At 40.8% G+C, this 60,948-nt stretch overlaps 5 protein-coding genes, 1 non-coding gene and 1 pseudogene across 6 annotated transcripts; 4 read left to right on the top strand and 3 right to left on the bottom strand.

Moving 5' to 3' along the window:
• Positions 1–1,571: 1,571 nt before the first annotated feature.
• LOC122113753 (olfactory receptor 52M1-like) lies at positions 1,572–2,525 on the top strand. The gene has a single exon (XM_042686838.1). It carries the CDS (start codon positions 1,572–1,574, stop codon positions 2,523–2,525), a length of 954 nt encoding a protein of 317 aa, XP_042542772.1.
• A 4,902-nt stretch (positions 2,526–7,427) lies between these two features.
• LOC122116665 (olfactory receptor 52K1-like) lies at positions 7,428–8,371 on the bottom strand. The gene is given in 2 exon segments (XM_042690391.1): positions 7,428–7,699; positions 7,702–8,371. Coding segments are annotated over 2 exon segments (942 nt in total).
• A 4,967-nt stretch (positions 8,372–13,338) lies between these two features.
• Positions 13,339–13,444, top strand: LOC122116998. The gene has a single exon (XR_006149052.1). It is a non-coding gene; the product is annotated as a U6 spliceosomal RNA (small nuclear RNA).
• A 73-nt stretch (positions 13,445–13,517) lies between these two features.
• On the bottom strand, positions 13,518–14,471 carry LOC122116512 (olfactory receptor 52K1-like). The gene has a single exon (XM_042690197.1). The coding sequence runs from the start codon at positions 14,469–14,471 to the stop codon at positions 13,518–13,520; it is 954 nt and encodes a 317-aa protein (XP_042546131.1).
• A 3,149-nt stretch (positions 14,472–17,620) lies between these two features.
• LOC122113745 lies at positions 17,621–24,535 on the top strand (annotated as a pseudogene).
• Positions 24,536–37,302: 12,767 nt separating this feature from the next.
• Positions 37,303–38,284, bottom strand: LOC122116877 (olfactory receptor 51L1-like). Its single transcript, XM_042690458.1, has one exon. The coding sequence runs from the start codon at positions 38,254–38,256 to the stop codon at positions 37,303–37,305; it is 954 nt and encodes a 317-aa protein (XP_042546392.1). The 5' UTR covers positions 38,257–38,284.
• A 13,776-nt stretch (positions 38,285–52,060) lies between these two features.
• Positions 52,061–60,707, top strand: Trim21 (tripartite motif containing 21). The gene is made up of 7 exons (XM_042689578.1): positions 52,061–52,125; positions 53,700–54,145; positions 54,619–54,714; positions 55,723–55,953; positions 57,981–58,003; positions 59,503–59,603; positions 59,936–60,707. The coding sequence occupies exons 2-7, from the start codon at positions 53,735–53,737 to the stop codon at positions 60,502–60,504; spliced, it is 1,431 nt and encodes a 476-aa protein (XP_042545512.1). The 5' UTR covers positions 52,061–52,125; positions 53,700–53,734; the 3' UTR covers positions 60,505–60,707.
• Positions 60,708–60,948: the final 241 nt, after the last annotated feature.

The following is a 60,948-nucleotide window of genomic DNA, read 5'->3' as shown; positions in this document are numbered from 1 at the left end:
CTGTCCATTTTATTTCAGTTTATTCTTTTCATCAAATGGTTTACATGTTCATCCTATTTCAGCATTTAAAAAATGAGAAGGGTTTTTTTCTCTTTAGAAATTGAATCCTGCCAGGCACTGGTGTCTCATGCTTATAATCATAGCTATTCAGAGGCTAAGATATTAGAATCATGTTTCGAAGCCAGACCAGGCTGGAAAGCATGTGAGAATTTATCTCCAACAAATTCAAAAGCAAGCCAGAAGTGGATCTGTGGCTCAAGTGATGGAGCACTAGCCTTAAGTAAAAGAAGCTCAGAAACAGTGCCCAGGCCATGAGTTCAAGCCCAGGATTGGCAAGGAGGAGGAAAAAGAGGAGGAAGATGAGGAGGAGGAGGAGGAGGAGGAGGAGGGAGGAAGAAAGTAAGGGACAGAAATAAATTAGGTCCTCCGTTAAATATTTATAATTCCATTTCACTAATATATTTTTCTGGTAAAACTATCGCCTTGCATTTTGTCAGTCCTTGATCCTTTATAAGCTTATTTTCCAATCATAATATACATACATGGAAAAGGAAGAAAATGTAATACTCTCATAATCCCATGGAACCAAAATCAACAAATTCAAGTATGGTGTAAGTCTCCCCACATACTTCTCTATTTAAGTACATGTTTCTATATCACATGTACATTTTAATAAAATTTAATCACATTTTTACTTGCCCTCTGCTATTCTATTATGTATTGTAATATATAAAAATTATACCGGAAATGCATATATCTAAAATTATTAACATAATTTTAACTCATTGAGAGTGTACGGTAGAACTTAACACAATTCTATTTTTCAATTTGTGCCTCCAACTTTACATGAATATAAAAATTTCCAACACCTAATTACTCTGCTATTCATATTAATATTGCTATTTGTCAGTGCTAAGGAAAGTATATATGGGCACTAAAATGAATATATTGTATGGATTTATATTGAGCACTTACAGAGAGACTTTTCTGGGGTTCTTTTGTTGTTATTGTTGTTTTGTGTTTTGATGGGGGAAGGGTTTGGGGAAGGTTGAAGCTTGGGGACTTGTGCTTGCTAGACAAGCAGTTTCCTGCTAAGCCAGATCCACCTACGCTCACAGAGACCTTTCTGCATTTTCCACTCTATGTAGGAAAAGTTTGCCAAATGAAGATGTCTAGAGCAAAGTAACCCAGAATTTTGGAGATTTCTACCATACACTCAGGCAGTTTAGCAGCAGCAATAACAAGAATGCCTATTTCTACATTGAACAACATAAATACTTCTTTTTTTCTTTTTTTTTTAATTGTGAACATACTGTACAGAGGGGTTACAATTACGTGGGCAAGATAAGGAGTACATTTCCTATCAAGCGTTGTGAACAACATAAATACTCCTTATAAAATATGTGCTATGTAATGATTTTTCAAGTTCACGTGTAGAATTCTTTGTCACAGGTGCTGCCACTTACCCCGATGGAAATGCAGATCTACTCTATATCGGTCAGAGGCAGCATCTCTCAAAGGAGAAGAAGTCTAAAACCAAGAGAGCCTGGATACCTGCACATTCCTCAAATATGTTCATTTCTAATAATGCCTGCTCTGTGCCTACCTCTTTCTGGCTCACTGGCATCCCAGGGTTGGAGTCCCGACATATCTGGCTCTCCATCCCTTTTGGTTCCATGTACCTGGCAGCTGTGGTGGGAAATGTCACCATCCTGGCAGTGATCAAGATGGAACACAGCCTGCATCAACCCATGTATTTCTTCCTGTGCATGTTGGCTGTCATTGACTTAGTTCTGTCAACCTCTACCATACCCAAACTGTTGGCCATTTTCTGGTTTGGGGCTCACCACATTGGTCTGGATGCCTGCCTGGTCCAGATGTTCTTCGTCCACTGCTTTGCCACTGTGGAATCAGGCATCTTCCTGGCCATGGCTTTTGACCGCTATGTGGCCATCTGTGACCCGTTACACCATACCTCGGTGCTCACCCACGCGGTGGTGGGTCGTTTAGGCCTGGCTGCTCTGCTCCGGGGGGTGCTCTACATTGGACCTCTGCCCTTACTCATCCGTCTGAGGCTTCGCCTTTACCGGACCCAAGTCATTGCTCATTCTTACTGCGAACATATGGCTGTGGTCACCGTGGCATGTGGGGACACAAGGATCAATAATTTATACGGAATGGGAATTGGCTTCCTAGTATTAATCCTGGATTCACTAGCCATCGCTGCCTCGTACGTGATGATTTTCAGGGCTGTGTTGGGACTGGCCACTCCCGATGCCAGGCTTAAAACCTTAGGTACGTGCGGTTCTCACATCTGCGCCATCCTCGTTTTCTACATCCCTATTGCTGCTTCATCTCTTACCCATCGCTTCGGCCACCGCGTACCTCCCCATATCCATATTCTTTTGGCCAACTTTTATCTTCTCATCCCACCCATCCTCAACCCAGTCGTCTATGCTGTTCGCACCAAGCAGATTCGAGAGAGACTTCTCCACGTTATTAAAGCAGGGACTCAGCCCGGATGACTGCCCCAGGTCTGTGGGGCATGTAAATATTTAGTAATGATAAGAAGCGAGTCCTCTTAGGAAGACCTAGGAAATAACCCGGGTCCTACCTGAATGGCGGAGATCAGACTCGTAAAACAATCTTAAAGTCTATTCTGTTTGATCATGGGCTTTTTACACAGCAGAATGTGGAAAGTAGAAAGGGAAAGTTAGATCATAAGTTCTTGTGCCACCCATCCCTTCTCTTTTCTACTTCTGAAATTAAATACACTGAGCATACACATACAGACCACAATAAATGAGATCTCTCCTTTATTTTTTTATAGAGAGGTCTAGTTTCTCTATGACAAATGTTATTTTTTTTAAAAATCAATTTCTGTAACACAGAATTCTTCTCCACCACCCTCTTAAAGACAGTTTACATGTTTTGTTAAACATTTGCAAGGATTTTTTTTTTACTGCTTTGGCAAATTTTTCCAGTACTCTTGGCTTGCCCCCCAAAAAATGACATTTATTTAAGATAGAGAAAATATGAATATGAGGGAGCATTCCTGTGTTCTATTGATGATACTAGGAGGCTTCATGCTTTCTAGGTAGGCACTCTACCATGTCATGAGCCACATACCAAACCCTTTTGGCTTTAGCTATTTGGGGGATAGGATCTCCTGGTTTTGCTCCGAAGAATTTAGTGTCTTTGGCCTGATTTGATCATTTGACCCTTGGTATTAATGATGAGGCTGGGAATTGTAAGAAAGAGTGAGAATGGTTATAGAGGAAAGGAGAGGAACACCCTAGAAAATATCTAATTCTCCCACTTCTATACAAGCCAGGTTTTTGTGGTGTGGTTGTTTTGTTTTTGTTTGTACCAGTCCTGGGGCTTGCACTCAGGGCCTGGGCACTGCCCCTGAACTTTTGTGCTCAATGCTCTATTACTTTGAACCACAGCCCTACTTCTGGAGTTTTTAGTGGTTAATTGGAGATAAGAGTCTTATAAACTTTCCTGCCTGGGCTGGCTTCAAACTGTGATTCTCAGAGCTCAGCCTTCTAAGTAGCTAGGTATAGGCATGAGCTACCAGCACCCAGCTCACAACCCAGGTTTTGAGATTCACAATAAAAGGTAATGAACATCACAAGAGGAAGCTTATGTCTGATCTGGTGTTTTGATATTACGTTTCTGGCATTATCTGAAGTTCAATTCTTGTCTTCTAGGACTGAGGAAAGAGTCACATTATTGGGTTTTTTTAATTTTTATTTTTATCATCTTCAAGTAGTTTACAGAAGGGTTTCAATTCAACATGTCAATGTATAAGTACAATATATCTTGATCAATGCCATCCCTTTCATAATTCTCCTCATCTCTCCCAACACCATGCATCACGTCAAATTTCCTAGATCCATTTGCACATACATGTCTTGAATATTATGGCTATATTACTACCCTCCTTCTCTCCATTTGTCTGCCCCCCTCCCCTTGGCCTCACTCGAGTCATTTTGAAGAAGTTCCATGTACATTTGACTTTCCCCGACAGCCACCAGATCAGAGATTTCTTCCTTCTTTAAGCAATAGATTCCTGATATTCTTCTAAGCACATAAGGAAGAGAGGTCTACTGCCTCTGGGGCCTTGTTTTTCCATCAAAATTTGACCCTATACTCTGCATTTCTACCTTTATGTATTTTGTTTGCTTCTCTTATATGACTACTAATTGTACCTATTTCATTGACTTTGGAACAGTGCCTGGCATGTGTAATAATAAATGTGGATGTTAGCCTACCTTCAAAACCTTTGAGGATAAATTAAGACATCACAGGCCTTAAAGCCATGGAAGGCTTGCTTATGCAATAAGAAACAGTCCTCATTTAGGATGTAACTATCTTCCTATGCATAGTATAATGGGACCACCCTTATAAATGGTGACTCACTTAATATTCCTGACTGTTTGGTCAGTCAGCATGGCAGATTTTACAAACAAAAAGATATGAATGTACAAGAGGAACTTGGAAGGGGGGATAAAATGAGAGGCTGATAAGTTGAGTATGATAGAAGTACATTATACATAATTTACAAAGAATGAATGATTGCTTTCTTGCTTTCTCTCCCTCTCTCCCCCTCTCTCTCTCTCTGTCTCTGTCTCTCTGTCTCTCTGTCTCTCTCTGTCTCTCTGTCTTTGTCTCTCTCTGTCTCTCTCTGTCTCTCTCTCTGTCTCTCTCTCTCTGTCTCTCTCTCTCTCTTTTTCCCTTGCCAGCCTCACCGAGTTAAACCTATAGCATGACTTTCCAGTTAGACAGGAACTGGCCATAAGAAATGCCACTGAAAAAGATTTAGAACAGGGGTCTAAGATCTGAAGGAGGTAACCTTCTGGAAACCTTACCTGGACAACACAAATCAGTGTTACATCTTTACTGCAGTATTATTAAAGAAAATATTTTTTGGAAATAATATGATTGGTTGATTAATTTTGTTTTCAGCCACTCAGGAAACTGGATTGCTAGTTTTAGATGACAGACACCAACCGTAGTCCACAAGTAAAATTATTTTATTACCAAAATGAGTTGGATGAGAATTTTTTGCAAGGATTTCTCCTTCCCAGAATATATTCTGGTTCAGTCCCATTGGCAAGGAAAGGTGAGTGGGTGGGAGTGAGCTTTTAATAGAGTACATAAACAATTGATACAAATATGTTAAAGTTAAGTTAAAATGACATATCTGTGATAGCATAGATAGGTGAACAGAAAAGAGGTAGGTCAGCAGGCAGATTTTCACTCAAAAAAGTCATTGTTTTCTCTGCCATCTTGGAGCCTCTGGAAGCCTGCTGGGAACAGGACTTCTAAATGACAAAATGTCAGGAAGGCTGTGGGGCAAGTCCATTTCTGAACACACCACTCTCCTTGAAATTGAAGGTGGTTATGCCCTAGGTGATACCGATTTCTACTTAGGCAAGAGATGTTCTTAGGGATACAAAGCAAAAACAACACAGTGACTCCTGGCGGCAAACCAAACAAAACCAGAGTAATCCGAGGAAAGGTAACTCACATTCATGGAAACGGTGCAAGGGTTCCTGCTAAATTTTGAAGCAACCATTGGACACAGATCCTATGTGATGCTGTATGCCTCCAGAATTTAATGAAAACTAAATAAACTTGTGCTCTTGTATTTTAAAAGAAAGTCACTGTTCATTATTATTGTTATCAATTATTATTAACATTATTACTAGCTGTGTTTGATGCTGTGGAGGCTTTGTACAAGGCTGAAACTGCATTTCCCAGGATTGTTTTCCCTCTGTGATTCCCAGTGAGGACTGGCATGAAGACACATTTTTGTAACACCAGGAAGTAGAAAAAAAGAGCAATCACTATTTTCTGAAGGTCAGTGTAGAGTACAGACTCTGCTTTGGTTTATGCTCCTTGTCACCAGTTTTCAGATTTACATTGGCACCTTAGAGCATAATCTCCCACTATATCTCTCCTTCCATTCCTCCAAGTCTTTTACCAGGGATGCTGTGAATCTCTGTGGTAAAGGCACTAGTATAATCCCCTTCAGAATAAGTGGCTTATCAGCTCTGCTTATAGATTCCAATCATCCTCATTGATTGTTCTTTTCTGAGACATTAATCACATCCAGGTTTTCTTCCTGTCTATTTACCATGATTATTTAAGGCCTAATATCTAAAATAAACTCCTAATTTCATTTTACTCATAGGGCTTCTGCCTTCTTGATCAAACTCATTGACATATCGGGCTTTTTTCTGCATTCTCTCCCCTATCCAATCCAAGGCAGAAATTAAATCTATGATAGTCAGAACTCTAAAGACAGTGCATGTTTTTAGAAAAGTCACAAAATCACTTTTAACTCAATTTTAATGTTTCATTATCTTCTTGTCCAATCCTTTTGGCAACAAGAATGGTATCTATCCATAATGCTAGGATGGCTTACTTCTGAAGGATCCTTTTTCTCAAACTGTTGTGTAGAAATGGAGTCATTCATAAGTCTGTTGTAAATAATCCTTTGAAGATCTGAAGTACTATAGAAGATAGCTTCGTTGTTAACCTAACATTCCATCACAGTCTATATGTAACTATAGTCTTACCTTCAGATGTCTCAGCTTGAAGAGGGAAAAGCATTACTATGGTTTCCATAGTCCATAATTAAAATATGGCACCCAATATCCATGCAGTGGCTCATGCCTACAATTATAGATACTCAGAAAGCTGAGCTCAGGAAGATCACAATTTGAATCATATCCCAGGCTAAAAGTTCAACCAATAAAAAGCTATGTACATAATAATAAAAATAAAAAATTATATACATAGTTGGACATAGAAGGTACATCAGATGTATGTATGCCCATGCATATATCTCAAAAAGGAACTTAATAATTTGATGTAACAGAAGGCATAAGGCTCATTATAAGTGGCACTGGCCAAGTACACAGGCAATAGCATTGAAAGACAAAAGGCAGAGAAGCAGAGGCTGAAAGTCATTGATTAGAAGAGATGATAAGGTGTTTGATGGTGTGTCAGTCCTTAGGTCATCAAATTTGTAATTTATTTGTTCACTCATACTCTGGATAGAGTAGGCACCACAATCTTATCAGCTTGAGCCAATCTCAGCAAGTATTTCTTCTTTGGTCCATGTAGCTAGCAATGTCATTTTAGGAATTCTTGCTTAATCAAATGATTCGTGAGTGTGAAAAGATGGGATAGTCACACCTTTGCTATGCGATGGACTCCAGGGGCACACCTCCTCTGAGCTGACTTGGAGACCTCTGAAGAATGGGATCTCCTCCCTCCCCTAACCCTCTGTCTCTCTCTGGAGAATTGTTAGACAAAGAATTTCTGCAATTATCCTAAGGCTTTTCCTTTCCATCCAATCTATCATCTATCATCCACTCAGGACAAAGCTGGTAGAAAAGAAAAGAACCGATCTACACATCCTTTCTCTGAAAGAAGCTGAGAACATGATCACGAATCTGTTTTGTCTTGACACCATAGATAATGGGATTAATCGTGGGTGGGAAAAGAAGATAGAAGACAGCCAAGAGTATGTGGATGTGAGGTGCTGCTGTACGAGCAACAGGGTGCATGACCGAGGAGATGACTACGGGTGTGTAGGTGGACAGAATAGCCCCAAGGTGAGACACACAGGTCCCAAAGGCCTTGTAGCGGGCTTCCTGAGAAGCCAGCTGTAGAACAGCAGAAGGATGAAGATGTAAGACAAGATCACACACAGCAGATCCAACACCACAATGAACATGGCCACAGCAATGCCATAGATATTGTTGAAGCGCGTGTCCCCACAGGCCAGCCTTACCACTGCCATGTGTTCACAGTAGCAGTGGGCAATCGCTGAGCCTCGACAGTAGTGGAAGCGTCTGAGCAGAAAAAGGAGTGGAGTCATGAGTGTCACAGCTCGAGTCATGGCGACCAGGCCAATCTTGATGATGAGGGACTTGGTCAGGATCGTGGTGTAGTGGAGTGGCTTGCAGATGGCCACATAGCGGTCAAAGGCCATGGCCAGCAGCATTGCTGACTCCATGATAGAAAAGGAATGGAGAAGGAACATCTGGATGAGACAGGCATAGAAGTTGATTTCCCGGTCTCTGAACCAAAAAATAGCAAGCATTTTGGGCAGTGTGGTAGAAGAAAGAACTAAATCAATGGCTGCCAACATGGCCAGGAAGAGGTACATGGGCTCATGGAGGGCAGCATCAGCTTGAATGATTAAGAGAAGGCTACAATTGCCCAATAGAGCTAAAGTATAGGCAATACAGAATGGGACGGAAATCCAGATGTGTAGGTGCTCCAAACCAGGAATTCCTACCAACAAGAAGGCCTGTGGATGGCCCAAGGTGATATTAAAGGCTGACATGGCTCCCAGAAAACACTGATCACTTCACTTTCAATATGTGTTTTTCACGGTATGCATGATAGAGTTCAACTTCTGATATGCCACCTTCAAGGATTAGGTCTTGTTCCCGTTCCCATTGTTGGACTTTCAACAAAGTCAACTACAATTTCTCATAGAAATAGGGACGCATAATGCTTGTTTCCAATTCTTGAGGAAATTTGATAATTATTGAGTAAGAAAATATTAAATAGCCACAGAATTCATAAGATAACTGTTATAAAGAAATGGAGAACTGGCCATGTTTTCTCTCTTCTTGATATTGGGGGATATCTTGGGGGAGAAAAAAGAAAACAAAATGTTTATATTAATTCATTTCTTTAGCACATGCAGTTATATCTTCCAGTCAAGATAAAGTCCTAAATACCAAAGCCGTTTTCTCTCTTTAAATCTCAGACTTGTGTTCACATACAAGTCAAAAAAGTATATTTTTAAGAACAGAGTATGTTTTCTCTGAGACTCTTCTGATATGGTCCTACATATGTCACATGCAACTATTTATATTTTTTGTGTGTACCAGTCAGAGGCCTTGAACTCAGGGCCTGGATGCTGTCCCTCAGCTTCTTTGCTTAACTTGTGCTCTACTACTTGAGCCACAGCTTCACTTCCAGCTTTTTGGTGGTTAATTGGAGATAAGAGTCTCACGGACTTTCCTGCCTGTGCTAGATTTGAACCATGATCCTCAGATCTCAGCCTCCTATGTAGCTAGGAATAGAGGTATGAAGCACTAGAACCCAGCTTAAACTTATATTTCCTAAAAACAAAATATTCTTTAGACATGCAAAACACTTCAATTGCTCAGCAGCCACATAACTAGTAACCATATTACCATCATTGCAGAACATTCCATTCAAAAGATTAGCTCTAACCCAGAAACACAACAAATCAAAGAAAGGTTGGACAAATGGGATTGCATAAAATAGCAGAGCTTCTGCATGGCAAAGGACATAGCTAGCAAGATCAATAGAAAGCCCGCAGATTGGGAGAAGATCTTCACTAGCCATACAATAGACAAGGGTCTCATATCTAAAATATACTTAGAACTCAAAAAATTAAATCCCCCAACAACAAATCCTCAAATAAACAACTGCCCAATAAATAAGTGGGCTAAAGACTTAAAGAGAAACTTCTCCAAAGAGGAAATAAGAATGGCCAATAGACACATGAAGAAATGCTCAACCTCCCTAGTCATAAAAGAAATGCAAATCAAAACAATATTGAGATACCACCTCACTGCAGTTAGAATGGCTATAATCAAGAACTCTAATAACAACAGATGCTGGAGGTGATGTGGACAGAAGGGAACCTTACTGCATTGTTGTTGGGAGTGTAAACTTGTTCAACCACTTTGGAAAGTAGTATGGAGGTTTCTCAAAAGACTCCACATAGAGCTCCCCTATGACCCAGCAATCCCACTTTTGGGCATTTACCCAAATGATCACAAACAAGACCATACTAAAGCTACCAGCACAACTATGTTTATTGCAGCATTCTTTACAATAGTTAAGATATGGAACCAACCCAGATGCTCATCAGTAGATGAATAGATCAAGAAAATGTGATACATATTTATATACACAATGGAATTCTATGCCTCCATCAGAAAGAATGACACCAGCCCATTTGTTAGGAAATGGAAAGACTTGGAAAAAATTATATTAAGTGAAGTAAGCCAGACTCAAAGAAATATAGGTCCCATTTTTCCCTTATTTGCAATAACTAGTATACATCTAGACAAGCAAAAATGGTCAAAAGCTTTGTCCTCCCTTTTGTAAAGCAAAAACAGAAGCAATGAGAGGGTAGGGGAAAGATCAGGACAGTAGGAAATAATGGAATGCCCCACGCCCATCCTTCTCACCACAGCCCTGCCAGCTCCTAACTCTGTCCACAACCTCAGTCTGAAATATAGTTCTGGGCCGTTTCTCTTCTATGTGTGCACACCCAGTGCAGACTTTCTTCTGCTGTAAAAAGTTTGGGAAGGAGGTACCTAGGAAGGGAGCGCCTGGCTTGATCCTCACAAACCTCTGCCCTTGAGGTACTGAAGCAGAAACTACTACCCCTGCATAGAGTCTTCAGGGATTCCTGGAAGGTTTAGGCTCTCCTCTAGGATTGACGTGGAGAATCCCTGACTCAGAGCTAGTATCCCAAGGGTCTCCTGCAGGCTATACCTACTCCCCATTTAGTGGCACTAAATCATTCTTCCCGAAGGTCATGCCTTATGCCCAGAGGCTATAAGGACTTTACCTGGAGCTCACTTGTCTTTGTTCTACTTCTTGATTATACTGATTATCTTCCTTGTTTCACTAGCTCAAATACATTACCACCAACTCCTGTCTGAGTATGACTTGGGAGGTTGGGGGTTCAGCCAAAGAGGCAAAGGCCATCCGTTAGATATTTTACTGTGCATTTGTCATGCTTATTGGTCTTAGCCATGCATTAATATCCAAGTTGTGGCCTTAGTATGGCACCTCTCAAATCCTCTATCTATTTTCTTATCTCCAACCTAGTAATAATATTCACAACTTTCCTGTGAAAGTTAAATATCCATAGAGGATACTATGAATGCAATTACTTGTTAATAATTATCAACCATTTATGAATACTAAAGGATGATCACTCTATCTACAACTGAACTTAACACTTATTTCATATAGCAAAACCTTGCTCTGTTGCCAGCATTCCCCCCTGGACTCTGCCTGTCCTTATAAGTGCAATATTTTTGCAGAGCAATCTCAGCCTCACACACTCCTGGACTTGACTTCTGAGGTACCCTAGACTTAACTTCATCTTCCAGGAATAAGACTCAGCCCTCCCACATAATCTGATATCCTGGGATGCTGGGATAAAGTAGAGTTCCTATAGCATTCCTTTAAAATGGTAGCCTAAACTAACTATGCAGAGCCATGCCAACAGGATACAGCTTGTAAGGAAATCACTCCACCAAAACCTAAGTGGCAAAAATCAATGAGACATAAGAGAATAAAAGACATAGATAACTCACTCCCACAGAGGGTTATATCCCTCACCATGGCCTTGAGCACTCCTATATACAAACTGCTAGATATCACAGCCCCCACAGCGTTGGGAAGTCATACATTTGGACCTTTAGCCATCACATCATAGCCCATTGACCCAGAAGACCCGCATAAGGAACAGTGGATTTATTGGACCCCCAAGGTGTAAGTCAGAGTTGGCACCTAGTCAGAGGAGCTAAACAATGCATGGAGAGCTTGTGCTGGCTGCATGGGGGTGGAGATTGAAATGGCTCACAGGCTATCCAATGAACGAGGTGCCTTGTAGATTTCTCCTAGAGACACCTTGTAAACCCCAGAGAGTACCTTCGCTTGGGACTACTCCTGTCCTGCAGGAGTTCTGCTATTTTTCTCCAATAAATCTTTACCATTTTACTTCTCCCTCTGTGTCCACATATACATATGAGTGTGTGCAAATAAAGATGAAGCTATTTAATTTCTGACTAAAATACTTAAAGAAACAAAGAGGTCACAAGATAAAAGTAAAACACTACACTTGAGTAAAACACTACACTTGAGGAAAACAGGATTTCAGGGCTTGTCCGATCCACTTGGATTGTCAGCATTAATAGTAAGGAAATTTAGCTACATTTGTAGCTCCTCAGGAGTTTGAAATTTAAAGGATCATAGTTCATAGCCAACCCAGGCAGAAAAGCCCATGAGATTGCACCTCCAAAATAATGAGGAAAACGAAAGTGTGGAAAAGTTGCTCAAGCACCAGCTGATCAAGAAAGCAGAGGAGCACAGGGCCCTGAGTTCAAAACTAAGTATCAATGAATAAATAATAGGAAATGAATCTTACTATTAATCTTGCCTATAAGTTTGTATAAAACAAGGGAAGAGTGGGAAAAATACAGTCCACTATTTCCACCCTTTCTCTGTTCATCTTACACATTTTTCTCCTATGGATTAGCTTCTGAGATGGGTTTTTCAGGGAACAACATAAGCATATATCTTACCTTGACATCCTGTGTGTCCCCATCGCATAGCCCAGACTTCCCTTGATTAGCTAATAAACAAGAAATTCAATTTTATGTGCTGGTCCTGGGGCTTGAATTCAGGGCCTGTGTACTGTCCCTGAGCTTTGTTTGCTCAAGGTTAGTACTCTACCTCTTAAGACACAGCTCTACTTCTGGCTGTTTTGGTGGCTAATTGAAGGGAAGAGTCTCACAGACTTTCCTGCCTGGGTTGGCTTCAAACCGTGAACTTCAGATCTCAGTGTCCTGAGTAGCTAGGATTACAAGTATAAGCCACCAGCAGCCAGCTGAAATTCACATTTTTATTGAAAACATACACAAATACGTGAAGGTTTTGCAACACATAAAGAAAATATGAGGATGTCTGCCTAGGTTGGCTTCAAACCAGCATCCTGAGTAGCTAGGAATATAGGCATGAGCTAACAGCAGCTGAAGTTCACATTTTTATTGAAAACATATGTAACACAAATATGCAAAAGCGGTTTCACAATACATAAAGAAAATCAGAGGATATATTTTATTCAATGTGTCCAATGAAAAAAATGGCTGGGAGAATAGAGAGGTAAAAAGAAGTCAAGAATACACAAACTGGCTTGGTTAAAGAAATAACCATCTAATACACAAAGCTATCTCACTTGGAATCTACACATTAGAATATTATTTCCAACACTGGGAGAACTCAGTCAGAAGCTAGACTATACCTGCAATGATGAAGGATTCCTACCTTGATGTACCATTGTTGTTCACCTCCTATGATCAATAAATCACCAAATACCCAATAACTAGGGATAAAAAGTCAGATTCATAGACTTCTCATATGCAAATGAACTGGAGGGCCCCTTTGCATCTCTCTGAAGTCATCAGGAGACAAGTGGGTCATGATGTCAGGTTACTGAAGGAAAGAAGAAAACACTGAAGGGCGATGCTCGCTTCGGCAGCACATATACTAAAATTAGAACAATACACAGTGATTAGCATGGCCCCTGTACAAGAATGACGGGCAAATTTGTAAAGTATTCCATATTAAAAAAAAAAAAAAGACTGAGTGGTCAGCCAAGTCAGCAGTGCAAGTGCAGAGACACACTACTGCTCTGCTTCTCCTCACTCATCTTTTGCATTCTTTCTCAGAAATAGTCCTAAGACTCGCTCACGAATCTGCTTAGTTTTGGCACCATAAATGATGGGATTGACCATGGGAGGGAACAGCAGGTAGAAATTAGCAAGCAATATGTGCACGTGCGGGGCAGCCGTGCGAGCAACACGGTGCATGACCGAGGAGATGACTACGGGTGTGTAGAAGGATAAAATGGCCCCAATGTGAGACACACAGGTCCCAAAGGCCTTGTAGCGGGCTTCCTGAGAAGCCAGCTGTAGAACAGCACGAAGGATGAAGATGTAAGACAAGATCACAAACAGCAGATCCAACACCACAATGAACATGGCCACAGCAATGCCATAGATATTGTTGAAGCGCGTGTCCCCACAGGCCAGCCTTACCACTGCCATGTGTTCACAGTAGCAGTGGGCAATCGCTGAGCCTCGACAGTAGTGGAAGCGTCTGAGCAGAAAAGGGAGTGGAGTCATGAGTGTCACAGCTCGAGTCATGGCGGCCAGGCCGATCTTGATGACAAGGGACTTGGTCAGGATCGTGGTGTAGTGGAGTGGCTTGCAGATGGCCACATAGCGGTCAAAGGCCATGGCCAGCAGCATTGCTGACTCCATGATAGAAAAGGAATGGAGAAGGAACATCTGGATGAGACAGGCATAGAAGTTGATTTCCCGGTCTCTGAACCAAAAAATAGCAAGCATTTTGGGCAGTGTGGTAGAAGAGAGAACTAAATCAATGGCTGCCAACATGGCCAGGAAGAGGTAAATGGGCTCATGGAGGGCAGCATCAGCCTGAATGATGAAAAGGAGAGTGCAGTTACCAATCAGGGCCACTGAATAGGCTGAGCAGAAAGGGATAGAGATCCAAATGTGTAGGTGTTCCAGGCCTGGGATCCCCATCAAAAAGAAGGACACTGGATGTATTAAGGTGGTATTATAGGCCCACATGGTCACCAAGAATTCTTTCCTCTTTATCTGCTTCCACAGAGGTCTTCTAAGAGAATCCAATATTAGCATTCAAGTTGAAATGCTGATCATATGTGTAGAATTTGTCCTTCTTCCTATTTGTGTACACCTTAAAAGAAATAGGAAAATAATCAAATTCACCATGAAATGTTATGCGGGGTCCTTACTACCAGGATGCTTTATAGAATTACTTATTGGTTAAGACATTAACTATCAATAGAGCTAGCATCAAAAGCATCCTTAGTATCACAAGTTCAAGACCAGTCTAGGTTTCAGAGCAAGACCTTGTCTCAAACAAGCAAACAAAAAGCCTTATTGAGATATCAAGGGGTGAAAGAACTTTCTGTGGTACATGTGGACAAAGACATCTTTATAAAAGATGTAGCATTCCTTCTTAAACTTTATATAAAAACACTCTGGATCTTTGTTTTCCTAGTGATTCAAACTACACTTATTACAAACTCATTTCATTCTCAAACATTAAGCCTAGTGATCTGAAAAATAATTAAGTCTAGCATCTCCTAGTATTTCTCTGAGTTGTATAGATATTTTTATACTGAGGGTCCCATTGGTTTAATTGACATGGAAACACTCTCCAACTAAAGCCCTACTTCCATCTAAATCGAGGACATGGGAAATCCTTTTGTTCTCCCTTACCTGGCTATAGTTCAACTTCCATCTTTATTTTCTTCTCCCTTTACCCACTTTCCTTCCTAGCTTTCATGATGCTCAAAGACATAGACCATTCCATCAAGGCTAACTTCTGATTTTGACAGTATTCCTTGTCCAACTGGGATCTTCATATTTCTATTTCCCTTTGCAACCCTTCTATCAGTTTCCTGTGAAATGCATAAACACTGATTTTCAATTTTTTTGTTTTCATTTATTTTTATTTTTGTATATATTTTTATTGTAAAAATACTGTACAGAGGGGTTACAGTTGCATAAGGTAATGAGTACATTTCCTATCGAGCATTGTTAACTCCTCCTTTGTTTTTCCCCTACCATCCCTTCTCTCCCCACCTCCCTAACTCCTCTCTCCCCACCCCCGAAGTTGTAAACTTCATTTTCAACATAGTGTCTTGTACATCTCATTGTTATAATGGGCCAACCTATATTCTTATTTCAGCATTTTGTTATTTCCCTATGACCATATAAGATGATGCTAAGTGAAATGAACCCCAAAATAGAGACACAAGTAGTTTTATCTTTCTTGTTGTTGTTTTTAATGTATTTGTAATGTACCATGTGATTTTCTTTTGTATGTTCTTCCCCCCATGGTATAATCCCTGTTTTCACTGTATTTGATTCCAAAAATTTTTCAACTGTACCCCATTTCATTTTGTCAAGCTCATGCCTTAATTTTTTTGAAAATTTTGAGATAATCTTGTAAAACACATGGTATACATGTGAAACAGAAAATGCTCCATAAATGTGGGTGATTTTTTTTTAATTTAAAAAAAACTAAAAGTTTACACTGACGGTCATGTGGTTGGAAAATGTCAAAGTTTAAGCTTGAATTTTGAGAACCCTGATTTCCTGCCGTCAAATCTCACATCCTAAATTATTATACTTTTCTGCTTCCCCCAACTTGCAGATCAAATCCACAGTAGACATATAGAAATGCAACACAAACTCATTACAAAGGCACAGGTTTAGAATCTGAATAAATATGTTTGCCCAGCAGTGTACCAACAGAAAACAACATTTATCACAGATTTTCCTAAGATTTCCACTTTCTCACCTAACCTTTCTCTAATGACTGCGTTTCAGTGTGAGGAAAGATAAAATTATAGATGACCGTAGCCCTTGTAAACAAGATAAAACATTACTTGTCATTATAATCTTCTTCCATACATTTCTGTCCTCTTTTATAAAATGTTTATCATGATTAACTTAAGTGTGATGCTGCCTTCCTTGACCTTATATCTTCCCGCATGGAATTCCCCTAAACCTTGTTCCCCTTCATAGCAAAACTTCTTTACCATGTTGACCGCTAGGTTATAATTAGGTAGAAAAGATTCTACAGGATGGCATAGATAATGACACTGTATATTTCATAAAGCTAAAAGAAAGAATTGAAGTATATTATAAATATAAATTATAAATATTTGATGAGACAGGTATGTTTAATCTAATCTGAACATGACACAATGTATACATGCATTGAAGCACCACATGGTACCCCCATAAATATGTGCAACTTTTATGTATCAATTTAAAAAATAAATTTTAAAATTAATTTATTCTGCACTTCATTACTTCATTACTTTCCATGCCTTCCAATCTTCCACCTCCACCACTCCCCTTATTCTGATTTCTTGTCATTGCTTCTTTCTCCTTCCCTCTCTTCTTTTCTCTTCTTCCTCCTTTTCTTTCCCTCCTTCTCTTTCCTTCCCTTCTTTGATTCACATTTCTCTCCTTCATCTCTTAGAAAATTTGTCATCTATGTTAAGAGAATTCTTTGCTCTGAATTTTACTGTCTTTGGATATCTCTGGATGTTATATGACATCTTATTTTTTAAAAGACCCCAAAAAAAACTCTTACTGTCTCCCTACCAACGACTTCCTCTCCTTTCTGACTCAGTTCCATGAATTTTGCTATCGGCCCATCAATCCCTTCCTTCTTCCTTGTTATCTAATTCGTTAGTAAATATGGCCATTTATAAAATATATTTCTGTCTCTACTTTTCCTGAAGCACACTTGATTATTGTGTTTGCTTTGGAGAGGTGGGCACTCTTAAATTATCATCATCTTGTCATGTGAAGAACAAAAACTTCCTTACTGGTGGTATGACTCTCATGCCCTCTATCTAGCTGAGACCAGCATAAGTACCCCTGCCTGACCTGTTTACCTTCATCAGTCAGCTTTGTATTCCTTGTTTTCTTCTACCACCACAGCTCATTGTACTCTCACTCCGTTGGTAAGGGACTCAATTCTCTTCCCACAGGTTGCAGGAAGAACTGGTGTTGTCCTTTCCTAGGGAGAGAAGAAGGAAATGATGGGGTTGGCAGGAGAGGTCTGGCTATATCTTTAGTCAGCTACTCTTTTCCCAAAAGGAAAGGAAACAGCGGGCCTCTAAGGAACATCCTGACAGGGCCTCACAAGGGGCCTGATCTCTTCACTGGGGATGACTCAGGGGGCCTTGTGTGACCCACTGTCTAATCTTCAGGATGGCACCAGTGATCTCAACCACACAGTAATAGCTGTAGGTAGGACTGTGGTCTCAAGATGGCCTACACAAAAAGCCTATGAGCCTACCTGAAATATTAAAGCAAGAAAGGGCTAGAAGAGTAGCTCAAGTGGTAAAGTGCCTGTGTACAAACCTCAAGGCCCTGAATTCAAATATAGTACTGTCAAAAAAGAGAAAATAGTAGATCTTTTAACGTATAAATTGCAATATAAATACATTATATTTTCCACAATGTTTTCATGATGGCTCCAAGTCCTCTCCAGTGTTTTACTATTTTATAATTACCATTCTAACTCCAAAGTGCATTTCAACATCCATTTCGGTTATTGGCTGACAGGGACATATTTCCTAATAGTATAGATGCTCCACAAGAAAAAGGACTTTGTCTTCTTTGTTTACAACCACATTCCCAGTAATTAGAGACATTCACCCTGATAGGTGCTCAGTAAATGCTATTGGTAATATAGCATTTATTTAGAATAAATTTTACACAGTTATTTAGAATAAATGCTATTGGTAAAATTAAATCTGCCCAGTGGTATTCCAAGCTAACACTAAATATTACTCTGAGAACTGAAGACAGCTTTTTTTTTTTTTTTTCTGATCCTGGGTCTTGAATTCAGGGCCTGGGAGCTGAGTACTCAAGGCTAGCACTCTACTGCTTGAGCCACAATGCCAGTTCCAAGTTTTTCTGAGTAGTTTATCGGAGATAAGAGTCTCACGGGCTTTCCTGCCCCAGCAGGCTTCAAACAATAATGCTCAGATATCACCCTACTGAGTCGCTAGGATTATAGGCATGAGCCAGCTGCGTCTGGCTAAACCTTTCCCATTTTTAAGGAGAACAAGCAGCTGAAAACTATTACTTAACTTACCTAAGATCACACCAACAAGATTTACAGTAGACTACAGTGGACCAGGCCCTCCAGACAGCATTTAATAAGTTGTCCTGGGGGAAATGGAGAAAAGCCATTTACTATAGCTTATGCTATTTGAAGACTCACGGAAGTGTTGGCTTTGGCCTTGACTGCTGTTGTTTCCACCATCTTTCACCCATGATGATGATTTCTGCATGTGAGCTGCTCCTTCCTGCCCACCTCATATTTCTAAACCATCAGTACTTAACCATCTGGAGTGAGACCCTCCTTTGCTGAATAAACCTCTGCTTCCTCTTTTTATGTCTACAAATATTTAACTGAATTGCAATTAATGTTTAACTGTCCTGTTCTAAACAGGACTGTGGTTTCCTTGGGAATAGGGCAAGATCCTTCCATTCTATGCCATAAAGTCTATCATAGCCCTTTCTATAGAATATATGTTCAATAATGATTGCTGAAATACATTTTAAAAAATAAGATTTTTATTGGTTGCTTGACATAGAACAGGCAAAAATGGTGTCTTGTATATGTCATCTCAATGAATCTTCACACAGGCCCAGTTTTAAATAAAAACATATTTAGGAAAGTGAAGAAGCTTATCAAAAGAAACACTGAAAAAAATCAAATATGTTGGATGAAGGCAAAGGGAGACCAAGAGGAAAAAATAACAAAATTAATAAAATACTCTAAAATGTGCTTCTATGCCAAAAATCCATGCTGATTATTTGTGTTCAGAGAACTCTCCAACGACTTGCTTCCTACCTGTTATGGTCTCAATGTGTCCTCCAAAACTCCTGTTGGAAATTTAATCGCCATTATAGCATTACCGATAGTAGGGCCTTTGGGAGATGAGCAATGGGTTCGTGCTACTGTTACAGGGCAGGTTCCTGATTTTAAAATACAGGGATGAATTCTGCCTACTTCTTTTCCTTCTGCCTCACCCATGCTCGCTAGCCTTCCGGCCATGTAATAACACAGCAAGGCGGCCCTCACTGGATGGGGCTCTTGGATCTTAGACTTCCCAACCTTTAGAATTACCATTCCAACAGACTTCCGCTTTTTGTGGTTTGTCCAATCTGTAGTTAGGCATCAGAAGGCCAATGAAGATCCTGAACTCTCTCATAGTATAACATCTTTTATCACCTATACTCACCTCTCTCCCTCTACACAGCAAGGTCTAAATTTCCCAGCTTCAATTTCCTGCCTCTTTCCAGGATCCCAGAGGCCCTTAGAAATTGTTCAGGGAATTTCTATTCTCAGCTAGGGCTCTAATGACAAGGTAAATACTTCAGCTCTTTTGCTCCCAAAACTCTTAAGCTCTGCAGGACTTAGGATTTCACTAACTTCCTGATCAGACCAGGTAAGTCTTTTGTGTGCTCAATCCAGCAATAAGCATGACTGCCACTGAGATAATTTCTCACTGACATAGTCTCCACTTCAAATGAAAGGGTTTTTAAATGAGCCACACTTTTTTGATTCATACTGTGTGACTTCTTCAGATAACTCTCATAATAATCCAGATCACAGATAAGCATACAGGTTGACAGGGTTTAAGTGCCTTGAGAGACCACATAACTGGTGGGTTATAGAGCAAGAATTTGAATTGGGCTATGTCCATGGTCTTCTGTTAATGGGTGATGAATTGTTGACAAATAGCTTTCAGGTTTTCAACATCCTGGGGGATGAAAACCTTGCTCCTTTCCTTGCAACACAACTTTGTTCCAGGTACTTGAGCTCCTGATCTTATGCAGGTAAGAACATTTTATATAAATTGCTAAAATAATTCAAACAAACAAGAGGTATAAGAAGAATGAAGTAGCTACTATTTGGAGAAAGTTATTGAGAAGGGGCTGGGGGTCTGATTGCCTGATCTCAGGATGCAGATAGAAGATAAAAATAATACTAAAAGATAGTAGAAAGCTCATGGCTAGAGAGAAGAACACTGATGGAGTCTGTAGCACCTCACCATAGAGAAGGGGTTCTGCAGTCCTAGCCCTGAGTCCTCATTCTAGAGCTCCCTAAATCAGATGGAAATGGAAGTAACCCATCTCCTGGCTTTCCTCATTTCCAATCTTCCTATCCTGCATGTTTTCCATGAAACTTAATTCAGATATTAATGATAGCCAGGGGGCAAGATGTCTAAGGCTGACAACTCTACTCTTAGCTCCTATTGCCAGGTAAGAACACTGTGCTCCCTACACACTCTTCAAATGTCACCTGCTCATCTGTGAGAACAGGACTGTAGTAGGACGACCTTGTGGTCATTGTGCTACATAGTTTCTAGGTCCAGAAAAGAGTACAAGTTCTTTGAATCGCAGCTCAGGGGCTAAATGAACTAAATATAGTTATTAATATGCAAAGTTGAGAGACAAAATGAAGAAAGGAAAAGAAAACAGGGCTGCCCCAAGCATAACTAGATTGCTCTGTTCTCAGTCCTCTCCACACCAGAGAACAGATTCTGAAGTATGGACACTCTAAAAGAAGTGTCATGGGGCTGGGAAGGTGGCTCAGTGGTAGAGCGCTTGCCTTGCATGCCTGAGGCCCTGGGTTCCATTCCTCAGCACCACAAAAGCAAAAAGAAAAAAGCCGGAAGTGGCGCTGTGGCTCAAGTGGTAGAGCGCTAGCCTTGAGCTGAAGAGCTGAGGGACAGTGCCCAGGCCCAGAGTTCAGGCCCCACGACTGGACCCCCCCCCAAAAAAAAGAAAAGAAGTGTCATGTAAACATGTGAACCTGTATCTTCTGAGTTATAGAGCCAGGCTTATCTACAAATTTTATACAGCAACCCACATGGACACACAAAACCCCCATGTTTAGTTAAACACACAGTGCACTCATCAAATAGAATAGTTTTACATAGACCATTTCACAAGGTCTTCCATACTCCAGTTTTTCTCTTTCACTGATCCTTCCATCACCAGGAAGCTGGAAATCCCTTCTGTGGATGCTTAGGCCCAAGATCAGTAGTGGAAAATCAGGGAAGAAAATGTTACAGAAGGTTAACAGGAAACACATTGAGAAAGAGATGGTGAGACAGAAAGGTATGTGGTGATTTGTTCAACATGGGAGTAACAGATGTAGCTGACACTGGAGAGAAAAGAGACAACCTGAAACAACTTTTCCACTTCCAGCTCATGTTAGAAAACCTTTCCTGTCCCTCTGGCCTTTTTTCTCAAGACAATTTCTGAGATCTCCAGGTTCAGGTGGCTGATGTTAGGAATTGCAAGGAATACTATAACTTTAAGTCATAGATTCAAAGTGGTATCTCCAATGGGTTATTTAGTTCTAGTATTTCAGTTAGCAACCAGAACACCATCAGATCCTTTGTGACAGATACATCTCTTTTCCTTTCTTTCCTATGTCTATTCTGGTTCTCATTCTCATCTTTTCTGATTTTCAGTTCCATATTCTTTCCTCCTCTCCCTTTACTGTCCTCTTCCTGCCTTTTCTTTTGTTTAGTCTCTAAACTCTCTCAATATCTCAATTACTGGCTAGCAAGTGCATGAGAGACTAATAAGAAAACACATGTAGGTGAGATATCAGGAAAGCGTTTTATAATAGAAGATACAGGTATGGGTGTATAAATGCTTAGTATTATCTTTTGATCAAATGTGGTGTCCAGAATGCTTGCCTTGAATGCATGAGGCCCTGGGTTCAATTTTTCAATACCACATAAACAGAAGAAAGTCGGAAGTGGCACTGTGGCTCAAGTGGTAGAGCACTAGTCTTGAGCAAAGAGAGGCTCAGGGACAGTGCCCAGGCCCTGAGTTCAAGCCCCAGGACTGGCAAAAAAAAAAAAAATGTGGTGTCCATGTTTGCTTATGGAGAATGCAAATGTGTTCTTAATGACTAAAGTTTATCTCTAATTCTTGGATTATTATTAGAAAATACGTTTTATACAAATGATCTCTCAGTGACCCTATAGATCATCTATAGTGGCTATAGATCATCTATAGTGAGTAAATCTGCCTGACACCTACCACTACCAATTTTTCATTATCTCACCTGTCTCTGCCAACAATCCATACAGAACACCCAAAACAAGCACATAATCCTAGCACTAAACAAGGGCCAGACAGCCTTGTGTGTGTGTAGCAAGCTACAAAAGACTGAGCCTGTCACCTGTGCTTCGATGTTCCTGGTCCAAATGTAGGATTTGAGCCTTGTCTGTGAGTTATGGAATCAATGACTTAAAAAAATCCATCCATGGGGCTGGGAAGGTAGCTCAGTGGTAGAGTGCTTGCCTTGCATACACAAGGACCTGGGTTCAATTTCTCAGCACCACATAAGCAGAAAAAGCCGGAAGTGGTGCTGTGGCTCAAGTGGTAGAGCGCTTACCTTGAGCTGAAGAGCTGAGGGACAATGCCCAGGCCGAGTTCAAGCCCCATGACCAAAAAAATAAAATCCATCCAAGATTTCTTTACCTCTCCTTTTATTTTCTTCAGTCCTGATTTTTTTCATCATGAAAAGTAAGTCACTTGGGGGTCTTCCACCCACACTGTCTGACGTTTGAGTATTTACTTTCATAGTGTCACAGAGGCTATGACTCCAAATAAAATGATACTAGGCAGAAAGTAGAACATTGTAAAAATGTCTATAGGATTTACCTTCATCATGGAGATGGTTCTGCAGCCATGCCACTCAGCCCAAAGTCTAGACATGTTTTGAATCAGACAGAAGGGAGAAGAGCTCCTTTGAACTTCAGTTAGAGTAATCCACCTTCTCCTTTGCATCATTTCTCAGTGCCCTACATTCGTCTCATCCTGAATGCTTTTCATGAAGTCTAACTCAAATATGTCCTGCTGTCATTCCGCTGTATTGTAAGGATGACTCCCAGCTACTTCACCTTCTAGGGCTTCCTGGGAGCGTAGAGCAAGGGAGTAAGATTTTCTGTACCCATTCTACTTTGACCTGGCCTTGCATCACTCAAACTACAGCCATGAGAATCCAACCTCCTTCCTGCTCATAGAAATTCCTGGCCTGGAGGCAGCCCATTTTTGGATCGGATTTCCTTTCTGTTCCATGTATGCCCTGGCAGTGCTCGGCAACATGGCAGTTCTGCTGGTGGTGCGTTCAGAGCCTACCCTGCACCAACCCATGTACCTATTCCTGTGTATGCTGTCCACCATTGACCTGGTGCTTTGCACCTCCACTGTGCCCAAACTCCTTGCACTGTTTTGGGCAAATGCTGCTGAGATTGCCTGTGCTGCCCCGATGTTCTTTATCCACGGCTTCTCCGCAGTAGAATCTGGTGTCCTGAAATGGCCTTTGGCCGTTACTTGGCCATCTGCCGGCCACTACACTACGGGTCACTGCTGTCCCCAGAGTCGGTGGGCAAGCTGGGGGCTGCGGCTCTACTTCATGGGTGGGGTCTCATGACCCCACTCATCTGCTTGCTAGCAAGGTTGAGCTACTGTAGCAGAGTGGTGGCCCACTCCTACTGTGAGCCCATGGCTGCGGTAAAGCTGGCTTGTGGGGGCACACGGCCAAACGACATCTACAGCTGCCACACTGGTGGTGGGCACTGATTCCGTCTTCATTGCTGTCTCCTATGCACTCATCCTCCGGGCTGTGTTACCTGTCCTCAAAGGAAGCAAGGGCTAAGACCTTTGGCACGTGTGGCTCCCACCTGGGCGTCATCCTCCTCTTCTACACGCGGCGCTTCGGCCAGCAGGTGCCCAGGCGCATCGACATCCTCCTAGCCGACCTCTACCTCGTGGTGCCACCCATGCTCAACCCCATCATCTACGGGATGAAAGCCAAGCAGATCCGAGATGGGGCCCTGCGACTACTGAAGAAGGGGGTCCTTCTCCATCCTAAAGGCTTCAACACCTCTCTGGGACCCTTCCTCTTCTCCCCTCCAGCGCTTGGGCAAGTATTTACAAGACCCATGGTACCTAGCCTGATGGAGAGACAGAAGCCTACACTCAATGATATCCTCACTTTGTCTATCATAAATGTAATGGTTGAAGAACCATGAGGTGTTTCCCATTTGTGATGTAGGTATGGTTACAAAACTCAGGAATCTCAGAAAGATTAACATGGTGAAAATGGCAATACTTCCCAAGGCTATCTACAAATTCAATGCGATACCTATCAATATTCCAACCTCATTCTTCAAGGAAATAGAAGAGGCAATCCAAAAATTCATATGGAACAATAAAAGACCCCGAATAGCAAAAACGCTCCTCAACGGAAAGAACACTGCTGGAGGAATATCAATACCAAATTTCAAACTCTACTCTAAAGCCATAGTAATCAAAACAGCTTGGTACTGGCACAAAACAGACCTCAGGACCAATGGAATAGAATTGAAAACCCAGAAATGAACCTACAGACCTATAGCTATCTAATCTTCAATAAGGGAGCTAAAAAAAATAGAATGGAAGAAAGACAGCCTCTTCAGTAAATGGTGCTGGCAAAATTGGTTAACTACATGTAGAAAACTAAAGCTAGATCCTTATATATCACCCTGCACCAGAATCAACTCCAAATGGATCAGAGACCTCGGAGTCAAAGCAGACACTCTGAAAACATTACAGGATGGAAAAGGAGAAACCCTAGATCTCCTTGGCGCAGGCTGAAATTTTCTTAATATAGAACCAGAAACACAACAAATCAAAGAAAGATTGGACAAATGGAATTGCATGAAATTGCAGAGCTTCTGCATGGCAAAGGACATAGCTAGCAAGATCAATAGAAAGCCCAGGGATTGGGAGAAGATCTTCACTAGCCATACAACTCAACTTGGAACTCAAAAAATTAAATCCCCCAACAACAAATCCTCAAAGAAACAACTGCCCAATAAATAAGTGGGCTAAAGACTTAAAGAGAAACTTCTCTGAAGAAGAAAGAAGGATGGCCAGTAGACACATGAAGAAATGCTCAACCTCCCTAGCCATAAAAGAAATGCAAATCAAAACAACATTGAGATACCACCTCACCCCAGTTAGAATGGCAAAAATCAAGAACTCTAATAACAACAGATGCTGGAGGGGATGTGGACAGAAGGGAACCTTACTGCATTGTTGGTGGGAGTGTAAACTTGTTCAACCACTTTGGAAAGTGGTATGGAGGTTCCTCAAAAGACTTCACGTAGAGCTCCCCTATGACCCAGCAATCCCACTTTTGGGCATTTACCCAAATGTTACAAACAAGACCACACTAAAGCTACCAGCACAACTATGTTTATTGCAGCATTATTTACTATAGCTAAGATATGGAACCAACCCAGATGCCCCTCAGTAGATGAATGGATCAAGAAAATGTGGTATATATACACAATGGAATTCTATGCCTCCATCAGAAAGAATGACATTGCCCCATTTGTTAGGAAATGGAAAGACTTGGAAAAATTATATTAAGTGAAGTAAGCCAAGCCCAAAGAAACATAGGTCCCATGGTTTCCCTTATTTGCAATATCTAGTATATGTATGAGTCAAGCAGAAAAGGTCACATAAGGTGATGTTAGGAAAATGAACCCTTAGATATGTATTTAAAAGGTTTTTTTCTTTCCTGCATTTGTTTCTAATGCATTTATAAGATTATTTCTTTGTTGCTTTGTATGTCCCTCCCCCACAGTATAACCCCTGCTTTCACTATATTTGATGTCAGTATAATTTGTGAAGGGAAAAGGGAAAAACAAGTCGTTTAAATAAGGATACAGATGGACCCATTGCAACAATGAGAAGTACAAGTTGTCATGTCGAAAATGAACTTTACAACTTTGGTGGGCGGGGGGTGGGGGGGAAGACTGGGGGGAGGGAGGGGGAAGGCTAGGAAGGGATATGAAGGGTAAACAAAGGAGGAGGCTACAATGCTTGATAAGAAATGTACTCATTATCTTGCCCATGTAATTGTAACCCCTCTGTACAGTATGTTCACAATAAAAAATAATAATAAAAAAAGGTGACTGACATCACTTATCAGAAACTAAAAAACAAAACAAAACAAAACTCAGGAATCCCTTGTCAAAAGGAAAATTGGGCCAGGCGCTGGTGGCTCACGCCTGTAATCCTAGCTACTCAGGAGGCTGAGATCTGAGGATCACAGTTCAAAGCCAGCCCGGGCAGTAGAGACCGTGAGACTCCTATCTCCAATAAACCACCAGAAAACCGGAAGTGGCGCTGTAGCTCAAGTGGTAGAGCGCTCGCCTTGAGCTGAAGAGCTGAGGGACAAGCGCCCAGGCCCAGAGTTCAAGCCCCACGACCGACAAAAAAAAAAAAAAAAAAAGGAAAATTGGGCCTGACCATGGCCTCCCTTAGAAATGCTATGGTCAGCTGGCGCTGGTGGCTCATGCCTGTAATCCTAGCTACTCAGGAGGTTGAGATCTGAGGATTACAGCTCAAAACCATCCTTACCAGGAAAGTCCATGAGACTCTTATCTACTATTAACCATCAGAAAACCGGAAGTGGTGCTGTGGCTCAAGTGGTAGAGCACTCACCTTGAGCTGAAGAGTTCAGGGACAGCGCCCAGGCCCAGAGTACAAGCACCACAACTGACCGCAAAAAAAGAAATGCTATGGTTTGACATCACCCCTCCCTTCCAAGAAACCTTGACCAAATGTGGAAGATATGGCTATTCATTTGATAAAGAGAAAGAAGCCTCATTCACAAGCTGTTGTCTATGCTAACTATTAACAATATTACAGGGCTGGGAAGGTGGCTCAGTGGTAGAGCGCTTGCCTTGCATGCCTGAGGCCCTGGGTTCGATTTCTCAGCACCATATAAGCAAAAAGAAAAAAGCTGGAAGTGGCGCTGTGGCTCAAGTGGTAGAGCGCTAGCCTTGAGCTGAAGAGCTGAGGGACAGCGCTCAGGTCCAGAGTTCAAGCCCCACAACCGGACCCAAAAAACAAACAAAAAAAATATTACAAATATTCCATTTGTAATTCATATTCCATGAATTTACCACAGTTTATCTATTTTTTCAACACCTGGGTGTTTCCCATTTGGTGTTATTATGAACAAAGCTGCTATAAGTATTTTTTAGCCTAGAAGTACATTTACTAGGACAGAAGGTGGGATTATGTTGCACTTTAGCAAAGCTGCTGAATGGTTTTCCAATGTAATTGTACCACTTTGTAATCTCACCGACGATGTATAGAATTTCAGTTAGTCTGCCCCTTGGTCGCTTTTTGATGTTGTCATTTCTGTACATTTTAACCATTGCAGTAAATACAAGCTAGTAATTTATTATGGTGTTTTTATTCTTGTATGCTTATTTTATTAATATATATTGGTTGTAAATGTTAATGGTGTAATGTTTCCATATATGCATATATTGTAGTTTGATCAAATTCACCACCTTCATATTCTTTCTGTTTTCCATCCTCCTCCTTTATTTTGAAGTTTTTAGTGGGTTTTATTATGCTATTTTCATTGAAGGCTTTTTTTGAGGGAGGGGTCCGGTTGTGGGGCCTGAACTCTGGGCCTGGACACTGTCCCTCAGCTCTTCAGCTCAAGGCTAGCGTTCTACCATTTGAGCCACAGTGCCACTTGCAGCTTTTTTCTTTTTGCTTATGTGGTGCTGAGGAATCGAACCCAGGGCCTCAGGCATGCAATGCAAGCACTCTACCACTGAGCCACCTTCCCAGATCCTTCATTGAAGTCTTATTTGCACTTTTCTGATCACTTCTGATGCTGTGCAGTGTCTCAGGCATTCATTATTCATGAATATTCCTTTTATGAAAATTTTTAAGTATTATGACCATGTTTAAAGTTTTGGTTTTGTTACTGACTTGTATTCACTATTTATATAGTCTGAAAGCAAGATTTTTGTCAGATACACACAAAAATATTTTGTGGCCTGTTTTATTTTTTTTTCTTGTTTATTAAAAAGAAACTTAGCCTTGTGCTGGTGGCTCATGCTTGTAATCCTAACTCCTCAGGAGGCTGAGATCTGAGGATTGCGATTCAAAGCCAGCCTGGACATGAAAGTCTGTGAGACTCTTATCTCCAATAAACCTCTCCAAAAACCGGAAGGGGCACTGGGGCAAAAGTGGTAGAGTGCTAGCCTTGAGCTGAAGAGCTGAGGGGCAGCACCTAGGCCCAGAGTTCAAGCCCCACACCAACCAAAAAGAAAAAAGAAAAGAAAAGAAACTTGGTTACAATGTACAAATAATCTATTTAATTCATGTTTTTGCTTGATTTTATGCAATTAGTTGTTAATTTTAGAGGTATGGTCCAACATGAATGTGTGTGATATGAAGATTCATTTTGCACATATAGATATCTGGTCATTTCAAAACTAATAGAAATATTTCCTTTGCCTAATTCAATTGCACCTGTAACTTTATCAAGTAGTCAGTTCTTTATGTGTGGTGTGTTTCAGGATTTTTTTGTCTATCCTTGCCTACTACACTCTTTCTATATTTTCATTAGATCAATTACTTGCACAAGCCGATTTTAGGTTGGCATATCTGTGTGAATGTGTGTATATATATGTATGGATACATGATGTATCCATACATATCGATATATATGACATATATGTGTGACATATCCTATATATATGATGTATCCTTATATATACAATAGCCCTTGATCAGACCCATCTGATCCACCTCATTACTTCTTTCAAACCAATCTCAACAAGTTGTATTATTCCATGTTCACACATTTACATACTGTATCTAACCATATTCACCCTCCTTCATCCTCTCTGTTTACCTATGTCCTCATGTCAATACAACCTCATGTCTACGATACTGTTTTTTTATTGAGTTGGAGATTTGCTCTGTATCCAAGCTGACCTTGAATACCATATCCTGCCTCCTGAGTGCTGAGATTACCGGTGTGGCTCCCCTACCCAGCTTCCACTGCCTTAACCATGATGCCATTATATTAATAAATCTAAAAACGGCATCTGTAAGTCCTCCAGTCCCAGCTCATCTCAGTGACTCTGGCTGTTCCAGTCTTTTTTCCATTCCCTCGCATATTTTAGAATCGATTTATTTCTATAAAAACTATTGCTAAATTTTTAATTAAATGGAATTTGTTTCTCTTTGACTAGGATTTCATTCATACATATGGTTGAACAGAATCTGTAAAGTGGATTCCTTGCCTGGTTTCTGGTTGATTTTCCTTTCAGTGCCTTTGTTATTGAGATTAAATGTCAATGGCTCTATTGTTCCACCATTTAAAATGTTCAATTCAATGGATTCTGGTATATTCACAGATACATGCATCACTGCCAGTCATTGTTTAGACTATTTTCATCACCTCAAAAATGTGTCCTATATTTATTTATTTACTTATCATTCTTTATCTTCTACTCTCCCACCCAACAAGCTAAGCAACAAATAGTTGACCTCCTGCCTCTGTAGACTTTCATATACAAGACCTTCAAGTAAATGGAAACATAATATGTGCTATTTTGTGACAGGTGTCTTTCACTTAGTGTTTTCTTGGTTCACCCATATTGTAGAATGTATCAGCAGGTTCATTCATTTTTATATCTCAGTAATATTCCATTGTTTAGGTAAAACACATTTTTGATTATCCATTTACCAGTAGATTCGTATTAGGATTGTTTCTGCGTTTTGACTCTATGAGAATGTGACTGTGACATTTGTGCACACATTTTTGTATGTGATACATGTCTTCATTTCTCTTAGGAATAAAATTACACGTATGGTATCTCTTTGTTTAACCAGTTAGGAAGCTGTCAGACTTTTTCTGGAGCAGTTGCACCATTTTACACTCCCACAAGTATATGAAAGTTCCAATATTTTCTCATCCTAATGCCTGAGACAGTCTCTTTGTAGCTATATTGAGGCATACTTAATGTGCAAAAAAGCCTGCATACTCTTTGAGTGTGGCTATCGAGCTGTAGCCTTTTATTCTGAGTTTATATGGAAAGTATTCAGTCTTTTATCATTAAGCATGATAAGCATAGATTTTCCCATAGATAACCTTTATCCTGTTGAGAAAATACCTTTCTGCCTATTGTTTTTGAAAGTTTTCATTTCAAATGTGTTCAATCTGCTCGAACTACTTTTCTTCACATATTTACATATTCATCTGATTTTGTTCTTTGTATTGTTGATATAATATGTAAGTACATTATATTAACCTATTTTTAAATAATTATTTGTGGAATCAACACATGTAGTTCTGATGTATTGTCATATTTAAATACTGCTGCATTCCTTTGCTCATATTTTGATAAGGAGAGTTATATCTATGTACTTGATAGAAATTGTTGTAGTTTTCTTTCCTGCAATTTCCTTAGTAGATTTCATATCAGAATTTTGCTTGCCTCATAAGTATATTCAAAAACAAATCTTCTGAAAATAAACAAATATGTTTTGCTCATTCCTTAAGTATTGTATAGATCCCACAAAAATATGGGGCACTGAAGGATTATATTTTTGTTTATATGGCAGCCTTAGTCAATTATTTCTCTTTTAAATATGTAAATTTCAATATAACCACATGGATAAAGATAGTGTATTTATTTTTCATTACTTCTTAAAGTTTATATATTAGAATGTTCTTAATCATGAAGTATGTGACACTCAGAAATCATTTTTGAAATATTTTCTGTATAACTTCTCCCTTCTTTCCTCAGTGATTTATTTAAATATAGTATCAAGTCCATCATTTTACATTGGTAAGATATTTTTGCTTTGTTATATTTATTTTTAAAACACAGCCTTTTGTTAGTGTATATTAATTGTACAAAACAGCAAGTTTCATTATGACATTTTCATAATATGTATTTAAGGGACTTGGAGCATATTCACCATGCTCCTATTATCCACATTCCCCTCTCCCACCAGTCCCCTTCCTTCCTATTCCCTAATAGCACCCCTTTTATTGGTACCTCTTCTACATTTACCCATTCAGTGTGTGTGTGTGTGTGTGTGTGTGTGTACCAGTGTGTGTGTGTGCCAGTACTGGGGCTTGAACTCAGGACCTCAAACTCTCACTTGGCTTTTTAGATCACTAACACTCTACTAGTTAAGCCAAGCTCCACTTCTGGCTTTTTGCTAGTTAATTGAAGACAAAAATCTCATGACCTTTCCTGCCCCTGCTGGTTTGGAACAACAATCCCCAAATCTCAACCTCATGAATGGCTAAGATTACAAGCATGAGCCACTAGGGCCTAGCTCCCATTCAGTTTTTAATTAATATAAGTCTATTCTCATTTTCTGCTTTTGAAATATTCCAATTTTCTCTATTCTCTAAAACAATATAATTGCCAAAGCAATACACCAATGAATATAAGTATGAAATGGTTCATAATACCCCTGTATCCTTCCATTCTGTAGGCCTTGTCAACACTTTTATTTCTGACATGGATTATATGTACTTTATTATGTTCTATCATACTGTTGAGAGAAGGAGGTATACCCATAATGTTATTTTTTAATTAACAGAATTAAGGCTACAACCAGATTGTCACCTTCTTAATTTTCTACTGTATTTATTATTTTTCTTCCACTGACTTCTACTGTTTATTTTTTCTTTCATCTCCTTAGTTTGTTCTTCTCTAGCTCCATAAGGGGAAAACAGATCATTGGTCCAGCAGCAATGCCAAGTAAGAAAGTGGATCTTGAAGAGAACATGAAACTTCTTACAAGACAACCTGCTTCCTGCAAGACCATTTTCATAATTCTCTTTTGGCATAAGGAATTTGGTTCTCTTTTGGCATAGGGAAGCTTATGCGTCTGCAAGCCCAATTTTCAGAAAAAGTAGAGGATCCAGTCATTTCAGGCTGATGTACCCAATATCTCATTTCCAGCTTCTAAAGTCTCATTCTTAGTCACTACCAGGAAATTATACACAGGTGACCTACTAAAGCTTTACATTCAGTCTCTATATTCCTAATATTTTTAAAATCATATTCTGGGTCTGAATTTCAGCAGTCTATGTGTTAGCTGTAGGAAACTAGAGTCTCCTTTGAAGTTTCCAATGATGATTTCTACATGTTGGGTCATGGTTTAAGTTTCAGTAATGAATATGAAGCCCATTATTTTTTTCTCTACAAGGTCCAGATGCCCTCAGAATCAGCCAACCTACTATAACCCTTAAAGTTGCCATGTCCTTGTGCTAATCAAGTACCCTCACCTCTCTTTCCACCTTTACCACATCCTAACTTACCAACTTAGCTATAAACTGATAATTCAGTATGCAAGATACTTTCCAAAAGGCTCTGTGGAACTACTGTATTATGATGCAAACCTAATATATCTGATTGCTCCTTTTCTTCTGTTGACTAAAGGCCAGGCCTATAATAAATTAATTATCTTACACTTACAGGTTACAGATGTTGCTGGCGCAACCAAGCAAGGGCCATTTTATTCTTCAGAAGCAACAAGGAAATATCATAGTTAGAGTTGAAAGGTATCATTAGCAATTGAATGTTTGAGTCACAGAAAGACAGAGACAGAGAGAGACAGAGAGACAGAGACAGAGAGACAGAGACAGAGAGACAGAGACAGAGACAGAGAGATCCCCATGTTGAAGCCCTAACCCCCAATTCAACTTTATTGGGAGACATTACTAAAATAGTTGGGGAGTAGATGAAGTTATATAGTAGAAATTCATGATGAAATAACTGTCCTTAAAGTAGAAACCCCAAAGTGTGATGTGATGTGGTGTCTCCTCTGTGTGTGTGTGTGTGTGTGTGTGTGGATGTGTGTGTGCATTTGTGCATTCCTCCTTCTGAGGACACAGTAGAAAGGTGACCTTTGCAAGACAGAGTCCTCACCAGATCCCAACTATTTGGAGGCCCTTACACTCAGGATTTCCATCCTCCAGAACCAGTTATTTATGTCATTGAGTCTACAGTATTCTATTACAACAGCTGAGATAATATAAATGGATATCATGCCTACAGAGACATGAGGCGCAATGATGTTAGGATGAATGGGAAACAATGTAAGACACAAGGAACAGAGGCTGCAGCAGGCCCTGGAGTCCTGGGCAGACATAGCAACAGCAAGAGGAACCACTTGACCCTACAACCCCAAGAGTAGTACAATAGGTCCTAGGGTCCTCTGACTGGCCAGACAGCCATCATAGCTAGAGGTGTATGGATCCAAGCTAATACAATCTAAATTTTTACAGTGAAGCAAAAGGTAAAATGTCTGAGAGAGATAGTGGCATAAAGCAAGAAAGTATGGTGTCTTAGGGAAAAGTAAAGAAAGTCTCACAGGGTGAAGCTACTGACCAATTCTGTCAAATGCTGAAGCCAAGACAATGAATGGAACTGGCAGTGTAGAATTCCTTAAAACAGGTGGGGGGGAGGGAGGAGGCTGGGAAGGGAGGTCAAGGGTAAACAAAGGAGGAGGCTGCAATGCTTGGTAAGAAATGTATGCATTATCCTGCCCATGTAATTATAACCCCTCTGTACAGTATGTTCTCAAATAAAATAAAATTAAATTAAAAAAAAAAAGAATTCCTTAAAACATTGACAAAATCCTTCTTAATTATGTTAAAGAACCAAAAGTCAGATTGGTATGAACACAGAAAATAACAACATAATATATACATATATATATATATATATATAATTTTATTGAGTAAAATTCTTATGAGTTTTAAATCAGCAGAAACATAGGATTCTTGCAAAAAGATCAAAACTGAAAAATTAATTGAGATTTCTACCTTTGAGTTAATCTGTATACCAACTTTCTCTGTTAGGGACTAAAAATTTTACTAGTACTAATCATAGAGGAATGAACTTGATTTTATTATATGTTTCTTATTACATTTGGCCTTCCAGATCCCTTGAGATTCTTGTTCTTCCATGAATGGCTGCAGGATCCAAACAGTAAGATAGAGAAATCTGTTTCTTCCTCGTCTAAGCTGCAATAAACTACGCCATCTGAAGTTACCATTCTGCATGTGTATGAGTTTGTGACACTGAAGATGGACAAGGATGACTAGCATGGTGGCCTCTATTTAAAATCAAAGACTAAAGTGAACCTTATAAACCTACCCAGCTGCCTGGGTATGAGTGTTCAATTAGATTAATAAGGCTCACATCTTCTCCAGAGGATCCAAGAGGACGATATAGATTAAAATCAAAGTAAGATATTGATAAAAGAAACTACCATAGGAAATCAACTACCAAAAAAAGGCATCTTAAAAAATTAAAACCAAGGCGAGGAAGGTGGCTCAGTGGTAGAGTGCTCAGCACCACATAAGCAGAAAAAGCCAGAAGTGGCGCTATGGCTCAAGTGATAGAGTGCTATCCTTGAGCTGAAGAGCTCAGGGACAGCACCCAGGCCCAGAGTTCAGGCCCCATGACCAACAAAAAAAAAGAAAGAAAGAAAGGAAAAAGAAAAAAAATAAAAATAAAACCAGGAGTCTTTAATATCCATTTTCTGCATAAGAAACAGGAAATGTTTATCACTCTTCGCAATTTTTCTCTATTTTAACCATGCTAGTACTAGAATAAATCCTTGCTAAAATTGTCATATTTCAGAGGTCCAAACTGAGGTTTATATCTTTACAAATAGAAAAAATGCTTTCTGAAAAGACAAAATCTTGGAATCTAGCCCTAGATGTGGACTTCTGCCTCTTGTGGGCCTTATTGCTGGATCAGAGCTGCTTGTTCACAGGTAAATGGATGGACCTCAGAAAAATCACATGGAGTGAAGTAAGCCAGGCTCAGAGAGACAAAGGGTACACATTTTCTCTCACATGTAAATGTTAGAGCTAAAATATAAACAACTAGGTAAACACACACAGAGCCATAAGCATATATACATGACCAAACTGACTAAAGTACATACATGCAGGACTGAGATTCCATGGTCTAATCCCTTAAGCTGAAACATGTCTTGACTAGGGGGTGGGGGTGAGCAAAAATTAAAAGGAAGAAGGAAGACAAATGGGGAAAGGGATAGATAGACAGATAGACAGACAGACAGACAGACAGACAGACAGACAGAGTTGTAATACTCCATGCACACATGAAACCTGAACTAGAAAAGTTGATATGGAGACACAATAGATGAGGGAAAGGGAATGATAAAGGGAAGGAGTAATTCTAATCTCTAATCAAGATGCATTGTATATATAACAGTTAAATGGAAACTCCTTTGCTCAGCTATTTGAAGATAACGCAAAGCAAAAATTAATCAAAAGGAATATGGAATCTAATCAGCCAGAATTTTAATTTCAAATATAATTGATCACAAGAAAAAAATCTAAACTGTCAGGAAACTGTTATTCAGCTGTGTTTTAAGTTTATATACATCCATGGTATCTAGAATAAAGTTGAGGGGAAAAAAGATGTTGCTTAGTGATAAATCATAGTCTACCAAGAAGATAGTATACTGTAACAAATACTTTACAAATGCCTATACATAAAGATATAGAATTATAAAAAGGAATATAAACATCAGTTCGCATAAAGATTCCTCTATATGCTTTGATAAAGTAGGAGCGTATTTTTCAGAAAGACATTTCAGAAAGAGTGTGTATAGTGGGAAGAAAGCAAACCCACAGGAATTTTCTTCACTATAAAAACAAAGCAAGAGACAAACCAGCTTCCTATTCTCTGCAATAATTAGATATTATTTGTGTAAATACTTCTAAACTATAGGTTTGAATTCAAATGAATTTTATTGTGAAGTTCTGTCTGGACTTGAGATACTTGGGAATTAGATGACTCGTAAGCTTGTGTTTGATGCCAGGAGAGTTCTCTTGGGGTTCCCTAGAATGTTGATGAAGAGTAATTAAATTAGAGTATCTGATCTATGTATGAGGAGGTTGTTGCCTGAGAAGTATGCAAGGTGACTGTCTCAGATGTTTGAGACTCTGGGGACATCTCAGATTAACAGTTATATCATTATTACATTTTCTCGTAGTTCTTGATATGCTACATATATGGTCCTATTTAATCTTCACAGCTTTGTCAGGCATAGGCATTTAAAACCAGATAAAATTATGTCTTTCCACCCCAAGGCTACTGTATGAAAATTATACGATGTTAATAATGATATGAATTACAACAAGTGTTCCTATCTATTGAACCCAATGAAAAAATAATCAGTTGTGTTACCATTTGCCAAGGATTCACCCTTCAATTAAGTTCTTTGAACACAGAAAAGGCTTACAACAGTCTAAGCCATGTTAAGCTCTAGAATTGGAAAAAAGGAAGTATTAATTGAGTAGCTACACCAAAAAATGGGTGGATTCTCTGCTGTTTAGTGTATATTGTGTACATTATAAAACTAAGCTTTCCCAACATCTCTGTGAGGCAAGCATTTCCAATTATGATAAGGAAATGGCCATTCAGAGAGTTGGGTCAGAATGAGTTTTTTGGTTTTTTTATTGTGAAAATACTGTACAGAGGGGTTACAATTACATGGGCAAGATAATGAGTACATTTCTTATCAAGCATTGTAGGCTCCTCCTTTGTTTCCCCTTCCCATCCCTTCCCACCCTCCCCCCCCACCCCCCCCCACCCAATCCTCCCTGCCCCCCCCAAAGTTGTAAATCGACATAAGGACTTGTACATCTCATTGCAGAATGAGTTTTTTAAACTTGGATGTCTTCATGGGTGGGTAGCACTCAAGTTGGCAGAAAGATTAAGAATGGAAGCTTTAGGTATATGCAGATTACTTTTACTGGTACTAAAACCTAAGAGCCACTGTATATTGCAACCTAATCCTCTTTATCCGGGTAAACTAATAGCAAAGTTTTTAAGAGAAACTTAGAACTCCCAGGTGTCCAGCTCCACAGTAGTTACTTGGCCTGATAAGTAAAGGCAGGCATTATGGGGTTCTAAGAAGCATCAACCCTCTTGTGCTGGAAGCGTTTTAGGAGGCCCTGGCGGATCTGCTTAGACTTGATGCAGTACACAATCGGGTTCATGAAGGGTGGGACCAAGAAGTGCAGGTTGGCCATGAGCACGGCCAGAGCGGGGTAGTTGTGTTTCTCCACTCGATGCAACACAGATAGCCCCAGTTTGGGCAAATAAAAAATGAGAACAATGCAGAGGTGTGAGACACATGTGTTGAGTGCCTTGAGCTGTTCCCCAGGAGAGGCAATGCCCATCACCGTCCGTAGAATAAGAGCATAGGAGAGGATGATGAGGGAGGAGTCGAGGCCTAGTGAGAGGAGAATGGAGACCAGGCCAACCAAGCTGTTGGTCCGGGTGTCTGAGCAGGCCAGTCCCACGAGGTCACAATGCAGGCAGTAGCAGTGAGAGAGCGCACTGATCTGGGGAAAGAGCAGGCGCCGTAGGAGGATGGGTCCAGGGAGGTTGAGTAGGATGGCTCTTACCAGAATGGCAACTCCCGCTTTTGCCACTGCTGAGTGGGGAAGGATCGTGGCATAATGCAGGGGGTCCCGGATGGCAATAAAGCGATCAAAGGCCATGGCCAGCAGCACACCCGATTCCACATAGGTGAAGGCATGGATGAAAAACATCTGTGCTGCACAGAGATCAAAAGGTAATTCTCGAGCACCCAGCCAGAAGAGTCTCACCATGGTTGGGAAGGTGGAGGCACAGAGGCCCAGATCAGAGGCTGCCAACATGGACAGGAATTGGTACATGGGTTCATGTAAGGCGGGTTCTGTGCTTATCAGGAAGAGGATGATACTATTACCCAGGATGGAAACCACACAGATGAGGTTGATGGGAATGGAAACCCAATGCTGAGAGGCTTCCAAGCCTGGGAAGCCAGTGAGGAGGAAAGTAGAGTGACCAGAAGTGCTGGTGTTGCAGGAGAACATAGTGATTCCAGGGGGAAGTCGTCCATCCTAGGAGTGAGAGGCATCTGTTCATTTGGTCATCACTTATGAAATCCTTCCTAAGTGTGGGCTGGAAAACAACTGCCTTATAACCTATTCCATCCATGGCACCCTACCCTCCTTAGAAGCTCCTGGCTATCATTTTATTTCCTGGTTAGTTTGATTTTCTTTTTCCCTGAACCTAGTAGAATTGGATATGTTTTCTGAGTTGATCTGTACTTACTGTTTTAGGCTATTTTTTTTTTATTGTAAAGGTGATATGCAGAGTGGTTACAGTTACATAGGTAATGAGTACATTCTTTTTGAACACTGTCACCTCTTCCCCCATTTTTCTCCCATTTTTTGCCCTCCCGACCCCATCCCCCACAAGATGTATAATTGATTTTCAACGTAATGTCCAGTGAGTATCTCTGCTGAATTTGTTCAACATAAGTCTCATTTCTATGCTTCCTCTTGCCCTCCCCAAAACAGATAAACTTATATACAAAACAAAAAGTACAGAAATCAAAAATAGCAACAAAAAAAGAGGAGACAAAAACAAAAAATAAAATAAACTCTTGTTTCCATTTCTTGGAGTTCATTTCAATCAACATCATTTTATATGATCATATCATACCTTACCTCCAGCTCATTGGCTACTTAAGGCTTGTACATTTCATTCTGACCCTGGCTTCACAACAGGCCCGTGTCTGTAGGCTCAATTCAAAGGCAATTTCCTCTTAAATATCTCTTTTCTAGAAGTGTGTGTGTGTGTGTGTGTGTGTGTGTGTGTGTGTGCGTGCGCGCACCAGTCCTGGGGCTTGAACTCAAGGCCTGGGCATTGTACCTACGCTTCTTTGGCACAAGGCTGCAGCTCTATCACTTGAACCACAGCTTGCCACTTCTGGCCTTTTCTGAGTAGTTTATTTAGAGATGAGTCTTAGGGACTTTCCTGACTGTGCTGACTTCAAAACACGATCTTCAGATCTCAACCTCCTGAGTAGTTAGGATTACAGGAATGAGCCACCAACGCCAGGCTTTTTTCATCATTCTTACTACAAAAGCTGGAATAAGGTCAATTATTTCATTGCAGTTACAAATAGAAATAGCTTTTCAGGGGCATCACCTAAAGAGAAAAGCAAAGCAGCAGGAATTTCTAGAAGCTCAGATTTAATATGTCACACAAAGGAGCCCAAAGTATAATGTATGGACTCATCTATTTCCATAATTTCCCACAACACTTTTAGGGTTTCTCTCCTCAGAACAGAACTGAATCTCCATTAGTCCACTACGCATTTCACACTGTAAGTTTATATTCGTTTGAATATCCTGAAAACCACAAAGTGATTCCTCTCCTCTCTCTCCAAAGTTCACTACTCAGTAACTGTTGATATGCCTTCCTTTCTTTCCTTTCAGATTCCAAGGAAACTAATCTTTGTGATTCACCGTAATTCCCTGGATATTAACATAGACAAACTGTCCTACTTTCTTCATTCTTTCTGAATTCAGATTTATCGGATAAATTTCCATGGAATTTATTCTCAGAATAGTTATGAAAAGACGCACATGAACATAGACATTATCACATGAATAGAGCAAAACAAATGGCAGTGATCACATTTGTCTTAGGAGCATGATTCTCATCCTTACCGATCACAATGGTTCCATGAAAGCTATGGGATCACTTCTAAGCAAAATATTCATACCGAATTTAAAAGTACAAAGATCTTGTCTATACTGTATCTCTTGACTTTTCAATCACTTTTCCCCTGAGTATTATAAACTCCACTCATAAGACATGTTTCTCTCAACAAATTCAAGACATTTGATCCTTTAAAAATTAGCAAAATAGAGACTGGGAAGGTGGCTTAGTGGTAGAGTGCTTGCCTAGCAGGCATGAAGCCCAGGGTTCGATTCCTCAGTACCGTATAAACAGAAAAGGCTGGAAGTGGCACTGTGGCTCAAGTGGTAGAGTGCTTGAGCCCAGAGAGGATCAGAGACAGAGCCTAAGCCCTGAGTTCAAGCCCCAAGACCAGCAAAAAATAGCAAAATATAATATATACATTGCAAAGTCCACCAAAGTATAAATCTTGATGAAATTCAACCAAGTGCAAATTATGGGATGAATTTCCAGAGCTAGTAACAAAAGACTGTCAGCCATCCAAAACTCCTTGTGACTCCTTCCAGTCACTCTGACTTCTCTTGGGTAACCATTATCCTGACCCCCAATGCCACAAAGTAACCAGTCTCTAAACTTTATGCAATTGTAGCCGTATGATATTCACTTGTTTTGTATCATTCTCTCAAATTAATGTCTATGTGACATCCATATTGTCTCATGTAGTAGTAACTCGTTCTCATTAATGCATATTTTTCTATTATGAGATATGTTATAATATATCCATCCTATTCTTAGTAGGCATTTGAATAATTTCAACTTCAGAGCTAATATGAGTAATGCTGCCATGAATGTTGTCAATGTATCTTATGTTCATATGTGTGGATATATATCTGTTGGGTATATACCTAGGAGTAGAATTGCTCTAGTAGATTCTTCCAAACAGCTTTCAAAAATAATGTATACCTACATCAACACTGTCAGAGAGACAACTGTTCACATCCTCATCCATACTTGTGTTGTTTATTAGCTCTTGTAATTACAGCTATGGTGGTATTGCTTTATCATTTTAAGGCACATTCCTTGTGTTATTAACAGAGTGAGTGCCTTTTCAGATACTTACTGGCTATTTGAACATTTCCTTTTGTAAAGTCCTTTTTTAGTCTTCTACACATTTTCTACTGTGTTGTTTTCCTTTTTTCATATTGCTCAAGATGAGTTGTTTAAATATTCTAAATAACCACCATGTCTTTTTCCATTAGGTGACTGAGCCATTCTCTAACTGTAATTCTTCTGTATGTTCTGTAACCTTTATAAGTTTTTGTTTCTTGAGTCTGTTTTCCTATTAGTAACATCTTTGTCCATGAAGCAGCTTAATCTGTAATAGAAAACCTCATACACAGTGAAAACTTTACATTGGTAGCTTGCTTCCTCATTTAATAATGGTCTAAGGCTCTTTGCAGGGCATGATATGAAAAACCAGAAAAAAAGATCCCTTGGATAATATCAAAATTCCAATGCTTCATCCTTTGCCATGTTCTTCAACTATATCTTTTTGGTATAGTGTTGGGACACAATTGGCTGACAGAAAGTTCATGATGTAAGTCATGTCACCTGCTTGAATCCTCCAAATGGTCTCCCCAAACTGAGTTCACACCTGCATTGCTTATGCCTCCTGTCACATGAATCATTCCACACATGCATACATTCTGAGCATCTATCAAGTCCATCTATCAAGGGCCATACTGTGCAGCAGAAAAGGCACTCTACTCACGTCAGACTCCAAATTGAGCCCTCTCAGACTCGACTTTTGCAGGAGGGGTAGTTCTCAGCTGGTGATGTCACAGTGGATGGCCATTTCCAAAAGCCAGAAACTGTGCTGCTAATTCTATCCACCTCATTGGTAGAAATCAAACAATAGACATTACAACAAAGGGAGGAAGCAATGAATGTGATGGTACACTCACAGAGGTCAGGGGAGGAGCCTCACATGAGAACAGGAGAAACACTTGAGGCTGGAAACAGACTATTTGTCTTCTTTAGCATTGCACATCTAGTACCAACCACAGCACCTGCCAGTGTTGTACAGATTTGACCTACCTTTTATCCACAGCAGCCCAAAGTGATAACCACATGTCCACAATCCCAACTAAAGAAAAGGCAGAGAGCTGCCCTCTCAGGACCTGAGCTAATAAGAATAATCTCTTTCTTTGTGGTTCCTAAAGATTCTTACTGTGGTAGAGTTAAGGCTACCATGATCTGCCCGATTTCTTTTCTTTTTCGTCATGCTTTTTACTTTCTGATCATCTATTTGTGTCTGCCACATGAGCCACAGCTCCAATTCTGACTTTTTGGTGATTAATTGTAGATAAAATCTCACAGACTTTCCTGCCCAGGCTGGCTTCAAACCATGATCCTCAAATCTCAGCCTCTTGAGTAGCTAGGATTACAGTGGCCTGAGTCACAGGCTCCAGACTCTGATAAATCTTTAATGTTTTAGTTTATTGAATAACAGTAAGAATCAGTAAGCAACAAGCAACACGCTTACTCACACTTGTACTTTAATCATATTACTTTACCTAATCTCTTAATCTTGTAGGTTATTTTTTTACTTTCTGTTAAGGAAATTAGAGTAAGAAAGGTTTGATGTTTTTCCCAAAGTTGTGAAGCTAGGTGGAAGAGTCAGGATTTAAATCCAAGTTAGTTAAATGCCAAAGCTATTCACTTAATGGCTTCACATTAGTAAAGAATGATGCAATTCTTTTTTGCCAGTCCTGGGGCTTGAACTCTGGGTCTAGGAGCTGTCCTTGAACTTCTTTTGCTCAAGGCTAGCACTCTACTACTTGAGCCACAACCACTTCTGGCTTTTTTGAGTAGTTTATTGGAAATAAGAGTCTCACAAACTTTCCTGCCCATGATTAAACCATGATCCTCAGATTTCAACCTCCTGAGAAGATGGAGACAAGAACAAAGTCAGCCCCTAAAATGAATAGTCTCCAGTCCAATCCAGACAAAAACAAAAAACAAAACAAAGCAAAAACTTGACTCCTATCACCACCAATTTCTTTCCCACCTTCCCACGTATATTGTAGCTCGTGCTTGGTAGACAATGTAGAAACTATTGTCCCACCCAACAGGATCCAAGCCCTAAGAATGAGCAATACCTGATACAAAGGATACCACATCCTCCTCCTCCTGCTCCAGTGTTGTGAGATAACATAGAAGTTCATTGAAAAACTCAGTTCTTTTTTGTCATAAAAGGACAATAGCACTGAACTCCCAGAGCACTTATGAAGAGGAAAAAGTAGGCCCTTAACTAGAATGTGATGATAACCAGACAGTAGCCTAGCAGCTCACAGCTACTATCTTGTGAAGTCTTCCCTGCTTCCAATGTGAGTGGCATCATCTCCTTTCTGCAGACAAGCAAGTATAGCCTGAAAGGTCAGAAAGTGTCAGTAATTCCATTAAGAGAAAGCAGAGGACATGTTATATGGCTCCAAACCTCATGCCTGGGTCTGCTCCTCTGCATTTTCATCCCTGAAAATACTTATTTCCTCTCAAAAAAATATTTATCGCTTGATGGTTATAAAGATTAAATGAGTGTGTATAAGTGAGTTTTAAAAAAATTCCTGCTACCTAATTAGCACTAAAATAGCTACTACTTATTGAAAATCTACTACCTCATAAAATGGATATGGTTGTCAATTTATTTTGCACATGGGAAAACTAAAGCACCCGGTGGTTAGAAAACTTATCTAAGATCATTGAGTTAGGACATGAATGAGCCAGAATACAAATCCAGCCAGCTGTCACAGCCCACATGCTTAAGTACTCCATTATGCTGCTTCTTTCTGTTAATCAACATCAGGATTATTAACAATTACAATAGTGAAAATATCTACCCCCAAAGGGGAGGAAAGCATTATAGCTCTGCAGGATCTCTTCCTGTGCCTCTGCTGCCTTCTCCCCAGCCACTTACATGCGTCATTCCTTGATGGTCCCCACAGAAAAGTCCTAAGACCATAATGAGTACTTTACTATCTTGTGTGTATATTGTGTGAGTTTAATTATAGGCACCCAGCTTAGGAAGAAGAATTCTCTACTAGAAGTTGTAATCTTTCTGAGAAACAGCCTATATACTTGGTTAAAACGATATGTGGGGAGAAAAATGAGGAAGGTAGAGAAAGACACATGATAGATAACCAAGGGATATGAGGAAGGATGGATAAATGAATGTAGAGAATCAGTGAAGATGGAGGAAATGAGAAACAGATTATACTTTCTGTCCTGCTCTCTTGCTCACACAGGTTACAGAAGAGTATTAGTGCTGTGATGATTTTTTTTCACCAGAATTATCCCCAAAAGTCCCCAAAAGAAATAACCCAGCTTAGATATGAATGGAGAGTCTCCACCCCAGACGGCTCTATAGCAACCAAGCATCTGTTTCCAACACTCAAGGGAAAATATGAGGCATTAAACTTCTGGCTTTACCAACTGCATCCTGGGACCAAACAGGGAAGTTACATAAAAATAGATGATGACAATGCAGCCCTAACGTAGCAAAAACTATCAGGAGCCAGGAACCCAAATTTCCCCAAAGTTCATGCTAACGTGCTTTAGTCAAAATGGCCTTAATTCTGCTCTGCTCTGCACCGCTCAGAGATGAACTGCATAAACCTGTCCAAGACAGACATTTTTACTTAGAAATTCACGGACTACCATTCCTCAGCTCCTCTTAAACAATGCATTGCACCTTCCACTGCTTTCTAGATCTTAGTGTGTGTTAGAAATGGATGCAGGAAAGCCAGGTGCCTATGGCTCACACCTGTAATCCTAGTTACTCAAGAGGCTGAGATCTGGGGATCATGGTTCAAAGCCAGCCCAGGCAGCAAAGTCCCTGAGACTTTCCAATTAACCACAGAAAACTAGAAGTGGAGCTGTGGCTCAAAGTGGTAGAACACTTGTCTTGAGCAGAAAAACTCAAGGACAGCACTCAGGCCCCGAGTTCAAGCCTCATAACCCACAAAAAAGAAAAAGAAAAGAAAGCAATGAATGCAGGAGCTGAGAGAGGTACTTGTTCTCCACATTGCCTTCCTTCTTACCATTTACAAACTAGGAGATACTCAGAGGCTACTGTTAAGTCTTAACATGGCATTTAGATCCCGAATGCTGTTAATAAAATTCTAATGAGATCTAATTACAGGAACAAAATCAGAGTATCTCATAAGGACTTCTTAGTTTCTTTATGAATTTTGGACTGATCCAAGAAAAACAATCGCAATTATTAAATAAATTTGATCCTATCAGTCTTTTTCCTGTTCTATTTAATCACTTCAAATATTTTTGTTAAATTAATTTGTTTTAATTCCTTTTCTCTTATTAACATACATTAATTGCATAAGGGAGTTTTATTATGCTATTTCCATATAAGCATATAATGTATTTTAATCAAATGTACCCCTTTAATCACTCTTTCATATTCCCTCTCTTCCCTTTCTAAACAGGTTAATGGATCTCATTATTCTAGATTCCTTCAAATCTGACCATATAAATATCACCTTAGTTTGAAAGCTAGTGACAAATCTTTGATTATATTTAACCAGCAAAGCCAAGATCTGAAATGAGTCAAAATATATCTAGTATTAGAAGATACTGAAGATGATCAATAGATAGATAGATAGATAGATAGATAGATAGATAGATAGATAGATATAGATAGATAGATAGATAGATAGATAGATAGATAGATAGATAGATAGATAGATAGATAGATGAAGCAAGAAAAAGAAAATAAGGAAGAAAGAGAAGAGAAGAGAATCAACATGGTCTACAGGTTTTCTTCTATAAAAATCACTAGAAGCTGTTAATACTTTTTAAATGGGCCTTGCACTCTTCTCTCCAGGATTAATAGACAAGTCTTAATAAGGAAGTCCAAGCTATCCACAATTGTGGTTTCCCACTAGGTTCCTTGAACATCTTCAGTAGCATAAATAATATATACTCTATTAAAACATATTGTATTATCTATTTGGAAGCTGAAACATATTGAAATATCGCATATATTGTGTACTAGGTAGGCAGTCCCAGGTTAATAATGTATGTTCTAAGTTGGGTGTAGTGGTACATACCTGTAATCCCAGCATTCAGGAAACTGAGCCAGGAAGGTTTGAGAACAAGGCTAGTCTTGTACTCAATGAGTTCTTATCTCAAAAACAAAGAAAAAACAAGGCATCTAGTTTTGAATACATATTTTCCTACTTATTATCTATTTTTAAAAAAGCTGTCCGGTTCTGCTTGTGTAATCACTGAAGAAGATCCTGAAGAAACGTGCATAAATTGCTATTGAACTATGCATAGATTTAACCAGTTTGTTGAGGATTAAGAATTGAAAGGAGACAGTATTTCTGTTCAGTATGAAATAACCATGTTCTTGGGCCCAGACAACTAAGAAAAATAGCCAAGCCCACACAGGCCATGATGTGAGAAACTCTTCACACAGGCCCACTCAAGCCCATTATATTATAGGAACTGAAGATAACTGTTACCTCTCAGACTATGGAAAGACACAGAGGGAAGTTGCCTTCCCTAAAGAGATACCCATTCGTGGCTGCTCAGCAGTAGAAATGCTGGTACAGGCTGGTGGTAAGGCGTTGGCAGCCCTCAGCCCAGACCCAGCCTTGATACCCTCATCTCTGCACGTACCATAGCTCCAGAACTCATGTCTCCTCTCCTCTGTTCCTCTGCCTGTGAAAAGCATGTCTTGTTTTGTCTTAAAACGCCAGTAACTTATAATCTTTCTGGTAGACATAGAGAAATAACAGGTCTGTTGGGATCCAAACACAAATCCACGCGATTTACGTAGCTGATCTTCCTGAGCCCCCTGAGTTCTGGGCCAGGCAGCTCTGGGACTTGGGGGGAAGTAAAGGCAGTACATTGGGACGGTTAAGCATCTGATGTGTTTTCTTAGGAGGCAGTAAGACTCCCAGTCCTGAATACATGCTCTTCCCAAAGAGCTATCCCTATGAATGGCGTAGTCATGAATGAAGGTAGTCAGAGGTCAAGAAGATAATTAGAAACTGGGACACACCCTGTCCTTCTGGGGGAACAGAGATCATAAGGAATTTCTACTTCTAAAAACAATGAGCATACTGTTGCCAAATTCTGCCAAAAGATATCAGTCAATGTAGCCAGAGATGTGTGTGAATGCTTTAGATGGGGGAAGCATGTTAGGAAAACTGTGGCTCTCCATCTGACTTGAAGTTTGTAGTTAAGGAACAAGGATGGTTGAAAAGGAAGCTATACTGATAAAGCAATCTCTCTTTCTCTCCCAGTAATATCCTTGGAGATCTTGCATCAAGTGTGATGTAGTGGAAAACCTATCATCTATTTTTGTCACTTGCTAGCTATGTGATAATGAGCAAATTACTTCCCCCTCTTAGTCTTTATTTGTTAGCTTGGAATAATGGCTGCTTTGTGGGATCACTGTTAGAATTACAGTAGGATCTATGAAGGTTTTTAAAAATTGGCCCTTTTTACTTCCCAACGGAAAGAACTGGATTCTTCTATACACAACATATCACACTAGCCTTCCCACATGAATTGGTTGGGATTTTTAATAAACTTTTTATTTGGAACTAATTTTAGATTCGGAGAAAAGTTGTCTGGTGAGGGTGAAGAGTTTTTGTATGTCATTGCCTCCATTTCCTTAATGTGAACATCGTACATCAGTGTATTTGTCAAAACTATGAGGTAATGAATGCTTCGCATTACTATTGACTAAAGTCTAGACTTCATTTGAATTTCATGATTCTCCCACTACTTTTTTTTTCTATTCCAGAATCTGACCCAGTACATCACTTCGCATGTCGTCATTGTGGCTCTTCAGTCCCCTCTCTTCTGTAATAGTTTCTCAATCTTTTCCTGCTTCCATGACCTTGAGGATCTTGATAAGTACCAGGGAGGCCTTGTATAGAAAGTGAGTGTTTTTAATTCACCGTCTTCAACCAGCCCCCTCCTCATTGCATTATGGAGAGGAAAACAATCTAGAGGTACCATGCTGTGATCCAGGTGTTCTAAAGTCTTTTCATTCCCCTGTATGCCCTAATATGTCCTGGAAACTAGAAAACAGTATATCCAGGTTTGGTCACCATTTGGCCACTAGCACATTCTTCCTACCATCTGCCCTCTAAGAACTGTACACCAACATATGATTTCAACCTATTATACACCCTATTTCCATGTATTGAGATTTAAGTCAGAAATATTTTATGTTCTAAAGTTAAGAAAATATTTTTGAAATGACTCAGATCTGTGTTTAACTAAAATGTAACTTCTGCTGAAACCTTCAGTTTCTGTATAATTTTACTCTAGGATTCTTTGTTGGCTTTAAAACTAACAAAGGGAAAGCACATTTGATCAAGATGCGTCGTACTTGTAAACTGACAGGTTGAATTGAAACTTCTTTGTACAACTGCTTAAAGATAATTTTTAAATGAATATGACAAAGCCTGGCTGTCTCTCAAATCTTAGATGAAAAGGGGAAAGTATAAATGAAAGTAAACAGGTAAAACACAAGATTGATTCTATCTGCTCATGGAGAGACTGCCTTCACTCTGCTCATTCTGAAGTCTATATTATCCAATCATTATTTTAAATGGTTCGCACAATTGGAGTTCTTTTACTTACTGTGTTTTGTCTACAGGTTAGCCAGGTACCAAACCAATCTCAAGTATTTTATGAACCTAAAAGAAAGTAGACCATGTATAAAAAAATGAATAGCAAGTAAGAGGGAAGAAAGGAAATCTTTATATAAGGAAGGATTATTTAGAGTTCATATTTTAAGGGTATGTTGGCCTGAAATATGTAAAAATAGGCTGGCCATCATTATGGCTAATACCATTATAAATCAAATCAGGCAAGACCTAAGTTCCTAACTAACCAAGTAGCTCTAAGACAATTTTATCCATTCTCACTATGTAAAACTAAATGATATTTGCAAAACATTAAGTAGGTCTTTAGCCTATGTGCTCTCAGATCTAACTTCTTTTCCCTGCTATGTTCTTCATTGCAAGAGAGCTAATTATACCTGCTGGAGTTCCCAGGATTTCTTACAATCTGGTTGCCAACTGGATTTATGCCTTGCAAATATTGAAGACAGGTTGATCAGAGCCTCTAGGAGTTGAGGGAAGATGGAACTAGTGATAGTCTGTTTAGAAGCCAATGAGAGGTTAAAAAAAAAAAAAACAGGCAATCAGAAGTGGGTAAAAGGGAAGAAAGACAAGGAAAATGCAGAATAAGGCAATGGACTTCATTATCACACTGAATAAGAATTCGAAATTACTTTCCAAGAAGACACACCAGATCCCTCAGCTGGCAGGACTTGCTCATCAGAAGAATTACAAGGAGGAATGACACCTTGAAATAGTAAAGAATAACTGCAGGCTATATTAATTGTCATAAGATAGAACATGAAAGTTAGCAACCCTTTATTCTCCATTTGGGGGGGGGGGGGGCATTGTGGGGCTTGACTCAGGGCCTGGGCGCTGTCCCTGAGCCTCTTTGTGCTCAAGGCTAACACTCTACCACTTGAGCCGCAGCACCACTTCCAGCTTTTGAGTGGTTACAGATAAGAGTCTCACGGGGACTTTTCTGCCTGGGCTGGTGATCCTCAGATCTCAGCCTCCTGACTAGCTAGGATTACAGGTGTGAGCCATTAGCGCCAGCTCTCCCCAATTTTTTTAATTTTTTTTATTGTAAAGATACTGTACAGAGGGGTTACAGTTACATGAGTAAGGTAATGAGTACATTTCCTATCAAGCATTGTTACCCTCTCCTTTGTTTTTCCCTTACTATCCCTTCCCTCCCCATTTCTCCAACTCCTCCCTCCACCCCCCAGAAGCTGTAACCATATAAGATGATGTTAAGCAAAATGAACCCCAAGATAGGGACACACGAGGTTTTTTCTTTGTCTCCTCAATTTTTATTAGCCTACATCAGTTGTACAAAGGGGTTTCATTGTGATGTTTCCACATACGCATATAATGTACCTCAATGAAACCCGTTCCCTCTGTCCCTCCTCTCCTCTCCCCTCCCTCCTTCTTGGACCATTTCAGAATTTTTTAAGGCTTGAACTCAGGGTCTAAGTGCTGTCCCTGAGCTTTTTTTGCTCAAGGCTAGCACTCTACCACTTTGAGCCACAGCTCCACATCCAATTTTCAGGTAGTTAAAGACAAGACTCTCAAGGATTTTCCTGCCCAGGCTGGCTTTGGAACCATGGTCCTCAGATTTCAGCTGAGCAGCTAGCATTGCAAGTGTGAGCCATCCGTCTTAGAAATTTTTAGATGAACAGTTTAGTGCCACTGAGAACGTTCACACTGTTGTGCAACCATCCCATTGTCCACTTCCAGAGCTTCTCTTCCTTTAACATTTTTATTGTTTTGAGTAGGTGTACAAAGGAGGTGTAATTTAATAAAGCAGTTTATGAATACATCTTGATCAGTGTCACCCTCTTCAACATTCTTAGCCCCCTTCAACCCACCCCTTCCCTTACTTTTCTTAATTTTGTGGTATTTACAATGAATTCTCATCCAGAACTTTCCTTATCCTGAGCTGAGATGCTCTACCCATTAAAAACACTAAATACACACATTTCCACCACTCTACTTTTTGTTTCTATGCATCTATGCACTTTAAGTGCCCTTGTAAGTAGAACCAAAGCATTTGTCTTCTTCTGACTGGCTATTTCACTTACGCACTTAGTACAGAGTCCTCTACATTCATCCATTTGACATTATATCAGAATGGGCTTCCTCTTTGATTCTGACATGTCGCTGTATGCATATACATTTTATTTATCCGTTCATCTGTCCATGGACTGTTGTCTGCTTTCCCCTTTTGGCTATTTGGTTTAATGATGTGCATCAGATCAGGTTAGTTGAGCTATGCTTAAATAATGGAGACACTAAAGCTGAACAGAGTAAAGCTATTTGCTGGAGGTGACATAGGCAGAGGAAAGTTCATGTCCAAGGTCTGGGGAGGGTCCTCACTTTAGGGATAACCCACAGAAAAACAGAAACTTCCAGGCAGCCAGCAGGGGGTGATCATATACTACCAAGAAGGGTGTCAAAGCCAAATTTCTCACTTCCTTCCAACCTAGACATTTACCTTTCTTTTCTTTTCCTGTCCTCTATAAGCTAAAAATCATTAGCTGAACTTTCATTAATATTTATGGATCTAGGAAATGCAAACTTTACCAGTACCTGTGGACTCCAGGCTCTTCAACTTTTGGTTGTAGACTTACCCCCAAGGTCTCTGTAAGGGTTTTCAGCCTTAAACTGGAGATATACCAATGGTTGGTCTCTTGTTCTGAGGCTTCTGAGGACTTGGCTGGGAGTGTGCACCCAAAATGACATTCTAAGGATTTTTTAAATATGTTTTATTGTTACTGTGAAGGTGATTACCGAGGGTTACAGTTATGTGAGTCAGGTAAAGAGTATTTTTGGGGGGGGGGGGGGGGGTCCGGTCGTGGGGCCTGAACTCTGGGCCTGGGCGCTGTCCCTCAGCTCTTCAGCTCAAGGCTAGCGCTCTACCACCTGAGCCACAGCACCACTTCCAGCTTTTTTCTTTTCGCTTATGTGGTGCTGAGGAATCGAACCCAGGGCCTCATGCGTGCAAGGCAAGTGCTCTACCACTGAGCCACCTTCCCAGCCCCAAGAGTGCATTTCTTTTTGAACCATGTCACCCCCCCCTTCCCTTGCTCTCTCCCAGTTTGTTCCTCCCTTCCCCACCCACCAATCATATAGTTCATTTTCCACATAATGTCAAGTGAGGACCACTGCTGTATTTGTTCACACCTTGTCCCACCTTTCCTGTGCCCCCCCCACCACCTTCCCAAAGACAGATGAACAAACAAGACAAAGGAGAAAGACAACAAAAACAGCAGCAAAAAAAAAAAAATCTGTTTCCATTCCTTGGAGTTCATTTCGTAAAATGTTGTTTTCTATGATCTCAAAAGACAGAATATTCTAAATTTCCATCCGTCCTGCACCCAGGAAGCTCAGGCTAGGACAGCCCAGCCTCAGAGCCCTCCCTCTCCCTGCTCCGCCTTCTCTCCTCCCATTTCCCCTCCTCCATCCCTCCCTTCTCCGCCTCTCCCTCCCGCCCCTGCCAAGGCTCCTCCTCTTTGGGACACTCCTCTGAGAGGAAATTGAAAGTGAAATAAGGAGCTGGCCACCGACTGGGAGTTCCCTGGTAAGGTGAGTGAAGCCTCCTGATCGCGGTACCCCGCCCTGCCTGGGGACCCTCATCCCCTGCCCCCGATCCGAGGGTCTGGTGCCCTCCAATCACATCCCTCCCACTTGTCCCTGCTTTGAAGCTAGGGTCGCTCTACGTGGCCCAGCGTCAGCCTGCCTGCCTGGGAGGGGGCTGGGCGCTGAGTGTGACTTTAGTCTCTACTGCTAGGGATCTGGCTGTCCGGTTGCTGCTTGCATCTGAGCTGGGACACTGCGTGGGGGGAGTGGAGAGGGAATCCAGACCCTAACCCAGTCCAGAGGACCGCTGGAAATCTGATGGAGGGGAGGGGTGGCCTGCTTGGGGTGGTCAACTAGAAACTTACGTGAGTTCAGGGCTAGAGGAAACTGAGACAGGAATTAATTTTTTTTTTTGGGGGGGGGGGGATCCGGTCCTGGGGCCTGAACTCTGGGCCTGGGTGCTGTCCCTCAGCTCTTCAGCTCAAGGCTAGCTTTCTACCACTTGAGCCACAGCGCCACTTCCGGCTTTTTTCTTTTTGCTTATGTGGTGCTGAGGAGTCGAACTCAGGGCCTCAGGCATGCAAGGCAAGCGCTCTACCACTGAGCCACCTTCCCCGCCCAGGAATTAAATTTTTAGCAGCACAGAAAAGAAACTCAGATAATTGCTCGCACATGCATGTGTGAACACACATGCACACATACACATATATACATTTATATGTACACTTATAAATACATGTGCCTATATACGCCTATAGAGGTACATACCCATGCACATATATTTTATATATGATAATACACATATGTGTGTATTATGCATGTGCTCTGTAGCCATGCATCCCTCAACCTTAAGAACAAGGATCTAACCTGAGAAATGTACTCTTAGGTGATTTAGCATTTGGGCAAATCTCATGGAGTAGATTTAGGTTAAGCTAGACGTCGATGTTACACACCTAGGCTATAGGGTATAACCCATCATGACAGTATCTTATACTGTACACAGTCCATCATTGACCAGAATGCCGTGGGGCACATGACTGCACATGGCAAAGCACCTCTGTGAAACAAGGACGATGCACAGCAAATGGTCACTGTTACGATTAGCTTCTCTGTAACACAGATGTATGATGGGAGACAAGGGATGGGGTCCGCATGGACAGTGAGGATGTATGCAGGGATGGATATGATGCATGATTTCTGCCATTCCCACCACTTTTCTCTGATTCTTCTGGAAACTCTTTTTGTCCATCTGGATCAATGGACCAGACTATGGAGGAAAGTCTCTGGTTGATATTCTTGCTTTCCCTTGTCTTTGCCTCTCCATTTTTATTCTCCCACATGTTTTCCTTTACATTGTTTCGGGGAAGTTGGTGTTTGGACACAGGGTCTGGCTGTGTCACCCAGGCTGGCCTGGAACTTGCTGTGTAGTTCAGATTGGTCTCAAAGCCTTGATCCTCCCGGTCTCCAAGTCCTAGTGCTCAGATGACAGGCCTGTACCACCACACCTGGCTTGTTCTGTCTCACTCCCCTCCTCCCCCCCATGCAAATCTTTTCTCTGCCTTCTCTCCCCACCCCTCAAGGTCTGGACAGTACCCCTTCTCAGGACATCACCACAATGGACACAGAAATGCCCCTGGCAAAGATGTGGGAGGAGGTCACCTGTTCTATCTGCCTGGATCCCATGGTGGAGCCCGTGAGCATCGACTGTGGCCACAGCTTTTGCCAGGAATGCATCTCTCAGGTCGGGAAAGATGGAGGCAGCGTGTGTCCTGTGTGCCGGAAACACTTTCTGTGCAAGAACTTCCGGCCCAACCGACACCTAGCCAACATGGTGGACAACCTTAAACAAATAGGCCAGGATGATACCAAGAAGGGCACACAAGAGAGACAGTGTGTGACTCATGGAGAAAAACTTCACCTGTTTTGTGAGGAAGATGAACAGGCCCTTTGCTGGGTGTGTGTCCAATCCCGGAAACACAGAGATCACACCATGGTCCCTATGGAGGAGGCTGCTCAGGTATACCAGGTGAGTCCCTAATGCAAACACAAACAGGTATAAAGGTAAATCCTGACACATGCCTTGTTCCCCCAAAGAGGGGATAGGAGTGAGCTGCCTCTGGAGTTGAGAAACTGGGAAATAAGAGAAGATTTCAGGCTAACCATTAACCTTCTCATTCCTCTGAGTAGGAGCTTTGCTATCAGGAAATGCTAGAAGGATCATGTTTACTCTCAGCCTCCTGGCGAGTTGAGAATGAGTAATGCCTCCCTCCCCCATTCTGCCACCCTAATGGGGTAGCTCTAGTTTGTAAAGCACGCTTTTTCCAAAGCCTTTCGGCATTCCTATTCCAGTCAGACTCTAGTTCTCTTTCTTTCCTCCCCTCAATTAGGTTTTTTCCAAGAATTTCGGTGATCAAGCCATACTCCTATACACACACACACACACACACACACACACTTTCTTAATCTGTAAGAGAATTAACCATCTCTTTTATTCCGCAGGAGAAGCTCCAAACAGCCTTAGTAAAACTGAGGCAAGGGCAGATGTTGACTGAGAAGATGGAAGCGGATCTTGCAATGAAGAGAGAAGACTGGAAGGCAAGAGCCCAAAGTCTGGGCAGGGTCCGAGGACTTAAGCTCAAGAAACCCTTCACCAAAGCTTTGTCTTACCTAAGTAGTGATGGAGTTGGTATATATCTAGCTCTCCAAGAACATCTCTCCTAGGTCTACAGATACAGGGAAGTAAACTTTCTCTCAAAGAAAGCTCCCACTGAGGTTCAAAGATCATAAATAACTGCAAAAGGTGCTGATGCTAAAAGGCTCAAGCTATTTTTTTTTTAAAGTCCCCACCGCTCTGAGCCCAATCTCAGATGAGTATAGTGAAAAGCCCAGCCGTTAGGCCTTTTAGAAAATGGTAGAGAAGAACTGTGAAAAGACAGACTGTAATGATCCGTCAAGTATTGAGGTAGGAAAACCAGTCTGACCACGTGGTTGCTTAGCCATGACCAGATCACTGGTTTAAATTATAATGGAAAATGAAAGCCTGTTGCGCACTTGTGATTTGCTAGTAGGATAGGAATAGAAGGAATTTACAACCAGTAAACATCAGAAGAGAAAGATTTGGGATTGAGGAAGATTGGAGCCCGGTCATGGTCACAAAGGAGATCATTCTGTGTCATTAGGTGGCCTCCAGTTGCCAACAAGAGCAGACAAGCAAAGAATATCCACGCCCACCCTTAACCCAGGACTTACAAATAGTAGCAGGAGTAGGGATGGGTTTTACTCTCTAACTCACTGAGGTTGAAAGAAAAGAGACTCATTTGGGTAGTGACTAGGTTTTGGAAAAGAGGTTTAGAAAAGAATCTGCTGGTGTCAGCAGTTAGTATAGCTGTGGTTGTAAGACAAATCAATGAGCCCCATCAATGCCATTTTCCCTTACCCCAGGAGCCTCACCCACTCACCTGCCTATCTCCTCTGCAAAGTTGAGTGTCCCATGTTTTCCCAAACATAACCAGAAGGATGAGTCTCCAAGAGAAACACTTCCCTCTCCAAAGATCAGGAACATTCCGTTAAAAAGCTATCTCTTTCCTTTTCTTGACACCAAAGAGGAAGGTTGAGACACACAAACTGAGGATTCACGCCGAGTTTGCACAACAGAAAAGCTTCCTGGTTGAAGAGGAACAGAGGCAACTGCAGAAGCTGGAGCAGGATAAGAGAGAAGAGCTGAGACTCCTTGGGGAGACAGAGGTGGAGCTAGCACAGCAGAGCCAGGAACTACAAAAGCTAATCTCAGAGCTGGAGTGGAGGAGTCGGAGTTCAGCATTGGAGATGTTGCAGGTAACACTAGGAGAGAGATTCAAAGAGTAACTGAGAAAAGCCAGTGCTCTCTGAAGCAACTGTCACAACAAATAGAATCCTAATCCTTGGGGTATTCTTAAATTGGAATTCAGCTCATGAATGGTATGCACTCAAGGCATAGAAGGCTATAGATTTAGGAAGAAATATTCTGCACAGCAAAAAACAGGAATCAACATCTTTGGAACGTGTCTAACATATAGCAGGTGTGGGAAACTTGAGAAAGTTCCTTAGTCTTTCTGGGAAGGCATTAAGTTTCTTACACCTTAAACAGATTATGTGTGTGTGTGTATATGTGTGAGAGAGAGACAGACACACAGACAGAGACAGAATCAGAGACGGGGGGGGGGGGGGGGGGAGAGGTATATTAGAGCTTGAATTTAAGGCCTGAGTTTTGCCCCTTATCTTTTGCATTCAAGGCTGGCATTCTGCCACTTAAACCATAGTTCTACTTCCAGTTTATTGATGGTTAATTGGAGATGAGAATCTCCTGCCCAGGCTGGCTTCAAACTGCAATCTTTAGATCTCTGCTTCCAGAATAGCAAAAATGGCAGGTGTGGACCACCAGTAGTATCCAGCTTAAATGGATTTTTTCTAACATTTCTTACCTAAAAGTGCTGTGAGAGACTTAAATGAGAAAATCCACTAAAGATTTCAAGTGAATATCTGCCTGTAATAAAAATTCATTTCATTGTTTTAGTCTTTTCAGTTCAGTCTAAAGAGACTGAACTGAAAATTGAGAGTCAGTACCTTCATTCACTAGTTCTCTGCATCATATGCATTATGGAAATAAGTTGGATCATTTTTTTTCTTTGCCTAAATCCAGTTTCTTGATTTCTGAAAGTATGAAATGACCAGACAATCAAGAATTCTCCCTGTTAGTCATACATGCATCTTTATACTTCCTGTTTCTCTGAACTACTAAATGATCCTAACATATATCTTTAAATTATCTTACTGTTTTTTCCTGAAAATTTAGCCTAAAACAATTTTTCCCAAAGATGTACTAGCTAAGATAGCATCTACTAATGTTACTAGATCTTGGGTGGTAGGGGTAATCATAACTGCTCATTCTTAGCTAACACTCTCCAGAATTCAGGCAGGAATAAGAATCCCATTTCATAGATGACAAAATGAAGAAGAGATATGAAGAGACTTAGTGAAACATTAAAGCTAAATGACTTGATTGGGTGCACTGGAGTGGTAATTGGCAGAGTTCAGATTAAAATACGGACATAACTTTTTAGAAAGCATCGATGTCCATTCTGCTGGAAATCATCTGGCCTCCACCAGTGATACGTTGGCCTCACTTTGGGAATCTCTGGACTTCATGGGTTCAGAAGTCCATGCTCCTCTAACATTCTAGAGTTCTTTTTCCATACTTTCTGTCCCTTGGTTAGCGTCATGAAGACTTTTTTCTTTCTGGCTGTACAAAGAAACTGATAGTATTCATTTCACTCACCAGGCTCTCTTCTGCCCCATATTGAATTTTTAGATGACTTTTTGACTGGGCTTAAGTGCTTTTCAGACATAAGACTCCCCAATCCCTGCCAAATAATATTCTCAGTTGGTTTAACTTCATATACAGGAGAGAGCTATAACCAACCAATAAGGTCCAAGATAAGAGAGTAACCAACCAATCCTTTCTCCCCAAACAACTCAAGCCCACAATTGAGAGGGACCCATTTCTGGGCATGTGACTTTGGCTGTTTCTCCCAGCAGCCATCTCTGGGTTTCTGCAACTGAGAATCTGGTCTTCCTTGTTTGTTTTCTGAATCAGAATTCTTAATCTGAGGGTCTTTTTCTAGTTATAAATCATACTCATGCTGGGTTTCTGGTTACTCTATAATATCCATGCATCCTTTCTGATACAAGCTGGTCTGACTTGTCTAGAGAAGTCAGATCGAAGCCCTGAGGACCACCTGGTGGGAGCATGTCACTTTCATGTGTGAAATCTCAATAGTGGACCAGCATCTCCAGCACTTAACTCTGTCTCTTGTTTCCCTCAGGAGGTGAGAACTGTCTTGGAAAGGTAAGAATATGCTTTCTTCCTTAGCAGAGAGGGTAGAAAAAGGCATCTCTTCCTATGAAAAGGGTTATTGAGTTGGGAATATGTGCACTGAAATTTCCCCTGTTCCTTTCTATTTATTCTCAAAGAACTGATCTTCTATTTTTTTTTTAATCTGAGCCAGGAGCCAGTGGCTCACACGTGTAATCCTAGCTACTCAGGAGGCTGAGATCTGAGGATCATTGTTCAAAGCCAGCCCGGTCAGGAAAGTCCGTGAAACTCTTATCTCCAATAAACCACCAGAAAACCGGAAGTGGCACGGTAGCTCAAGTGGTAGAGTGCTAGCCTTGAGCTGAAGAGCTGAGGGACAGCGCCCAGGCCCAGAGTTCAAGCCCCGTGACTGACAAAAAAAAAAAAAAAAAATCTGGTCCCAGAAGACTAATAAATAGTCATCTCAATTGAAAAATTCCCCTGACTTATAATTTCTTCACATAGTTTGGCCCAACAAATAAGGGCATCTGAAAACTTCTGAATCTATAATTTCCTGGACTCTTTTTTTTTCTGTTTTTTTTTTAGAAGCACTGGGACTTGAACTCAGAGCCTTGCATTTTCTAAGCAGGCACTGTATTACTTGAGCCATGCACCTAGTCCTTTATTGCTTTAGTTATTTTTCAGATAGAGTCTCATATTTTTAGTAGGACTCCCTTAGACTTAGTCCTCCTATCTATACCTCCTGCACAGCTGAGATGAGGGCGTGCAGCACCATACTAAGCTTATTGATTGATATATAATCATACTAACTTTTTCCTCAAGCCACAATCCTCCCAACCTGTACCTCATGAGTACCTAGGATTATGGGCATAAACTACCACACCTGGCTAAGAGACTCGTTTTTGTTTGTTTGTTTTTGTGTAGGTCCTAGGGCTTGAACTCAGGGCCTTGACACGGTCCCTGAGCTTTTTTTTCTCAAGGCCAGCACTCTACCACTTGAGCCACAGCTCCACTTCTGGCTTTGAGTGGTTAATTAGAGATAAGAGTCTCACAGACTTTCCTGTCCAGGCTGGAATTGAAACTGATCCTCACATCTCAGCCTTCTCAGTATCTAGGATTACAGGTGTGAGCTACTAGAACCTGGCAAGATACTCTTTATAGCTGGAAAACTCCCAGAATGAGCCATGAGTAAGATCTGCAGCATGAACAAGAGTCCTTGAGGGTATTACAGAAGCAACTCAGCCTGTTACCAGATGCCTGCCTAGCTGAGAAAATGAAATAGAATGCATTTGCACGTTAACCTGAGCTTTAGAGAGACCAGATGGACTGTCTATGTACTATAGACATTCCTGGATCAGGAACTCTTCGATTTAAACTAAATCCTACTTTATTTTTGCCTTTTATCTGGACACTTGGGTATAACAGGTGTTTATAAATTTGTATTGAATTAAATTCTCAAAATCTTCCACAAAGATGGTCCTTGGGCCCTGGGGGAAGGGTTCAGAAGGGTCTCAAACTCTCTTTCCCCCCAGGATTGAGTCCTGGAACCTGAAGAAGCTGGACATTGTCTCCCCAGACATAAGAAGTGTGTGCCATGTGCCAGGGCTAAAGAAGATGCTGAGGGCATATGGAGGTGAGGCAACTTCTAAGAATTGTGGGGCTGAAACAGAAGGAGAGAATGGGAGCGCTGAATGGATCTAGGCTCAGAGAGAATAGACAGAAGGCAACACGGAGGAAAGGTAAAGGGTTGGGGTAGGTGGGGCAGAAACAGATTAAGGAAATTTCCATCAAAGATTAAAGAAAGAGCCAGAGTTGTTTGTGTATCATATTCTCACAAGATAAACTTCAAGGTTACCCCTCTTATCTTTGGCGTTGACACAAATCCACAGGCCCTTGGTTACGGACCCACCCCATCCCTTCCCCCACACACACACCCCTATCACCTTCTTTCTCATCGTTCTGCAGTATACATCACTCTGGATCAAGACACAGCCAATCCATGGCTCGAACTTTCTAAGGATCGGAGACAAGTGAAGCTTGGAAACATCCAACAAAAGGTGCCCGAGAGTGAAGAGAGATTTGATAATTACCCCATGGTCCTGGGTACCCAGATCATTACCTCTGGAAAACTCTACTGGGAGGTAGATGTGACAGGAAAAGAGTCCTGGGACCTGGGGGTTTGTAGGAACTCTGTGCAGAGGAAGGGACATTTTTTGCTCAGCCCTGAGAATGGCTTCTGGACAATTTGGTTGTGGAAAAAGGACAAGTATGAGGCTGGCACCTGCCCTCAGTCCTCTCTACACCTTCAGGTGCTGCCACACCAAGTCGGCATTTTCCTGGACTATGAGGCTGGTATTGTCTCCTTCTACAATATCACTGACCACGGCTCCCTCATCTACACCTTCCCTGAATGTAATTTTGATGGGCCTCTGCGGCCCTTCTTCAGCCCTGGTTTCAATGATGAAGGAGGAAACGCAGCCCCTCTAACCCTTTGTCCACTCAAAATGGGAAGACCAGAATCTGCTGATGACTGAAGGCTTTCTCAGGACACTTCACCCCCTTCCCATTGGTATCCCCACTCAGCCACGAACTCTGCCTCCTTTTCTCATTAACTGTCAAACCCCTTTTCTTACAGAGGTATCAGGATCAAGCACTGAAAGTTAATGTCAAAAACCTTCAACACGATATTCCTGTCCTAGAGTCCATTATAATTCCATTTACTGAAGCATACACCTCAGATTTGGCCCAAACTCATGTGAATCAATTTTTTTAAAAACCTGTTATTAGCTGGACACCAGTGGCTCACACCTGTAATCCTTACCACTCAGGAGGCTGAGACCTAAGACAGGGTTCAAAGCCAACCCCGGGCAGACAAATCCATGAGATTGCTATCTCCACTTAACAGGCAAAGAGCCAGAAGTAGAGGCATGACTCAAATGGTAGAGTACCAGACATGAATGAAAAAGACCAAACAAGAA

Source organism: Dipodomys spectabilis, unplaced genomic scaffold, assembly GCF_019054845.1.
Source record: "Dipodomys spectabilis isolate Male_0828 unplaced genomic scaffold, ASM1905484v1 ptg000003l, whole genome shotgun sequence".
Lineage (NCBI taxonomy): Eukaryota > Metazoa > Chordata > Mammalia > Rodentia > Heteromyidae > Dipodomys > Dipodomys spectabilis.
The sequence above is the reverse complement of the archived record's forward strand: the minus strand, read 5'-3'. Positions and strand labels throughout refer to the sequence as shown.

Coding starts and splice junctions, on each gene's coding strand:
- LOC122113753 (XM_042686838.1), top strand. CDS start 1,572: ATGTTCATTTCTAATAATGCCTGCTCTGTGCCTACCTCTTTCTGGCTC.
- LOC122116512 (XM_042690197.1), bottom strand. CDS start 14,471: ATGTGGGCCTATAATACCACCTTAATACATCCAGTGTCCTTCTTTTTG.
- LOC122116877 (XM_042690458.1), bottom strand. CDS start 38,256: ATGTTCTCCTGCAACACCAGCACTTCTGGTCACTCTACTTTCCTCCTC.
- Trim21 (XM_042689578.1), top strand. CDS start 53,735: ATGGACACAGAAATGCCCCTGGCAAAGATGTGGGAGGAGGTCACCTGT. Junction 54,715..55,722: donor TGAAGAGAGAAGACTGGAAG/GCAAGAGCCCAA, acceptor TTGACACCAAAG/AGGAAGGTTGAGACACACAA. Junction 59,604..59,935: donor GATGCTGAGGGCATATGGAG/GTGAGGCAACTT, acceptor ATCGTTCTGCAG/TATACATCACTCTGGATCAA.